The sequence below is a fragment of the Silene latifolia genome, chromosome 6, assembly GCF_048544455.1.
Source record: "Silene latifolia isolate original U9 population chromosome 6, ASM4854445v1, whole genome shotgun sequence".
Taxonomy (NCBI): Eukaryota; Viridiplantae; Streptophyta; class Magnoliopsida; order Caryophyllales; family Caryophyllaceae; genus Silene; species Silene latifolia.
In genome coordinates this window covers 129667750-129739838 of record NC_133531.1, presented here as the reverse complement: position 1 = coordinate 129739838, position 72089 = coordinate 129667750, and the positions used below count along the sequence as shown (strand labels likewise).

The following is a 72089-nucleotide window of genomic DNA, read 5'->3' as shown; positions in this document are numbered from 1 at the left end:
TCGTCTCTCCCAGGTTGAGGACAAAATGATAACCGGAAATTTTCCCTCTTATGATATTGAGCAAAGGGTTAAGCTCCATGAAAGTCGACTACTTTCCAACAACAAAAATAACCCTCCGGAAAACCTTATTGGACACAGTCAGGAACTTTCCTTGGATTGCTCTCATCTCATCCCTCTCGACGATGAGAAAATTCGTGCAATTGGACTACAAAGTGATATACCCACGCTCTCCGTCTCCATCAACAACATATTCTCAAAGCTGCAAGTGGCTATCGATTACTTGAACACTCGGGTACCTAATTTTGAGAAAAGGTTTGGTAATGCCAAAAATGAACCTGACCACCAGGGAGAAGACCAACACCCAATTCCCAAACAACCAAATGCTGAAAACGAGGAACTGTCTGATGGTTCCCAAACCCAAGAACCCACCAACAAAGAACATGAAATTGCCTCACCAAATACCCTTCAAAATATCAAACAACATCCCCAAAACTTCCCATTGACAACAACCAAATCCTACTTCCGCCTAGGATTGACAAAAACAAAACTCACAAAAACATCCCAAAAAACATCAATGTTGGAATCAGGGGAAAACATCAAAGGGTATTTACAGATCTGGGAATAACATATGGCACCGCTCTGAGGATACTTTCTTCAGAAGGATTACTACAACCTATTGATCCCACTCCGGATCCAAAACCCGAAAACATAACCCAATTTTGGAATGGCTATGCATATTGTCGATATCACAGAGGCAAGGGGCATAAAACTGAAGCGTGCTACGAGCTCAAGCATGCCATACAAGTTGGAATTGAGGATGGCAAGTTTTCCACCTTACTCTTAACCAGTCCAGACAAAGAAACTGGGCGGCCTTATAGGAAGTTCATCGATTTGGGTGATCGAAAAGATGAGTATTCTCCCAATCATTTGGTAAAAAGGAAAATGGTAGATTCAACGCCATCCTATCAGCAAGGAGATGAGGCTTTAGTTAAACATGTCATTGACTGCCTTCAGCCAAATTATGCATCCCGTTTGAAGGGTTGTAACATCAAAAGCGTCGAGGACCTATCAACAAAAATTTCTCGCATCGATGAAATCATTAAAGGAGGTTCAACATCTGCGACCCCTCCCAAAAATCAAGCCTTCCGCATCACCGAAATAAAATTTGTGGAGCCTTCCCCAGAAAGAGCCACGCACCCGCAAAGACAATTTTCGGACTTAGGCATGCCTTATGCCATCGCTTTAAGAGTGCTTATCTCTGAAGTAATAATACAACTGATTGGCCCCACTCCATATCCTACACCCAAGAAGAGAGGCCGATTTTGGGACGGTTCCCAATATTGTCTATATCATAGGGGTAATGGGCACGACGTAGAGATGTGCTGGAAGCTCAAACATATCATCCAAAACATGCTCGATCGTGGCAAGTTGTCTTTATCAACCCTAAATCATTTAATGGAAATGATTGGCCCTCATGGGCGTCTTACTCCTCAAAAATAGGACAACCTTCTAGGATCTCATCCTTCGGGCATCCCAAACAACGAGAGTGAAGTGATCAAGTGGGTCAACGCTTAAGACCAGACATTCAAGCTGCTGGATGCTATGAAGGAGACCTTCGAGGGGGAAGTGATGATTAGAAGTCCGTATCTACGATTGAGTCTGAGTCCGAGGCCGAGTCTTAGGCTTTCTCATATATATCCTAGCGTTTGTCCTTTTTATTCCTAAGTGACAACTGGGGGCTATCCCCATGAGTCACATGTATTCATCGAGTCTGTGCTAACATCTTATTTATCTAAATAAAAGCACAATTTTCAACTATCATATATTCTCCCCTTTACCATTTCCCGTTGACAACGAGAATTGATTTGAGAATTGATTCAAAACAAACGATATGTTCCAATTCGATGTGAGTACACTTGAGTGATGTTCCGTACTGAGTAAGCAGAGGACTCGAAACTCCGTTTCCATTCTCTTTACCTATTCCATGTCTGGCAATAGAAACCTTTCATTAGCACCCGATCTAGAACGAGCTCTCAATCAAAGGTATCCTACGACAAACCTAGATAACAAACCAGAACATCTCCTTGTTCATGGTTAATGACGGAAGGCAAGCCCATTCCCCACAAAAACATCCCAAGACCAAGAATCAACCTCTCACCAACGGGTACATCCATGTCTGCACCTCTACCTTCCTCGAACGAAGGACGGCTAAAAACCAATACCCAAAGCGAAAGGCTGAAATCAAAGGCCTAAACCAAAAGCCATTCGGCCAATAGCCATTCATCCAAAGCCAAAGCGAAAGGCCAAAATCAAAGGCCCAAGCCAATAGTCATTCACCCGAAGCCAAAGCTCAAGACCAAAATCAAAGGCCCAAGCCAATAGCCATTCACCCAAAGTCAAAGCAAAAGGCCAAAGTCAAAGGCCCAAGCCAATATCCATTCACCCAAAGCCAAAGTTCAAGGCCAAAGAAAAAACCAAAGCCGAAATCAATTCGCTCAAAGCGAAAAAATCAAAGCCAAAGGCTACTCACCCAACGTCACGGCCAAAATCCAAGCCAAAATCAAAACAAAACAAGATTGAAACCCTTTTCCCAAAAAGGCCAAAATCCAAAGAAAGCATCCAACACACAAAATCCTGGACAAGTGAGTCCAAAATACCAAGTCTAGGACCAACAAGTCCAAAGCCCAGCACCAACGAGTCTAACACACCAAATCCCGGACCAACAAGTACAAAACACAAAAATACCGAAACCTAATGTCAAAGAGCTAAAACAAGAGCTCAAGACACGTCAATTAACAACAAACCCAACACTGCTTTACCCCTAAGTCCTTCTAGAGACCGTTACAGAGAGACCTATCTAGGATCATAGGTATTCCCCTCAAGATCATAACCAACATCTCTTCACCCTTAAGTCCTTCTAGAGACTATTACAAGGAGACTTATCTAGGCTTCTGAGGATTCCCCTCAAGCTCATAATATCACACCTTAACCTTTAAGGTCCAGACATGGGAATCTGATCCCACATTATTTACCAACCCTTTCGTGCTCAGGCCACATCAAGCTGGAGACGCCATTTCGCACCACATTACAAGCCGTAACCCACCGGCCTAAACACCACAAAATACCAACTCCAGATTTTTATCTGTCAAACAAACCTTTTTTACCAAGCTTCACATTCCAAAATACCGAAGCCATATTCACCTTGACTCAGATTCGGAGTCTTAAAAAAAACATTGCTTTCATAGGGTCCACTTTTTAGTGTGCTCACACAACAAAAAACATTTTCACAAGCTATGCCTCTTCGATTCATGATCAAGAGGTATTTCTCTCCAATCAACTTTCGAGTCACCAAACGGAATTCACCGTCGTGACCCTCAACTGCAGATTTTTATCTATCAAACAAACCTATTGTTACCAAGCTCCACATTCCCTAATGTCGAAGCCAATTTCACCCTGACCCAGATACGGAGTCCTCGAATGCTTTGATACCGAGAACGGGGTACACCCAATCTACCCTTAGGGTCCACTTTTTAGTATGCTCACATGATAAGGAACATTTTCATAAATTACACCTCTTCGATTCATGATCAAGGAGGAATTATCTCAAATCAATTTCTCGAGTCACCAAATGGAGTTTATCATTGTGACCCTCACACTTTAAGGTCCTAACAAATCGTTTAGGCACACATTCAGTCGAGTCACCAAACGGAATTTACCGTCGTGACCCTCACACATTAAGGTCCTAACAACTCGCTTAGGCACACACATTCAGAACTACGATCTGGTTTGATTTCACTCCACGTGAATACGTAGGCAGTCCTTCAAGGATACAACCATACACCTCAAAATTACTTCAAGGTCCTAACATCTCGCTTAGGCACACATTCAGAACTACGATCTGGTTTGATTTCACTCCACGTGAATACGTAGGCAGTCCTTCAAGGATACAACCATACACCTCAAAATCACTTTAAGGTCCTAACAACTCGCTTAGGCACACATTCAGAACTACGATCTGGTTTGATTTCACATCATGTGAATACGTAGGCAGTCCTTCAAGGACACAACCATACATCTCAAAATCAATTATCAACACGTATTCAGAACTACGATCTGGTTTGATTTCGCAAACACGCGAATACGTAGGCAGTCCTATTACAAGGGCGCAACCACACCCCCACAAACATTCAATTTTTACACCTTCAATTTGCAACCCATTGCACACACACGCAGAACTACGATCTGGTTTGATTTCGCAAACACGCGAATACGTAGGCAGTCCTATTATAAGGGCACAGCCGCATACTCATTTCACAACATCTTCAATTTTTAATCCTCGGTAACCAGCTCAGAACTACGATCTGGTTTGATTTCGCAAACACGCGAATACGTAGGCAGTCCTATTACAAGGGCACAACCGCATATCCATTTCAATCTCAACCATCAACATCAATCCTCAAAAGTAGCCCACCCATCTGCAAAATTTAATCTTATACCTCTTTACTGGGGGCTTCTTCCTTAAGACATCGCCCATTCCTGGTTTTATCAAATTCCCACCTTCTCACTCTGGGGGCTTCTCTTTCAAGACGCCACCCGTCCTTTATCCTCGAACATCTTTTGAATCTCAACTACAGTCCAAAGTAAAACCGCCCATAGTCTAGTGCTCGGTTCGGACGATGACAAGGTCTTGGTTCCGCTCTCCGAATCATTATACCTCGAGAAGGGATCTCAAACAAGCAAATGGTGGCAAGGATGTCTGGAGAAGATAATAAATTCATGTTCCCCAGCCGAGCGGACTTTCTACCTCAGGGATTTGATACACGTTATCACCCTTTCTTGGCTAAGGAGTTGCACACACATAAGCAAAGTCTGTCAGAGTCACCCCCGTTCTATGTCGATGTTAAGTCTAAATCACGTTCACGACCGCCTGTCTGTCAGTCTGGCAGTATGCGTCCGTGTGAGTCAATGTCACAACGGTCACGTGTCTTCAATCCATCAAATTTCAAGTCTGCCACCAGCAAGACTAAATATCAAATCTCACAAATTTTCAAAGCTCCTATCTCCCCTCGTGTGAGATGTTACATGCTAGTTGCTTATATGCTAATTGCTCACATGCTTATATGCTTATGTTCTTATATGCTTGCACCCTAAGTGATTGTCTATGTGACTGCGTATTTGTGTAGTCACTAACCATGCAGATATTCTTGAGAAGAAAAGCGCACTTCAGCTAAGTACTGGGTTCTTCCCAACAAACACTGACCCGTCAAGTCCAAAGGCTTCAACCGCATCGATCACATGGCATACGCTACCTCCCAAAGAGAAGCAACTCATATCCCCAGCGAGTTCTGAGAAGTTTCTAACTCCCCAGCGAGTGCCGATTTTCAAATGAAAGTCCCACAGATCTTTCAAAGATCCCCGCAACATCATTTATGATCCTAACGCAGCGCTCTCCCTAAATGGTTTTCTAGAGAGCCTTGCTTACATGATTCATCCCCACTGAGCTCGTTTAGGGCACCCATCAAGTTGGAGTTCGTTGCTCCCTAGCCGAACCCATCAACGTCAACTTGGTTGGAAGTCATTACCGGACGATATCTAGAAATAAGCCCGATGTTCCAGCCTATTTCCCGAAGTCGATTATTCGACCATTCATGGCTGGCGAGCCTAAACGCACCTTCAACATAGCTGGAGAGCCTTTGCACGCACACAAGAAGAAACTCAAGGACGTATCCTAAAGATGCCTCAGGTATGACTCCTTCCTATGGCTGGCGAGCCTCAAAACACACCACCTTCAACACTGGTTGGCGAGCCTTTGCCCGCAATAATTCAAGGACATATCCCGAAGATGCCTCAGGTATGACTCATTCCTATGGTTGGTGAGCCTTACAACGCGCAGCAGCTGGCGAGCCTTTGTCCGCAGACAAAATACAGATCGAGGACGTATCCCAAAGATGCCTCGGGTATGACTCCTCCACATAGCTGGCAAGCCTTTGTCCGCAAACAAGACCTCACTCAAGGACATATCCCGAAGATGCCTCGGGTATGACTCCTTTTTTATGGTTGGCGAGCCTTTATACGTAGTCTAAAGGACTTTAAACGACCCGAATCGGAAGTCGACAGACTCTAAACTATTCCTGACGGCAGGTCCTTGACTCAAATCCCCGAGTCGCCTCGACGTCGCCCTTCCCGACGGCAGGTCCTTGGCTCAAACCCTTTTGAGTCGCCTCGACGTCGCAAAGGTCTTCAGGTTGTAATCTTCGATTGACCTGGAGATCATACTTTTACTTTTGCCCTGTCCAAGCCTCAGTCAAAGGGGGGGCTCTGTAGATACCTAGTATCTGCACCTCCCAAAAACCACCCGATGATGATCGGACTATAACGTGTTTTTGATATGTGTGCGTGGATTGGCTATACATGAGACGGTTTAATGCACTACTCGAATATGAAAAATGATTTCAAAAGTTTTCTAACTTCATTTTCATTAAAATAACACTATTTAGAGTTAAAATCGTCTTCGGACCCAAAACCGACTCAGAAACCCGCAACTCGAGTCAACCTGAGTCAACCCGAGTCAACCCAAATCTCGAATGTCAAAAATAATGCCATGAATGTCTTTATCATGTCATTTTCATTAAAATGACCTTACTTAGAGTCAAAACTGACACCGGGCCAAAAACCGATTCGAAATTCAAATCTCGACTCAACGGGTCAAACCCGAGTCAAGCACACAAAATACCTACCCCAAATATCACCTAAGAGGAAGCTTACACGGCTAAGAAACCATCCATGACCACAAATCACAACCAACAAAATATTGGTTAGAACAAAAGCAAAATCCAAATTTGCGAAAGGGACAATACAGCCACTTGTATCTCAAGGTAGCTCGCGCCTCTTTAGGGTGTCTGCTTAGCCTCTAAGCAAACTCAACCGACCTACCACCCCACATTTCTCTATAAATACCAACCTTCAAACCCCATAATTCTTACGCGAGTGTCCGCCCCCTCACCTCTCTCTTAAACTTCTAGACTCGACTTCCTAAGTCACAAAATCGACACGTGTTTACGACCTACCGATCGTAAACACAAGCCTTACACATTTTGTTTGGTACCGTCGCCGTGTATTCGACCGACCCATTCGACCAACTCAACATTAATCAACATGTTTTAATTAACATATTTTCAACTCATTTTCAAAACAAAATCCTGTTTTAAGGCACTCTTTTAAACTTCTTTGATCGTGAGTAGTCGCTACGAGAAAACCATCTCTAAAGTCGTCTATTTCACAAACATCAATACACGTAAGTTTGAGGGTGTAAACAACTCACTTATTTCATGTCTCTACTATTTTTATGACTTTATAAGCACGAACGATGCACAACACGATTCAAATATAGGTTAGACGAGCCAAAATCGAGTTTTGGCCTGAGACAGAAGCCCTTTGCTATGCACAGAGGCTCGCGCCTCAATGGGGTGTCCAGGTCAGACTCAACCGTGTTTGTCCTCGTCTTTCCTCTTTATTTCATTTCTTATTTGTAATCGGTTTTTACCGTTTCAAATGTTTCAAATCATTTTTATGACAAACTTTTTAACCATAAATCATAATCACCCTTGGTTCCATATACCATGACGGTTAAATCCGTGACTCGGTGATATTAATTGGTTAATTATATTTTAAAGGAATTTATTTTCTTTCATTTACCATTTTAATTCATTTTTATGTTAAACATATTTTGACCATTACAAAAATCATCCTTGGTTCTTTATACCATGACGGTTTATACCGTGACTCGATGATATTATTGGTTAATTACAAATTAATGGGTATTTTAACACCCTTTTATTTGATTTACCATTTTTCTCATTTGTTTACATTTGTAAATATATTAGTAATAATTCATAATCATTCTTTGTTCTTTATACCATATCGGTTTAATCCGAGTACGATGACAAATTTGACTAATTACAAAGAATTGAACTTAATATAATTAGTTCAAATCAAACATTTTTCTTTTACACATTTTACTATGTTTTTCAAATTTGCAAATCCGACAACGAATACTACTAACATAATAGTAATTATTCCGAGTCATGCAAACCATACTTTCAGATCATTAATCACAAAAAACGATTTTAAACAACCTTTTAAACAACCAGGAGAGGCTCCTTGGGTCGACTCATGGTTCGCGCCCCAGGAGACCGTCTGTTTTCATATTTTAAAACCAGGGCAGAGCCCCTTCCCTCTCCAATAGGCTCGCGCCCCAATGGGGCTGCCTGACACTATTTTGTTCCATTTTTATCACTTGTCTAGGACGGTCCCGACTACGGTTAACCCGTATACATGATGGATGAGATTGACAAGTTTACATGTTTTTACACTTTGTCATTCGACACCCTTTTTCAAACAATGGATCATGTTAGGCATCATAATCCGAATTTGGTAAATGGATGTTTAATTTCCGTCTCACATGCAAATCGATCTAAATCCAACTTTGACACCAATTTCTTGGTACATGCATAAACAACCGACTTAGGAAATATTCACATGTTAGGTTAAGACTTTTGGATGTGCATTCATGCATTTACACAGTTTTATCAACTCTTGCACTTAAACAACCATGATCGATCAGTAGAGGCCGCTACCGCGGGCGGGATTGGGTGTCTGATTAAAGGGCTTCCCAATACATACCCTCACCCCTTACTCAGAACCTTTGGATAGTGGATGGCCTTATCCAGGGCGTACGAGAGTCATTTTAGGCATAGAATGCTAAAAGGGGGACTAGTCCTTATCTTTAGTACCTATGTCAAGCACCGCTTTTTGCCTTGATTGACCTAGGTATAAAGTGGATTCGAACGGGTTCCAAGCATCCCAAAAATGCTTGGTGGCGACTCCGAACATCTCTGAATCGTTTCGAGACCTTTACTGAGACGAAACCGATCGATCTAAAGCGATTCGGTCGAAAGCATTTTTACGCCACCGAGCGTGGCTTTCTAGACCGCTGCATGTCCACAGATTGGCTTGGCTAGCAGGTGGCCCGTGACTACGGACCGGTAGGCGGCATCGCGCCCGCAGACCGGCTTGTGGCCCATGTCCACAGGGTGTAGTAGAATTATTTAGCAATTCTGTTGTATTCTTGTATTGGAAAAAGAAAAAAATATGAAGCAAAAGAAGAAAAAAAAAGAAAGAAAAAAAAGAAAGGAAAAATCGAAAAAAAAAAAAAGAATTGAAAGAAGAAAAGAAAAGAAAATAGATTGCTTCATTTTGTTTTGTCAAGGATCGAAAGGATGGTAGTTAAAGTCGAATGCATATTTGGAGAGTAGTTTGTTAGCTTTCATGTGTTGCAAAGTTGAGATCATTTCTCTAAGTTGGGTTCATTTGTTATTTTAAGATTTGGTTTTGGTTTTGGTTAGCGCTGCAACTACCGTCTTAGCTCCACATATCCATAATGTGCTCTTGCACAAACCAATTCTATCCCTTTAACCCATTTGCCACCGTAATTGTCTTTGATACATGTACTTTTGTCTACATTTTGTGATTGCATATTAGTTGGGGAAATCTTTATCACATTAGATTGCATGCATGTTTCATAAGTCGAGTGAGTGTTTCTACTTCTTTCTATCTTTACATATAACTCACCCTTACATACTTATGAGTGCATGAGTGAAATCCACGAGAATCCGACTGATTTGTCTTGCAAGATCGAAAGGTATTTGACATTTGTCTATAGTATGGTGACTTGAGACTTGAGCTACGTTTTCTATTTCCCGGACCTTTGAATTTGTTTTATTGGTACACTTTGGTCATTGCTTTGTTACAGATATGGATAGATTGGGATTTGAATGTGCATCAACATTAGCTCTGAGTTATTTATTCGCCATTTGTATGATTGCCTTTTGTATTGTGTGTTGCTTTGCTTGGGGACAAGCAAAGAGATGGTTTGGGGGAGTTTTATGAGTCATAATTATATACATATTTATGCCTCCCCTTAATTGCTTTTAATACGGTTTTCGTGCTAATTTATATTAATTACATGCCTTTATGTTAGAACGTTGATACTTCCGCTATTTGATGTTTAATGCAGGAATAATGCATTTGAGGAGCAAAGGAATGAAATGGACATCGCGGAGTAGGCATGGAGGAATACACGGAGCATGGCACGGGAATCTAGAAGAATAAAGGAAGAGAAATAAAGAAGACAACACGAAGAAAGTGGACATTAAGCAGGTGCCTCGATCGAGTACCGTGAGGATTGATCGAGGAACTATGGTGCTCGATCGAGTGTTATTGAGGATTGATCGAGGAACCAGTTTAATCAATTAGAATATACAAAGTCGAGAGTTGGGTTCCTGAAAGTTGGTGCCTCGATCGAGTGCACATAGGCTCGATCGAGGAACCTATATTTTCCAGTATTTTCCGCAAATTTCCTTAAGTTGGTTATGATTTACTATAAATACCTAAACTCGTATCCTAGGTTATTTACGCTTTAATTTCCGTAGGTTTAGTAGAACTTCTCTAAAAACTCTCTAGAATACTTTAGATTATTAGTTTACATTAATTTAGCATTCGGATTTTTAATCTTTCCTCATTAATCACTAAGGTACTAATCGTTCTTCATAATTTATTGTTCAAGTTGTATGCTTTTAATTCATTATTGTTATTTCATGTCTTCAATTATGTTTACATTCATCTTTATTGTTGTTAATCAATTCACTGTGAGTAGCTAATTTATCATCTAGAGTGAAAGGGGATCTAGGTGGTTAGAAAAGGGATTATTATGAATTGATTGTAAATTGCTTTCTATTGTTGTTCAATTATTGTTCTACTTCTAATTAGTTGATTACTGATCAGATTTAATTAATTAGCCTCGCATAAACTAGGATTTTCACCGATCGGGTTAAGACTAGTATAGGCTACGATAATTGAATTAGACAGACTTAATAATAGCGATCTCATGTTAAGTTAGATCTAAAAAGACATATTAGAATCGACCGATCATATGACTTTCAACAATATAAATTGCTCAATCAATGAATTAAATCCTACCCTTTGATGACTGTCTAGTGAACCCAAATCCCTAAACTCTTTAATATTATTTTTTACAACCTTTACTTTATTTGCTCTTAGTTGTTAGAAAATATTCAAAACCCCCATAAAATTTGGTTACTTTAAGACAAACTTAGATATAAACAAACTAGATAAATTAACTAGCCTCCCTGTGGATTCGACCCTGACTTTCCGCTAGCTATCTTGTTAGTAGTAGTTTAGGATTTATTTTGACTAAGGCAAACGACTAAAAATAACCTTACCACTCATCCATTTACACATTAAAAACATGAACTTTGAATTAGCTCAGGAAAATACATATAAGCTCGGATTCTTATACCTTGGTTGTACAATGCTTATGGTACAACTGAATGTATAATCCTATTTGTGTACGGGATACCACTATATATATGCTCATATTTGTAATTATTTATTCAGTTTGTATAACTCTTATACTCTATTGTGAAATTTCTTTATGTATTAAAATTTAGATTTATTCTATGTATTTATGTTCATATAGGAAGTTTGTTTAGGTCTTCTCTTCAAATGCCATTGAATATTTGTTTTATGTATACTTGGACTCTATTTCTTTATTATTATTATTATTATTATTATTATTATTATTATTATTATTATATTTACGTATGTGAGATATTTTATGCGTAATATGGAGTGGTTTATATATAGGATTATTTCAAGGGAATAATCAATCTTATGGGTGCCCTGCAAATAACACTACGTCCTATTAGTAATTCCAATTAGATCCATCATGTCAGCCATTCTTCCCATAACAAACTCACTTAAAATTATGACCGGTTACACTAGCTTACATTCTGTTCGACTATTTCCTTCATATTTGTTCATCTCCTCTATCTTTCTTCAACATTTCCTTCATATTGCCTTCTAATTAAGTCAATATTTCTTTTATAGAACAATAATTACTCTAATTATCACCTTAGTCTATTGATGATTTGATTCCATTTAATTGATTCCAGTGTCAAATGTTCGCCTTTTCTCGTTGATTTCCAGGTTTCTGACCACCAACCAACGCTCTCCAACACAATTTCTGGCCAATTTCCTTCTTCAACCGCCGACATTTTCGTCCTCTTTTTTTCCCCTCGTTTCATTCATCTCGCCACCACCACCATCCCATACGTTCATCATCGTCACTTATCAGACCAAACATCATCACTTATTACCCTCATCATCGTCCAAAATCGCCAACCAAACAAATACCACCATCAGAGGTTGCATTCATTAAAATCCTCCAATAAACACACAACATCATCAGTGTACGCAACGCCACCATTATCGCAGTCCTCTTTCTCAGATATATCTTTAACTCTCTCCCTCACTGATCGAAGCCATTTGGTGTTCACAATTAAGCATATGTGGTCGTTGGTCAATGGTCGATACAAAACACAATTTATACTTCACAAACAACTCTACAATTAGTAAAGAGGCAAGTAAAGGTCGGATCCCAAGGGACGGGTATTGAAATGAAGATTCTATTGTAACTAGTGGTGTCTAGGGGTGTCACAATTTGGGTTGATGTAGAAGGTTACTAAACTAAAATAGCAATGAAAATAAACTAACAAGGTAGATAAAATAAGGGGTGTAAACAATTGACTAAAAGCACTAGGGTGTCATGGGTTCATAGGGGAATCATGGGATATGATCATACAAACATGTTCTCAAATTATAAGCAAGCAATTATTGTTGTGATGGATTGAGTTGGGTTATATCTTACAATCCTAGGAAAGTTTGGGTCCCGGAGCCGAATCTCTTGGATTGTACAACACCTACAAGTCGACTTAATCTTCCCTACTTAACACATGCATGGTCTAACAAGACTCGAGTTGGGTTATGTCTTACAAGTCAAGTTGAAAGGATAGAAGATGATAGTAAATGCAAGGATTCATAGGCTTAGCATTTCATCAAATATAACATGTGCATGTATTAAGATCAAAACAAGCAAGCAAATAAGATATGAAAGCATATTAATTTAAGCATGAATCATTCCCCATGTTGGTTTCCCTTAATCACCCATTAAACCCTAGCTAAGAGACTACTCACTCATTATCATATTGATCATGCTAGAAAGGTTGTCAATCATACTATCATAATGAAACATGATGAATAAATGAAAGTAATTAGCAATAATTAAAAAGGGATTAAGAGATTATACCTACTAATGATTCCAATAATAAAGCAAGAATAATAGAAGTACTTGAATCCTAGATTGAGAGGTTGTCAATCTCTCAATAATAACCCAAATAATCTTCAATTACCCAAAATAAAGTAAGAACAAGAGAGAGATTAAAGAACTAAAACTTGGATTAAAACTTGATTAATATTTGATTACAATATTGAAGAGAGATTTGATTGATATTAACTACACTAATTATTGATAAGAAGAACATGCTCCTCTAATTAGACTAATGGGGTATTTATAGTGAAAATTAGGGAGGATGCATTAGGGTTAACTAAGGGCTAAACTAGTAATTACACTTTTTAAGTTGAGCAAGGAGCCTCCGGGATTATCCGAGAGAAGGGCTTCTCTTATCGATGCTTGAGGAATGAAAACGTCTTTGTCTTTGCGATCCGTGCGGATGGGAGTCGGGACGGCCGGATCTGGGCTGAGGGATCCGAGCGGATTCTTGGGCAAGACGCTCGGACTGGCGAGGGGGAATCCGAGCGGATGGGAGTCGGGACGCTCGGATTGGCGAGGACGGACGGATTCTCTACAATCCGTTCGGATTGTAGTTCAGCAACTTTCCTTCTTCTTTTTCTTCCCTTTTCTTCATGAATTCCTTGGGGATTTCCTTGGGGACTCAAGGATCCTTTTCTCAACAATGCTCTTCTACTATGCTATGTACAAAGGCCTTCTAGTCTTGTCTCTCCTTGATGCTTGGTCATTGAATATGATCAATTTAGCCTTGTTTTGCCATGAAAATGCAAGATTCTTACTCCTTTCCTACCAAGGGATCAAAATCTCAAAGAATATGCAAAACAAAGAACTAAAGATAAGAAATGACCCAAATAGGCACTAAAAAGCATGGAAACAATGGTAATTCGGGGGCTAAATATGCGCCAATTATGGTCACATCAAATATCCCCAAACCGAACCTTTGCTCGTCCCGAGCAAAGAGGTGACAAAGACTAGGACCAATACTAACCTAACCTAATAATAATAGCCGATATGAGACAATTAGCGGGTCTCACTCCGCCCCTTCAACTCACAACAAGACAACCATGAGGTAGGATGCCTTCTTGCAAGGCAAGGTGGGTCTTGCCAAAATGGCGACACATCCAAACATTAAGCACACAAAAACACATAATGGATGCATCTACAAAAAGAATAGCCACTTTCCTCATCTAAGTGGCGGAAATTATCTACAAGGGAAGCAATTCAAGGGTACACAATCCTTCATAGATGCAATTTGTTCAAACTACTAAGCCTAGAAGGATACCAATAAATCACCTCCAAAATGTGTTAAGCTAGGGTACCTTTGTCCTCAATCGTTAAATGCTTTTGTCAAGAGTAGACTCCCTATGGTGTTAGAAACACTGGAGGATCGCGGAATTCCCCCTCTTGCCTAGACAAGAAGAAGGGTCGTCCCCTCTCTACCATGCACAAAAATGGATACGATGGATAAAGGGATCAATAGATATTTGAGTTTCATTTTGGGAGTTTGCTTTTATTTTTGTCTTCCCCCCAAATTTCTTTGGCATTTGACTTTTTGAGAACACTTTCTTGCCATTTCTTTTTGATTTTTGGCATTTCAATACTTTGACAACTTTTTGCATTTCTTTTGAACATTTTCAAAGTCACCCCAATTAGTAACGAGGGTGCCTTGTATTTGAAGTTTTAGGAGTTCTATTTTTGCTCCTCTTTTCATTTGATGCATTTTTGCAAACTTTCTTTCACTTTTCATTTCTTTGAACTCAAATTGACTTTCTTTTTGTGCCCATTCCCTTTTGTTGACAAAAATGTGGTAGAATATGGATGAATGATGGAAGTATGCATGGTTTCAAGGGTCACCTTGGAATAAACGGTAGCCAAGGAGTTATCACACCACAAGGTACTCTTGACTCGGCCTTAAACCATGGGTCAAAGGATACTAGCATGACACATCCTAGGGTGTTTTACAAGTATTCTAACAAGCAAAGTCTTAAGAATAAAAAGCATCTACTAGGGCCTATATACACTTGTCAAGCTTCCTAAATAGACGGTTTCGCAAAATTTTTCTAACATGCAACTACATGCCATGATGCAACTATCATATAAACATCCTAATGCATATGATTCTACCAACTAATATGCCAAATAAACTAAATGCAATCCTAAGTTCACATTGTTTTACCGCATTAATCAAAATAAAGCCACATAGTCATTAACATAGAGAGGAAAAAGGAGATTGGAAAGATCATACCATGCGGTCTTCAATATCCTCATGTCTCGGATGTGGCGTAGTCAATCAAAGTGAACAAGGATAAAACAAACACAATATATACAAGACAATATATACAAAGGAAATGAACTTGTTTTTGGATTTTCAATTTTTCAAATTTTTATGATTTTTTGAAATTTTTTCAATTTTTATGGTTTTTGAATAAAAGTTAAGTGTTAGAATTCCCATCCCCACACTAATATGGGCATTGTCCTCAATGGCCAAAATGATGGAAATTATGCAAGAATGATGCATGATTTCTATACTAAATGCAATTCTACACTAAGATATACTACATGATGCATGGTTTTTGTTATGACGGAGAGGATAATTTAAATTACCTCCCGTTGTGTATGCATTAACTTCCCCAAACCAAGTAAGACACTATTGCTAATGTCAAAGCATGGGGGAGTTCATGCACACACTATGCTATGCATGAAACTAGATTGTCATTTTGGATTTTCAAAAATGGGAACAATAAAGAACACCTCAAAGGAACCGAGGTGTGAGTCCTTTGATGTTGCTAGGACTAAACCAACAATGATCAAAATGAAATAAAATACAAAGAGATATAGACAAACCATGGGAGTGTAGGAGTCTCCAAGGCTAGTCTTCCATCATGCTACTATCACCATCACTTCCCTCATGAGAAGTGGTCACATTGCCACTTTCCTTGGCACTTTCTTCTTTGCTTTCTTCATCATCATCTTCCTCATCATTATCTTCACCTCCACTTGCTTCTTCCTCCATATTATCATCAATCTCCTCATCATTTCCAACATCCTCATTGTCTTCCACCACGTCCCTTGATGCACCCGGAAATAAGGCTTCTCTATCCGCCCAACTAGGCAAAGGACAAGATGGATCAAGGAGTCCTTGCCTAGCTAGATGTATGAAGGGAGGATATTGAGCCAAATATGCATTCTTCCGATCTTCATAAGCTTGCTTGTGCATGGCTTGCATAAGAAGAGTTACATAGTCTTTCCTAATTTCAACTCCTTGCGGTTTGAACTCTTCATAATCATAGGGGTAAGGTGGTATAACAATGGAAGAGGAGGGGGTTTCATGATCACCCTTTTGTTGTTGAATGATGTACTCGGCTTCCTTGGATAGAGGAAGTAAATAGTTGGTCCGGTGGACACTAAGACGGCAAATCTTTGCGGGTAAAGTGAATGATCGAGCCTCACTAGTAAGCCACCCATACTTGGTATCAAGGGGATTGTGAGCAACCCACTTAAACTTGTTAATCAAGATGGACATATCAATAAGATGGCCACCATCCTTAGCCGTGTACTTGCTATCCTTATTGAAATTAGGATCAAAGTGCTTGGCTAGGACCGTGACAAGGCCGCCATTAACAATTACGGTTTGACCCTTCTTCCCACTATCTACATGGAGCCATCTATCAACCAATAGCCTCAAAGAATTGTAAGGCTTGGTGTGAATTCTTCCAATATTCAAAGTTGATTCAAGGAGAATAAAATCGAGTCCCGTGAAATGATTGGTGTCTTTCCTAGCAATTATGGTATTTCCCACAACTTTGTGCCATATTCTTATGCCCGGATGATGGACCAAAAGAGCACGACAAGCTTTAAAATCTTCAAATTTCTTCCCGGAGATTGCCTCCCAAAGAGGCTCGGGATCATACTTCCCATATTGCTTATGATATCTCGGTTCATCACTAAGACCCAAAATTTCACCCAATTCCGAAAAGGTGATGCGTCTACTAGTGTTAGCTAGACGAAACTCAATATTTTCCCTATTCTCAACTTTTGTCACTTTTAAGGAACTTAAGAATTCCAAGACAAGGGAGGGGTATGTTACTTCCTTCATTTCAAACAATTTCTTTAAACCCATGGCATTGAAAAAGACTCTTGTTTGTTCAAGAACACCCAACTTCTCTAAAGCATCTTGGCATATGAATTTGGTGGATTGAATTTGTTTCATAGCAAACTTGACAAATGTATTTCTATGGGAATCGGAAATGAATGTTACCTCCGGGTAATGCAAGAGTTGATTAATTACCGGAGTAGAGGGTGATGCTTCCATAGGAATTTGTTGTTGTTGTTGCACTTCCAAGCTTGGTGTTGATACCACCATTGCCAAAGCTTTCTTCATTTGTAGAGCTTTTTGCCTTTGAGAGAGAGTTGTAGCCTTTGGTGCCTTTGTTGCCTTTGCTTTTGCTTTTGTTGCTCCCTTTGTTCTTGCCATTTGATGAACTAACCAAGAAAAAGATCAAAAATCTTCAATTTGTAGAATGCCCAAATCGATTTTGAAGGTGAAAGGCTTTGCCTTTATGAGAACAAAAATCAATTCAAAGGTGAAGATTTTGTGCTTGGTTTTGATTTTTAATGAAGATGGAGTGATTGATTTGTTATTTGAAAGATGGTTTGATTTGATTTTGGTGAGTTTTGTTGAGGGTTTTTGTTTTTGAGATGGAGAGGATGAGGGTTTTGATGTTATGGGTAGTGTTTATGAGTGAATGAATGAATGAATGAAGGTGGGGTGGGTATTTAAAGAACGCGACAATTTAGGACGCAGGGACAATCCGTGCGGATTAGGCCCAATCCGCTCGGATTCTGCAGCTTCAAATTTTCAAAAATCCCGCCTAGAGACGGGCGGATTCTGGGGTATCCGCTCGGATTCTTCTGAGATGAGACGGGCGGATTTCGTGCAGGACGGACGGATTCTTGTCCAGAGATTTTTCTTTGTTTTTCTTCAGCTGCAAGACGGGCGGATTGTTCACAAGACGGACGGATTCTGTGAGACGGGCGTCTTTCCAGAAATCCGCTCGGATTCTTTGACAGGCAAGAAATTTGCAGTTTTCAGCTCAGCCCAAGACGGGCGTCTTCTCATCAGGACGCTCGGATCCTCTGCAGACGGGCGGATTCTTAGGAATCCGCTCGGATTGGTCCTTGTGTACACGGATTCAGTTCCATCCGTGCACCAACGCATTCCCTTATCATTCTTTCTTTCAAATCTTGTGTTCTTCATTGTGGGGGCACTACTAAGGCATGAATAGCCTAGGCAATTGCCATCCCCACACTAAGGTAAAGCACTACATATCAATTAAAATCATTAGTCCCTCCCTCACTTCTCTCTTACAAGACAATTATTTTGATCAAAGTAAAAATAAATCCAAAAATGACAAAAATGCAATACAAAAATTGAAATGTAAGTTAGGGAGTTAGAAATATTTACAAGTGGTGGTTTAGGGAGGACTCCACCAAACTCTCATTCTTGATGAGATGTCAAGGAGGCATGTTCAAGGTGTTGTTGATGTTGCTCAACACCTTGAAGAAGTAATCAAAAGCTTGTTCATTGTTATGGTAGAGGTCCTCAATAGACCGTGGCCCTTGTTGTTGATCATGATCGATGGCATGCCCAATGTAGGGATTAAAGATCCCTTCAAATTCGTCGTCCCAAAGACCACAAACTTCATTGAGTTGATCATTGAAAATCTCTTGCTTAGATGGAGACAACTCTCCCAATTTCTTCTCTTGGCCAATGAGGCCATCTTCTTCTTCCTTGGTTGATTTTGATGAGCTTTGCAAGCTCTTCTTGTCACAATTCACTTGCTCTTTGAATGGAGCATCTTCAATTTTCTTCCTCCATTGGAGTTCCGATTTCTTCTTCTCATCTTTTCGGCTATAATGATCAATCATGAAACATGGCTCATGCAAACGAGGAGCTCTCATGGTCTTGTCAAGATTAAAAGTTATGCTTTCATCTCCCACTTCTAGAGTGAGCTCTCCATGTTTCACATCAATCACCGCACCCGCGGTGTGTAGGAAAGGTCTTCCTAAGATGATTGGAATGTTGGAATCTTCCTCCATATCAACTATGACAAAGTCCACCGGGATGAAAAACTTCCCAATTCGCACGGGGACATCTTCCCATATCCCTAGCGGTGTCTTCGTCGATCTATCGACCATTTGAAGAGTGATATTGGTACATTTAAGCTCTCCCATTCCCAACCTTTTACTTACCGAGTACGGCATGACACTCACACTAGCCCCTAGATCACATAAGGCTTTGTTGATCGTTGTGTCGCCAATGGTACACGGTATTGAGAAGCTTCCCGGATCCTTTAATTTTGGAGGTGAACTCCCTTGAAGTATGGCACTACTCACCTTGGTGAAGGCGATAGTCTCAAGTTTCCGGATCGACTTCTTCTTTGTGAGGATATCTTTCATGTACTTTGCATAGGCCGGAACGTGATTGATTAATTCCGTGAAAGGAATTGAGACTTCTAAGTTCTTCACAATCTCCATGAACTTCCCAAGTTGATCATCAAATTTAGGCTTGGCTTGACGTCTTGGAAAAGGAAGTCTAATCACAATGGGCTCCTTTTCTTTGGCTTTGTCTTCATTTTTCTTTGAGCTTTCTTCTTTTGATGATTCCCCTTCTTGCACCACAACTTCATTCTCACTAGCTCTCACAACTTCATCCTCAACTTGCTTCTTCGGTGCTTCATATCTTGTACCACTTCTCAAGTGAATGGCACTAACCGTTTCATGTCTAGGGGGGTTACTTTGAGGTGGTAATTGCCCCTTTTGTCTTTGTGAGCTAGAAGATGCTAGTTGGGTCAATTGCGTTTCCAACATCTTGGTGTGAGCTAGAATGTTGTTGATGGTGGTGTCTTTTGCTTGGCTATCTTTTTGCATTTGGGTGAAAAATTCTTGTTGATTCTTTTGCATTTGGAGGACCGCTTTTTGGACATCAAAACCTTGGTCATTGTGGTGATTGTATGGATTTTGATTTTGGTAACCTTGGTTTTGATTGTAAAAGGGTCTTTGATTTTGATTTCTCATGGGTGGTGGAGTGTATGTTTTTTGAGGGTTTTGGACATTTTGGCTTTTGTATGAGAGATTTGGATGGAACTTGGTGTTTTCATTGTAAAAATTTGAATAAGGGGTACCACTTTTGTAAGCTTGGAAAGCATTAACTTGTTCGGTTGTTCCCCTACACTCACTTGAGTCATGACCCAAGGTTCCACAATTCTCACATATCCCGCTTGGGATTGATGAGGATGCCGTCATGGCATTGACATGATGCTTTGATGATTTTGAGTTTTCCTCAAGTCTAGCCATAGCTTGTTCAAACTTCAAGTTGATTGTGTCAATGTGAGCACTAAGTTGAGCACCCAATTGAGTAACGGTGTCCACTTCATACTTTCCTCCTCTAGTAGCCTTGCGAGGCCTACTATATTGCGAATTATGGACCGCCATTTCCTCAATCTTGTTCCATGTTTGATTGTCATCAACTTCGGTGAACATTCCATTTGATCCCATATTGAGAATGTTCCTTGAATCTTCATATAAACCATTCCAAAATTGTTGCACTAAAAACCATTCGCTAAGTCCATGGTGAGGACATGAGCGACAAATACCTTTGAACCGCTCCCAAGCTTCATACAAAGATTCTTCATCCCTTTGCTTAAAACCCGTAATTTGAGCTCTTAGCATATTGGTCTTTTCCGGTGGGTAGAATTTTTGTAGAAAGCTAGAGCTAGCTTCTTCCAAGAATCTATTCCAAGGGTGGCCTTATCAAGGCCCTTCAACCATTGCTTTGCGGTGCCGATTAACGAAAAAGGAAATAAGACCCATCTTATTTGGTCTTGAGTCACGCCCGTTTGAGAGATAGCTTCACAATAATCGCAAAAGGTTTCCATATGAGAATGAGGGTCCTCACTAGGCATTCCCCCGAATTGGCTCCTCTCAACTAGTTGGATGAAGGCGGACTTGGCAATAAAGTTTCCGGTAAGATGTTGTGGGGTAGGAGTACCATTTGGTAAATCCTCCTCGGTGGGTATAGAGTGTGACGAGAATTTAGGCATTGTAGGTGGATTTTGTGTGGTATTGTTTAATGGGTTTTCTTCTCCTTCTATTGCGAAAGGATTGACAAACTCACTAGTGGGTTGAACAACTTCACCAACACCTCCCAAATTCCTCCTAACAAGTCTCCTATTATTCGTCAAGGTTCTTTCGATTTCACGGTCAAAAGGTAACAAATCTCTTTGTAACCTTCTAGACATGCAAAATATCAAACAACTCGAAAACAATTAGAACAAACCTTGAGGAGTTTTACTTCCCCAAGGTGAAAAAGACACAACTAATAACAATAAAAGAAATCTTAAATCAATTAAACACCGTCCCCGGCAACGGCGCCATTTTTTATCGAAGCCATTTGGTGTTCACAATTAAGCATATGTGGTCGTTGGTCAATGGTCGATACAAAACACAATTTATACTTCACAAACAACTCTACAATTAGTAAAGAGGCAAGTAAAGGTCGGATCCCAAGGGACGGGTATTGAAATGAAGATTCTATTGTAACTAGTGGTGTCTAGGGGTGTCACAATTTGGGTTGATGTAGAAGGTTACTAAACTAAAATAGCAATGAAAATAAACTAACAAGGTAGATAAAATAAGGGGTGTAAACAATTGACTAAAAGCACTAGGGTGTCATGGGTTCATAGGGGAATCATGGGATATGATCATACAAACATGTTCTCAAATTATAAGCAAGCAATTATTGTTGTGATGGATTGAGTTGGGTTATATCTTACAATCCTAGGAAAGTTTGGGTCCCGGAGCCGAATCTCTTGGATTGTACAACACCTACAAGTCGACTTAATCTTCCCTACTTAACACATGCATGGTCTAACAAGACTCGAGTTGGGTTATGTCTTACAAGTCAAGTTGAAAGGATAGAAGATGATAGTAAATGCAAGGATTCATAGGCTTAGCATTTCATCAAATATAACATGTGCATGTATTAAGATCAAAACAAGCAAGCAAATAAGATATGAAAGCATATTAATTTAAGCATGAATCATTCCCCATGTTGGTTTCCCTTAATCACCCATTAAACCCTAGCTAAGAGACTACTCACTCATTATCATATTGATCATGCTAGAAAGGTTGTCAATCATACTATCATAATGAAACATGATGAATAAATGAAAGTAATTAGCAATAATTAAAAAGGGATTAAGAGATTATACCTACTAATGATTCCAATAATAAAGCAAGAATAATAGAAGTACTTGAATCCTAGATTGAGAGGTTGTCAATCTCCCAATAATAACCCAAATAATCTTCAATTACCCAAAATAAAGTAAGAACAAGAGAGAGATTAAAGAACTAAAACTTGGATTAAAACTTGATTAATATTTGATTACAATATTGAAGAGAGATTTGATTGATATTAACTACACTAATTATTGATAAGAAGAACATGCTCCTCTAATTAGACTAATGGGGTATTTATAGTGAAAATTAGGGAGGATGCATTAGGGTTAACTAAGGGCTAAACTAGTAATTACACTTTTAAGTTGAGCAAGGAGCCTCCGGGATTATCCGAGAGAAGGGCTTCTCTTATCGATGCTGAGGAATGAAAACGTCTTTGTCTTTGCGATCCGTGCGGATGGGAGTCGGGACGGCCGGATCTGGGCTGAGGGATCCGAGCGGATTCTTGGGCAAGACGCTCGGACTGGCGAGGGGGAATCCGAGCGGATGGGAGTCGAGACGCTCGGATTGGCGAGGACGGACGGATTCTCTACAATCCGTTCGGATTGTAGTTCAGCAACTTTCCTTCTTCTTTTTCTTCCCTTTTCTTCATGAATTCCTTGGGGATTTCCTTGGGGACTCAAGGATCCTTTTCTCAACAATGCTCTTCTACTATGCTATGTACAAAGGCCTTCTAGTCTTGTCTCTCCTTGATGCTTGGTCATTGAATATGATCAATTTAGCCTTGTTTTGCCATGAAAATGCAAGATTCTTACTCCTTTCCTACCAAGGGATCAAAATCTCAAAGAATATGCAAAACAAAGAACTAAAGATAAGAAATGACCCAAATAGGCACTAAAAAGCATGGAAACAATGGTAATTCGGGGGCTAAATATGCGCCAATTATGGTCACATCACTCACCATCAACAATCCCCCAACGGAAACTTCATTATTAATGAAGCCCCTGATAAACAAAGGACTGATTTCATAAAAATTAAAATCGAGTAGAGAAATGGCTGGTGATAGATTTGGAGATTAAGATAAAATAGGGGATGAAGCGGGAATGTGGATAAAGGTAAACACCAGAAAATGAAATGGTGGATACTCGGTGTTTTTAATCTAAAAATAACAAGGGTGACATGTTGTTCAGGTTGCCCGTCTCCTGGGATTGTTATGGGAATAATGGTGGATAGGATGAATTTAATTGGAATTACTCATAGGATGGAGTGTTATTTGCAGGGCACCCATATGATGGATTATTCCCATGAAATAATCCTTATATATATTGGAGACTCTAAGTCGTTCTTAAAAATTGGACTCTCTGTATTTGCTCAAAAAAACCTATATTAATATAGATAAATAAATATATAGATTATTATTGTATAATGTGTGTCGTGGTTTGTCTTTAGGTTTTTCCTTTTTATTTTCTTTTTTTAAAGATTTTAAAATTCAGATGGGATTCGGATATCCGGTTTTAAAATTTCTCATTCCACATCCGATCCAGTTTAATCGGTAAAACCAGATTGGATATCGAATTTAAATGGTATCCAGATATTTGGATTTTATAATTCGGATCGGATTCGGATAAAAAAATTGTATCGCATTTTTTTGCTCAACTCTACTCCCAAGTCTTAAGACTCTACCACATATGCTTTCCACTAACTTTTTATTATTTCTTTATTATTCAGATTCGCCTCAAACTTTATATACACTATCCATCAGACTCACCTCGGACTCTACTTTTTCACTTCACTTTTTTTTTTAACAAAAAAAATGACACATCGGATCCCCTCATTGGATAATTTATCTTCAAATTGGGTCAAGACTCACCCAAAGTCTTAAATTGAGTCTTGGATTTCAAAGACTCAATTTAAGACTTTGTCATGACTAGGGTAGATTGTAGTCTTGAGTGAGTTTTGTTTCAAGACTTACCAAACAAGACTCACCAAAGTCTTGTCTCAAGACTATCACTCACCTGGGTCGTAAGACTCTGCCACATCAACTTTTCACTAACTTTTATTATTTTTATAATGTTTAGACTCACCTCAAACTTCATAAATTATCAACCAGACTCACCTCATACTCTACTTTTTACTCTACTTATTTTTTGTAACTTATAATAAAAAAAATGAAAAACAAAAAAGGTACAGATGTCAATTATTAATTGGAAGAAATACATAGTAAATTGTGCCAAGACTCTACAAGAGTCTGAGTCTTGAATTTGTCAAAACTTTAGAAGATTATTGGTAGTCTTGAGTGAATGTTGTCTCAAGATTACGAATAATCTTACCCTTAACCTTAACTTTACAAAGTCTTAAACATAGAATTGGAATTGCTAATATGGTGCCATCTGTCCATGTCTCAGATTCAGATCAGATTCAAAGAAAGAGAAATGGATGCTAGCTTCTGCAAGTTGGCAAGGTGCTCAACCAGTATATATAAGTTCAAAGGTTTGTTAGTAGTACATCCTAATATTTTTTTATAAGGTAATAAAACTAGATTGATCCTCAAAGGTAGGACCAACCTATCTCATCCTTTCGAATAGAGGTAAGTTAAAGCCACCGGCTTTTAAACCACCTCGAAAGAGTTGGACATGAATGTCCAATAAAAGCCATAAAGTTCGCAACTTTGTTGGTTTCACGAAAGAAATGTTTAATTATCACATCATCAAAGTACTGAAGATCTAATTTTACATCCTTGATAATACTAGAAATTTCCCAAGGAATTTGAATTGCCAAGTACTACTGATTGAGTTGATAACACATAAATTATCACCTTCCACAATTAACTTTGAGATTCCTAAATATTTGGCTGCTAAAATGCTTTCTTTTAAAGTGAGAGCTTCCGCAACGAGAATACGATTAGATCCACACTGTTTTGCTCCTAACAAAACGACATTACCATTATGATTTCTTATAGAATATCCTAGAGCAAGTTTATTACCATCTATTTTCGATCCGTCATAATTTAGCTTTAGAAACTCATTTCTAGGTTTCTCCCACCAAATTTCTTCATTACTAATAGTATTTCTAACTAACACGTCTTTATCAGGATTGTTAAGATCCTTATTTCTAGTCTCATTCCAAATCTTAATGCTATTATTACATAAAGTACATCCTAATGTTGATCATTCTTTTAAACTATTTTCTGCTGGTAAACAGTACACACTTTATTCTTCATTACAGGCCAACTATTTTCTGCTGGTAGTGCATCAAGGATAAATATCTAAATTTTAACAAGAAAAAAGAAAATTTCTCCTACCTGACGGCTGACTCTAGAGTGACATTCGGGTAGCGATACTAGTTAGTGAATCTATTTTTTTGTATCTCTTACATTGAATCTATTTTTTTGTTACTTAATTTTCAAAAAACAGTCAAACATCCGGTCCCTAACAATTCTAGGTTTTAATCAAACATTTAGCTTTCAAAATATTATTAACGTACTTTATTATAATTTGCAATTCACACAACTGGTTTTTTTGGGAGATTCTTGTAATTTGGAGTAGCTTTAATTTTTGTTTTTATCGCAATCATAAAGTCATCATCTTTTCATGCAAAAGATGTGGATTTGACTGAAATCGGTGGTTATATGGTATGGGGGTTTCAGAGAAGTGGGGTGGAGTAATCAGGAGGTGTTTGTTGTTGTTGTTGTTGTTGTTGTTGTTGTTGTTGTTGTTGTTGTTGTTGTTGTTGTTGTTGTTGTTGTTGTCGTGACAAGGGATGGGGGATGAGGGAGGGACTAGGAAGAGTGTTGAAATAAGAGGGGTTTATTTGTTAGGTGTGAATAATTTGTATTTGGGTTTACCTAGAATCTCGAGTGTTACCATTTAAGAGTTAACCCACACAACACACAGCACACGCAACACTTTCACTCGAAATAGATCTGAGTAACACACAGCACACACCTTGACCAATACAACTGGACATCAAATTAAAAACGAAAAATTCACATGGTACCCTCGAACATTGCCATTTTGTATGTGGTACCCAACTTTTTAAGTTTGTGCATATGATATCCTTGAAATGTGATTTTCAAGCAAAACGTGCCCTTTTTATCATTTTTAGAATTTTCAATTGAGCATAAATCATAAGCCAGAAATCGAAAATGACTAATTTTATTTCAAATTGATTATCTATTCGAGATCTATAGATTGATAAAATGAAAATGGTCATTCGGAAATTTAAGATTGAAAATATGGTTGATTTGAGATTTTTCGTTAAAAAAAAGCCCTATAAAATGTCAGTCGACAACTTTTTTCTTCTCAAATTGTAGATTATAACGAAATAATCATTTAGAAAAAAAATTGGCCGATTCTAAATTCAGGTTTATGAGTTATGCACAATTTGAGTTTTTTTATATCGACAAAAAAGGCATATTGTGCATGAAAATCAAAAATAGAGGGTATTATGTGCATAAACTTAAAATATTGGATACCATGTACAAAGTGGTAAAGTTTAGGGGTAGCACCTGAATTTTCCGAATTAAAAATTCGCAAAATAACCACACAGATCTAGCATATTGGGTATGCTAACTATTAATCACCTAGATCTATAAACTGGTAATCACCCTACCACGAAACTATAGTAAATAATTGAGTAATAGCTAGTTCTATTACCCATGAAATTCACAGGGTTAACTATGTTTTGACGTTTGTGATGTCATGTAAGCCCAAATTTGCGATCGCACTAGGTCTTAAGAGAAAATGGTCTTGTAATAAAAATGGTTTTTATTAATCAATACTTATAATGTCATAATATATCGTCAAAGTATAATCTAGTTATCTTATGTATATGACTACAATTTACTAAACTTTTACCACGAATTATTAGTATTTGGCATGAATATTGTTATGTTTATTAATGTTTTGCCACAATTATTGTTATTATTATTATTATTGTTGTTGTCTTTTATTTTTTCCCTCTTGTTTATTATACTGCCTCTATTCGGATCATTTGTATATTGAAATAGAAATTTATTCAACCAAAAAAAGGTTTTTTAAAATAGAAATTTCTATATTTTTATTTGCGAACTATAATTCAAGGTAAATTAAACGGGTAGCCTTGTTTTGGAAAGAATATGGTGCAAACATGGTCTTATCACGATAGCCAAGAGGTTAATGACACTCTACACTATTAACAAACAGTTGACCTATGCAATGCCGAGTTTTCGTCTAAGAATTGGCTATCACATGAAGATGACAAAGTGCAAAAGGTACAAGGTTACCGAAGGTCTTGAATTTGAGAAGCTGGAGACCGAGTGTTTCGAATTTGAGAAGCTGGAGACCGAGTGTTTCGAATTTGAGAAGCTGAAGACCGAGTGTTTCGAATTTGAGAAGCTGGAGACCGAGTGTTTCGAATTTGAGAAGCTGGAGACCGAGTGTTTCGAATTTGAGAAGCTGGAGACCGAGTCTACTCCCTATAGAGTATAAAATTTTCAAGAATGAGTTTTCATACAATAATCATAGGTTGTGTTTTTTGATACTTTTCTTTAAATGTTTGTGCATTTTGTTAAAACGATTTATAATATGGAACGGAGGGAGTATTTCGTAAAATTAGCGTAAAGTTGAAAAGTGGTTGAGACCAGAAAATGTAATTCAACATCCCCCCTACTACTAAGAGAATAAAAACTCTTAGTAGATTTCCCGCCTAAAAAAATAACTCCCAAAACTATATATGGAAACAATATTACATTTATATTTACCTCTTTTACAAAAAACAATTATTATCCCTAATTTATTACTATACAATCATTTCCATAAATGTTACCCTTCATCAGTTACACTCTAAAATTACGCAAATCTCTTTTTTATTGAATTATCTTCATCAGTTAGACTCAAAATATGGTTTTCTAAATGAGGTAACAAATTTTTATGTATTTTCTTTATTAAAAATAAAAAATAAAAATAAAAATTATTAGTTAATTATTTGTAAATTGTCTTTTTAAATGCGTACTATACTGTTTTTACCTGTTTTCGTTATAAGGTAATATGTATTTTAATTAGATCTTAAATCACTTAATTTTATTTCAGGTCATATCATATAACGATATAACATTATAATGTTATTTTTAACAGTAAAATAAAAACAGTTTCAGACAAAAATAACTTATAAAGTGTCTTTTGATGGTAGTAAACTTTCGTTTTCTACCTCTTACTAAGATTATATTTTTTTGAAGAAACTTACTAAGATTATATTTAGTATTCCGTACATTATAACATTAAACTCCAAATATAGTTAATTTATACAATTAATTTAATAAGAAAATTTCTTTATAAAACAAATCTAAAAAATACCGTGCTATAGCACGGGACCTATACTAGTTGTAATAAAGATAATATAAAATTTGAATCATCAAATAGTGACCCGACTCGATAACACGCCGTGAACCTGACGCAAGATCAGCGGGTTTAGGTTGAGATGCTTTAATCCATTTAAGTAAATGCGTTTATACTAACACGACATAAAACTTAAATGAGTCAATTAGGGTTAAAGTCATACAAGAGGTTTTCAATAACATTTTCACTTGCCCTCTATCCAGGGATTTGGTTGTCATCCAATCTTGTAAATTTTCTTACTAGTCGCTCTCTTTGGCCGACCTACTTATAGAGGGGACGACCTACAATTAGGTTATGCTCTTTAGGTGCAATTCGTGTGGAAATTCTTTTAACCGTTTTTTTTATTAAAATTCTAATAAACTTAATGAAGCGAGACAATAGGCACTAGTTTAAATATGACGGCGCCTACTCATCCAAAACCGATCTCCCATTGTATTCATGTCGGGTTCATTTTATTTGACACTCCTACATTCATTTTGGTTCATTGGTTTAGGTTCCAAAATCGTCGCTTTGATACCACTTTGTAGCACCCCCTTCTTACCTGGCCAAGGTAATGGGAGGATGCTACCATCTTGGTTTTCTGAGGCGGTGAAATCGAAGTTGCAGGTAAGAAACAACTTAAATAAATAATAAGTTTAGTGATTTACAAATGAATGATGAATTTAAACTAGACACGATACAACTTGTCTGCCATTTAAGTTATCTATCTATGCCACTCGACTCCAAGTCCGATGCTAGTCCCATCTCCCGCGTGACATCACAACAAGATGTACTTAAACTGCTCCCCAAATGATCGGAAATATGATATGGATTGATACAGGCCACCCCAGAAATAGGTGACAATTACACAGACACATAACACCTCAGTTTCAATAAATAAACCTAAGACGCAACATGATAGATAAATATCCAACATGCCAATTATATGAATGATACACGATTATGCACTCACCACGCCGGTACCAGGACACGCCCAGACGTACTCATAACCACCGGTGCTAGGGACACGCCCACAACACCACTCCTCATAAAAAGGTATCGGACACGCTTAGATGTACCGGGTCCGGAAGCCAACTGGATCCCGTGCCATACGTCGTGGCTCAACCACATGAGTCCCTCCGTACTCAAGTCATTAATATGCACATCCCTCTTGGAGTGGGAAGCTCCAAGAAGCGGTTCGAGCGTAAGATGGTCTCTCAACCGCCTTACTTCTTCTCAACAACAACAACCATATCCTCAACATATACAACCACAACCAAAATGATATAATATGCTACACAACACATGAAAATAAGACTAATTATGGAATACACTCTTCAACATGCCATGGACCTCTATTACTCAATTATTCCGACTCCTTGAGTCCTCATAACCAATATCATGTTATAATGCATTTCCCACAACATAAGAGACTTACCAAGTAAACATTACCATGTGATGCAATACCACACATAATATGCAAATGATGTAAATGACACAAATATACACACACATTATTAAAATCAAGTAGGATAAACCTACCTTTTAGCATATCTTCATAAGCTACTTGAATTCGACCCGATTCCGTCTAATTAAACCGTCTCATCCTATGTAAATCACGCAATACTATCACAAATACATCCTATACTATTACACACTACAAAAAATTACCAATATCATGTTATAATGCATTTCCCACAACATAAGAGACTTACCAAGTAAACATTACCATGTGATGCAATACCACACATAATATGCAAATGATGTAAATGACACAAATATACACACACATTATTAAAATCAAGTAGGATAAACCTACCTTTTAGCATATCTTCATAAGCTACTTGAATTCGACCCGATTCCGTCTAATTAAACCGTCTCATCCTATGTAAATCACGCAATACTATCACAAATACATCCTATACTATTATACACTACAAAAACCCTTATTATCACCCATTAATTACCCATCATACATACCCTAATACTAATTAATTACCCAAAATAAAACCCCCAAAAGTTAGGGTTTAACTAATTAGAGAAGGGTAGATCTTAACTTACAAAGTAACAGGAAGGAAGGGGGAAGATGAACAATCCACCAAATCAAGCTTGAATCCCATGAGAGTGTGTTTGTGAGGGTTTTAAAGAGAAGGGAGAGAGTTTAGAGTAAGAAGGAAGGAGGAAAAAATGATTTGGATAAGGTAAGGTGTAATCCCGAAATTGGTGTGGACCAAGCCACACGCCAAACTTGCAAGCACACCGCGCGTTGGTTATATTTCAAGACGGCGACACTTCTCCCACAGAACTTTGGCTGGACAAAGCACGTCATGTGCGATTACCGATTTATAAGTCATTGAAACCAGTGAAAGGTTTGACCAAGCCTGCATTTGTGGAGTCGCCACCAACTTTTATGGAAAATTGGAATCGTTCAAATACTTCATGTCATGTCAGGACACAAAGTAGCAGTGACATTGATAGTGTCAAATTGTGACGAGTCAATAGGTTAATGTTATCACAATAAACATACTTGATACCGTGTTTTAGTTGGACTTGTTGTAATACACCGGTTTGCACTTTTGGTTGTAATTTTAGAGTCGTAGCTTATAACTTACCAAGGTGAAGGAGGAGACGTAAAGGTAAGCCAATGTAATAAGTTCAAAGTCAAGAAAAGTAAGCTAATGGAAGATTTGATGCCTTGGCATAGACAAACAAGAGCCAAAATGAAGAATTGAAAACTCGGTTTCACAAGGGTCAAATTCAAATAGATATATCTCGATTTCTAGACCTCGTATCGATGCAAAGCCAAGTTGAGATGAAAGCTTGTGATCTTATCTTTCCAACGGTATATCACACGCCTTATTTATCCAAGAAACGAGTGAGATATGACTCTCGCAAAAACGCGCTGCAAGGCTGAAATGCGCAGGCTGCGCTCCTAACGCGCAGGCTGCGCTTTGTCTCGTGATTCACTAATTTGAAGACTCAATTTTGCCTTAACCTAATGCCAAGAGCCAAGGGTATAAATACCCACATTATGAGATCTTAGAGGGGGACTCCTACTCTCATCAAAAGATGCTTGTTTTTAATCTTAAGCTTGTAATAATTAAGACAAGAACTCTCTCTAATTTTATGTTAATCTTTCTTCAATTTGTGGGTTGTAACAAGATTATGGAAGGCTAAATCCTTCCTTGCTTGGTGTAATTCATCCAAAGTCTCCAACTTTGGTATTGTAAGACTCTTTTAATCTCTTCTTATTTATCTATTGATCTTTCCTTATGCCTAATTCTTATGTTGAGTAGATGAATGTTAGAATTGATCACTCTTGCATCTTGTTTACCCAACTATTGCAAATTCTATAGAAATGGTTTAATATATCTAGGATTATTTGGAGCAAGCTTGTTGTATGTTGATTTGGTTTAAAGGATTCATGCAATAAGTAGGAAATTTCATGTTTTTTCTCATTTGTATGGTTTAATCTTGTGAGAATTGATCCTAGCTTCTTATCTTGGCACAACTCTTAATGCTCATGTTTGATTTGCACTCATGGTTTAATGAATTATTGATTAAACTTGAAGGACATACATGGATGGTTTAATTTGTGTATGTTAACATCTTGATTTGAAAGTATTGGGTGGATAATAAGAGGAGAACTATAAAAGGGTCAAACTTTACTATTGTTGGTTAGTAAGGAAGGATTGTACCAAGTCCTCTTAAATATTGAATCATCTTGCTCACCAAGTGTTTGTTATATTGCTTGTTAGAAAAAGATTGCAACTTTACTTTGTATTCATGTTACCAATCAACTCAAAACCTCCCCTTTGTCTATGTTCATCTATTGTTTGTCATTGTTAATAACCATTGTTTGTTTATAAACTTGTCATTAGAGTCTAAATTAGTAGTAGAGTCTAAACTAAGTATTCAATAGTTTACAATTCAAGTCTTTAGTTTAATAGTCCTTCTCTTGGGTTCGACCCTTACTTCTCTTTACTACTATTCTTAGTGCATAGTGTAGAGTCGAGTTTGGCATATAAATTGTTAATTTGGTAGGTTAATTCTAGCATTTAACGACCTAGTCTTTTCCTCTAGTCAGACATGAACACTAAGAAATTCGTTACCCTTAGCATTTTGTGTCTATAATGACTCTCGCGATGCCAATGAACACGGATGCTCACAGATATCTGAGTAAGGGGTGAGGATACGTATTAGGAAGCTCTTTATTTGAACACCTAATCCCGCCCGCCTCGATAGCGGCCTCTACTAATGATCAGGGAAGTTATTTATATTTGATATGTTGTCAATTGTATGCATGTTATGCAAAAAACACGTTTTAAACCTTGCATGTGAATATATACTATGTCGGTTGACAAACAATTTAGCACTCAATTGGGTCAAAGTTGGAATTAGATTCGGTACATATGAAAGGCCAGAGAAATAAATCATACAAGATGAATTATATGAAATAAATAAATTACAAGGAAATAATAAATAATTTACAATGCATATTTGTATTTACGTCATAAATACACTCAAAAGGAAAGATTTGAAAAGAAAAAAAATTAAAAAAAGAAACAAGATGTCGAATTATAGGGTGATGATAAGGATAATAGTCGATTAAAGGCCTAAAAAAAAGCCTACGTCAAAGCGAGACGAGTTCAGAGGCAAAAACCAACCCAGAACAGGCGCATCAGTTCATACGTCCGTTCTTGAGCTGGGTTCTGACTATGAAAGTCAGACCCGTAGGTTAGTTATTATTCGTTGGTTAAATTACATTGATTATTGATATATGACACGAATTGAAGTGATTTAACATGTTATATGTACTAAAGATTGTCATAAGTAAGATTAAAGCGAATTAAAACGAATTATACAATGGTTAAAGAATTACGATGGCTTACGATGTCGGATTTACAATGATCGAAACTTTGGATGAAACTAAAGGAGGTGAAGGATGAAATTAACACTGGAAAACAAAATAAAAACATGTACACAGACGAATTCAAATGACTCGATATAAAGGAATCGAATCCTTTAAATCCGGGTTTGAATAAATGACGAAAACTCGCAAATATTGGCTAAAGGGATTAATGTCGAAAAGATTTTATAAAAAGAATTAAGAAAATGGAAGAGATGAAAGTTCTAAGGAAATAAGAAAAAAAAAACAAGAAAAAACCTTCGAACGAAGCAACGAAGAAACACGAGGAAGAAGAAGAAGAGCAACAACGGCTAAGCAGCCTCTGGAATAGGCGCAACAAGTCTTTGCGATTTTCCGAAAAGTGCAACAACTGTTGCATTTCTTCTCGACGGTGTCTCTCAGCTGTTTCGTCAAAAAGGGGTTTTAAAAGACAATTTTGAAAGCGTTTTTGAGCGTATTTGTGATATAAATCCGTAATATAAATTAGATACAGAAAATAAATACAAAATTAAATGGGATTTACACCCTCAGACTTACATGTTTGACGAAGAGAAATTAACTAAGATGTCGATTAGTGATTGCTCGACTCGATGTAGGATTGAAAATGCCTTCTTTAGAAGGATTTAGAACGATTGATTAAGTTGATTAAGTGGAGTTGGTCAAGTGGGTTGGTCTAAGCAACGTGATTGATAATCAGAATGATCTGAGCTTACGTGGTCGAGTAGATCAAGCACGTAGGCGTCGAAAAGTAAGAGCGTGGTCTTAGAATGCAAAGGAAGAAGAGAAGGGCGACACTCGCATGAAAAATATGTGAGGCGGAATTTAGGAAAAATTCGGATTAGGAAAAAAACCGGAAAGATTCTGGAAACTGGAGAAAAGGCAGCCCATGAAGAGGCGCAGCAGGAACTGCGACCTTCCAAGAGGCGTAGCTCCTACTACGTCATCTCCTGAGGCCTTTCCTCCTCAGTAAGAAAGATTTTCGCGGTTTAATTTAGAAATTAGGGAAGCTGTATGCTTCCTTATTCCGTAAAGAAGATATAAAGAATAAAAAATAAATATTTAGGAATAAAACCATAGAATATTATAGAACATTCTGATTCGGCTTAAGACGGTTTTAAAAAATGGAAACGGTTTTTGATCCAAATTCCAAATGTACTCTAATTACTGTCAAAACGACCGCATCGGTGCGTAGATGACGACCATGAGGTTGACTCGACTTTTTGAGTTATCACTTATCGACCAACTTACAAAATGTCATAAATCGCTCCGCGCGGCCCATTCATCACTGGGTGGTTGGCGAAAGATGTAGAAACGAGGTATTTACAGAGCCCCACTTTCCGATGTGAGACAACTTAATCTCATAAGCACATATAATGTGAGTCCTCTCATAAGTTTTTTGGAAACTAAAATTGATGCAATTATTAAACCCAAAAATTTGCGAGAGACGGTCTTTCACTAGGTCGGGTCCCTAAAAATATCACCTACTATAAATAAAGCAGCCATAACCTCATAAACCCTCCCCCCCCCCCCCCAACATTTTCTTCAACGTCCACACTCTCAACAAGTCTCCATCTTTTCTCCCTTCCTTCAGATTAATTCACACTTTTCTTGCAAGAGGGTCAGAATTCTTCTAAACACTTTTCAGTTCATAGTTTTTCGAACAATTTGACTTAATTTTTTTTTTTTTTTTGGGTGCTTAATTTTGATAATTTTTAACTGGGTTTTAATTCTACCCTTTACTTAACTACTCATTAATCGTCGACCCAGTTAATTGATTATCAATTTTGGATTTTATTTTTTGGGTTTTATTTGATGAACTAAAAGTTTGGTTACTAATTGCATGTTAACAAAAATAATTTGTATTTTTTAGTTAGAATGGTGCAGTATTTGAGGTTTTGATTATTGGGTAATTGGTAAATTCGAACTTGTATGAACACAGTTACAGAGTAGATTTACAATGTGATGATTGTGACCCATGATTATTTTTTTGGGTGAGAGGTGAAAATCTGAATGTGAGTTTAATTTTTGACAAATACTTGTGTAAAGCGGCCGTATACAAGTATATTGTAAAGCGGATTTTTGGGGACTACTGTGGTCTGTGTGGAGTATTTTTGAACATCTACGGGTCATGTTCATCGGTAGCTATTTTTTTAACATTGGGCCATGTTTAATGTAGCTTGTATCCATTTTACACAATGCTAATGTAAAACCGTCTTACAGAAGACTAAACAATTTAAGCCTACGAACAACAATTCTATAATTGTGTTATTTATTCATGCCATTCATTTTTTTTCCTTCAATCCTGTTTTTGTGCAAAATTTGGTGGTTAATTGTTGAATATTTGTATAGGACATCTTTAATGTGTTTCTTATTGGATAAGCAACAAGTACAAGTATGTGACAAAGCCAATAAAGAATTTGTAGGGGGACTAAAATAAACATTTTCTAGGGTTGTGTCAATTGTGAATTAGTTTACATTTGATGCTCGTTGTCTTGATACTCGATGTTTGGACATGGGATTATCCGAATTACCCATTGGTGTGACATTTGGACACTTAAACTTGCAACCGGGACACGTGGGCCTGGAAAATGACAACTCCTGAATGTGGGATTCATACTGTGGAGTGGACATGATAATTTATGAGGCTTGTTAAGCTCATACAACGCGAGGGTAGCGTATTCATTATTTAGAATTTATAGATGATTAGACGATTAGTGGCCTTTCCTCATTACTAAGATAGTGAAATTTCCTTTATGCATTTAGCCTGATAAGTCGTGAGGTTGATGATCGTTTAGTTCCTACTGATTTTCATACTATCTAAAGTCAAAATTCAGACTACATTGTCGTAGTCGTTGACTTGTTGTTATTGTTGTTGCTGTTGTTGTTGTTGTTGTTGTTGTTGTTGTTGTTGTTGCTGTTGTTGTCAATCTTTTAATATAGCTACAATTGTTCCTACAGTGTCTCTTTCATTTTAAATGGCATCAGAGGACTATTCTGGTTTGGACCAAAACCTTTGGAACCAAATATATGAAGACAACAACTTGGCTATCTCATATCAAAATGGATACCTCTCTAATCCTGGAGGCTCCTATAACCAAGGCCCTTCATTAAGCTTCTCTAATTCCGCTGTTCAAATCCCGTACCAAAATGCACAATATGTACCTCCGAGTATAAACATTAATGTACAAAGTAACCAAACAAACTCGGAAACAAGTTATGATGAAAGCTCTTTGATTACCGGCCTGGATTCCTCTGTCTATGGTGGCTCGTACTCTCATGGACCAGGGGTTAATCGCATGGAGTCACTTGGGTCAATTTCAGGGCCTCAGAGTATAGAGCAGTTATCTCCTCAAGGGCCTCACCACTTCTCATTGCCTGCTCATCAGGCGTCTGTTTCTCCGGTAATGATGTTGAAGAATCTGAGATTAGATCCTATACAGGAGGCGCAGGTGGCACTCTGGCATGCCAAGCAGTTGAAATGTTATAGTGATCTCATCTTAGCTTCTAGAATGTTACAAGAGAAACAAATACCACATCAACTGGAACTCGTTCCCAACTCTAGGCCACAAGAAGCTTCTAACGTTGTGATGAATGCTGGACTTGCAATTCGGAAGATACAGGCTTATGTGCATTATCGAAGGCAGAGGCCATCTGTGAGTAGTTTAAATTCATATGCGAACATTCAAATAGATACTGAAAGATGATAATTTTGCTTTTCTTGTCATTCTGAAGTGTTTTTTCTTCCTTAAAGAACCATAAATAATGAGTATCACTGCTCAATGACTTTCCAAACACTTTGCTGATTTCTGCTCCTCGTCTTTTGATTGCAGGATAATAACATATTATACTGGAGGTCATTTGTCATGAACTTCTTCTCTCCATATGTTCAGAAAAAAACTTGTTTTTCAAAGTATGCTCTTGGTGGCAGCAGCCATTCTCATGGCATTTTCTCGCAGATGGTCAGTATCATACTCTGATTACCCTTTATCCGGAAATAGCATTTGTCTATAAGACAAACCATGTACTACTCTCTTTGTGACATTAACTAGCTATTCTGTTGAGTGCTCCTCTACTGTGGGTCAATAGGAAAAACTACATTCTTTAGATTAGCACATCTCAGAGATACTTCGTATTTATTCAACTTAGATTTACTCTAGTTTATGCCTATTATCGAGTGAGCAATGTTGCCCCCCATTTACCTTTAATTTTGATGGAGAAAAAGTGGGGGTATCTTTGTCCATTTTTAGTTTCATCAAAGCTTATACGAGTCGGTCTCAGAAGGATATATGAGACAATCTCATACGAGGCTGACTACTGTCGAAGCAACCTGGTGTTTTTCTTTTCATGGTTTCTTCAGTCGTGTGTCTAGCCTTATTTCTGCCAATAAAAAGGTCATGGTATCTGTCCTTTCAGGATACTTGGAAGTGTGAAATTTGTGAATCTGCATCAGGAAAAGGATTCGGTAAGCATTTCTAAATACAGACTTCTATTTCAGGACTTCAGGAGTACTCGCTAAAATTGAACTATGTAATTTTTTTTCTGTTAAATCCTCTGTCATCGTGATTAATACGAGCTGATTTTATGTGTAACCTTTTTCTTATAACAGTGGAAACATATGATGCTCTCCCAAGGTTGAACCAGTTGTACTTCAGTAGTGGTGATGTAGTCGATGAACTTTTGTATCTCGAAGTTTTGAAAGAAAAGACGCTTCCTGATGGATCTCTAATGTTGCGTTTTGGGAAAGCAGTTCAAACAAGTATCTATGCACATTGTCGGGTTGTCCATGAAGGACAACTTCAAGTTATTTTCACTCCTCAACTAAAGGTTAGTGGTTACTCTTGCATTACTGCTCTGTCACACTTGTACTTTTATTTGCAATTAATCTTTTGAAAGACGGTCTAAGGTTGATATAAGTTGAGAGTTAAGACCAACCTATGTTAGTATAAACCCTACCCACATAGCCATTATACACTAACTCAAAAGAATAATATTATCCTGAGGTCACATCATATGAGAATTCGTGAACTATTTCAAAAGACTGGCATTTGTTACATTTGTTTATCGAATAACCTTTGTTTTGTGGCAGATAATAGCTTGGGATTTCTGTGTACAACATCATGAGGTGTTTCTCCCGCGCAAATTAATTGTTGCTCAGGTGCTAAATTTGTTTTGCTTGTTTGTTCTGAACTCTGAAGTATTGTCTATTCTGGATACTTTTACTGCACTACACTATTAGATACAGTCACAATAACTACTAATTAGTTTGAACTAAAGTCTTGTAAAATACAATTAAGATTTGTATCTGATTTACTCATGTTACGTGTTCCTAATTCTTTCATAAAACTTTGGTCTACATTCGAGGATGTATAAAGAACTCAAGAAGCAGCATTTGTATTTCATATTTTCATGGAAATGTTGTTACCATTGAATTCCTTATACATTTTGTTACCGTCTTTCCATAGATAACTGTCCATAACCTTTCTTCTTATTAATTCTTCATAAAGTGCCGTTGTCAACTATCTTTTCTGGCAAGTGATTGAAACGTGATATTCTTGATTTAAGTTTGAAATCCTTTAGTATTGTAACTGCCCTTGTGACTCCCTTTCTACCCTAAAAAAAAATCTTCTATGGAGCAGGACTACCCTTCAGTTCAATACCCATTATTGCCTTGTTACTGTATGTAACTGCTAGTTTACTGGCTTGCAGGCCAATGACTGTACGGAGAGTGCTAAAAGATCTAAAGCAGCAGGTCGTAGTTTGGTTCAAGAGCATGATTCATTATCAAATGACAATGGGTAATTGAACTTTTCCTAAATTCCTTACCGCCTAGTAGGCCCCCCTCCTCCTTTTTCCTTGGATACAGATGTGTGCTTGCTTCCGTTAGTCTCAACTGTGACGCATAGAAAATTTGTTAAGGGAAACAATCAACAAGGGCAGAATTAAATGTATTAATAAGTAATTATTGGGTAAAACGAATGGCCTTACAGTTAGTACTGTGTGAGACTGTCTCTATTGAAGATTTGTGTGCTTGGAGTCTTAATTGCAAATATTTGAATTTAATTCTTGTCTTCAATTCTTCCTTTTGTATATTTTTGTTAAATCTAGTAAGGAGAGTGACCGCGTTGCTTTTTAAACTCATCTTCAAAAGCATTTCCCGGTGTATGTCAAACTGGTTCTCAATGCCAAATGATCTCTATTTCTCATTGTCAGGAGCAGGTGTATACATATATCACTATATCAATTTATGCCAGCGTTTAATGTTGTCGTCTAGTTTGCTGCTACTTGCTTTGCGAGGTTGCAAGTCCTATAGTTTTTTAACTTTTTACGCCAATTATAAGAAAATTTCTTTGGATATGGGTAAAATGGTGACTGTTAAATTGCTCATGTAGATGTATTTCCTTCTTCAATATAGCGAAATACACAATATTTTTGTTTTTGTACCATGGCTAGATAAAGAAAAAAGAGACACTAAATTGAGCGTGCTTCAAGAACTTCTCAAGTAGAGTCCTTGATGCAAAACTTTTGACCCAGTTTCTATATAGATTATACGGCATGAGTCTCTTGACATTGCTAATAGAGGGGTGACATTGTGTAGTTGCAAACATCTACTCCTGGGAAAACTGACCTGCTACTCTAATTAACCTAACCTGACGCTCACGTGCACCTGAATTGACCCGATCCAACCCGAATTTTAATAGCCCCAAACCTGTACGTACGTACCTGTCTTGAACTAAATGCAAACCTACTGGATGGCGTATATGGCCTAGAGTCTGAATTGAACAACCTGTACAAGATCCTAATGACCCCGTTTGCCATGTCTACGTACATCCTACTCCCTACCCCTGACTTTGGGTTATATTGTTGTTGTACGAATGTGAGTATGTGACATGTTCTCATTGATGGTTATATTCAGGCTAGCAGCTGCTGCGCGTAAACTAGCAACAACGGTGGAGCAATCACATGTCAGTGACTTGGGACTTTCCAAACATTTTGTCCGCAGCTTGCAGGTCTGCGTGAACGTTTTTTTAGAAACGATACATTCATACAAGTATAGAACCACCTTTAATTACAATGGTGCTATATTTTGCAACTCAAAAATCTTGCAATAATTTTATTGCGGCTTTCCAGGTAGCTGAGCTTTTCAATAGCATGAAAGACTTGATGACATGTAGCCTGAACAACAATACTAGTCCAATAGGTAACTACATTACATGCTTTGATAATTTATCGACACTTGCTTTTCATCTCTGTCGACTCACCATTTTTCGGCTGGAGTGTTTTGAAATAAAGCGAAACAACTCACTGAACTATCTATTACTCTCATATTAAGTAAAATAGTAGAGTGGCCTTGAATATAAGAACTCTTTGTTTCTGCTTTTTAGAGACACTGAAACAATATGGTCGGGGATCTACTAATCCAAAGCTCGAAACAAGACATGTGGAATTGAGATCAGCAATGCAACCGAATTCAAGCCGTCTTCCTGAACGTAGATATTACCTCGCACGTGATGCTCATCTTACTACTGATTATATTAGCAACGAGACGGGAATGCACAATTCTCCAAGCCTGATTCCAACCTTGTATCAGAGCCCTATTTCGCCAGCACAGAGATCTTCAGGCCCTGAGCAATTCATGATAAATGATCTACTGGCCCATATCCAAAGAGACGTAGCCAAAAAACCACGAAGTGAGAGTATGAGTCAAAGAACGCAAAAGAAGAGGAGGGTTGGTAATGATCAGGTGAGCAATGGGCTAACGACAGGTCGCGTGCAATGGACCAGGCAACTCATGAACCGCTCTAGTGGTAAGCGTGGTAACAATAAAGGCTTAAACTCGTCGTGTAGCAGCAACTCTTCTAGAATGTTCCCTGATTGCAACTTTTTGAAGAGAGACCCAGACGGTGATGAGGACTACACTTCACCAGCTCAAACCCAAGTCGATCATCCTTGGTGAATCGACCCCTAGTATATTTTTTTATATATATACAAGGTTGTATAGTGAAACTTAACAGTTGGTGTATAGAGTATATGTTATGAGCCTTACAGGAAAAACACCAGCATTAGACTCCCTTGGCGGGTTAGTCTCTTTTTGGAACTAATACTATTTAATCTAGACTATACCATGAATCTTGTATGGGACGATATTCGATGTGAGATTAGCTAAATCCTATATATAGAGCTTGGACCTTTCGGTAGATTTTGATGACTGGACTATATATATTCGTTTCTTCAAATGTTTTAGTAATTGCCTATTTACTGTGTTGAGCGATGCAGCTTAGGCTTTTCGATTAGGGCCTCGTGCGGTCGTGCCCGTGTTCCGACACGACATTGTAAAGATATTTGTATAGTCCTTCTCCGATATTTCAAAGGCAGAGGATCTTGCATGACGAAAATAAGAGAGGGGATTGGGTATTGAAGCAAATCATATGATTTATGACGATGACAATTTTTAGCTGTACGTCTCAAATCTCCATTCCACATTAAAAAGCACCGAGGATTTCATACTTGTTATGGACTTATGGAGATCCTCTCTATTTCCTTCCCTCCATTTTCCCGCTCCAAGGGCTCGGATTTTATTTGAGAAAAACAACAGTCCAAATTCAATGTGACGGTTCAGAATTGGAGAATGCAGATTAAATTTTGCTCCATACCTCCATTTTTTGTCGAATAAGGTCTTAGTCCATTAATAGGTAAATGATCAAATTACACCAATTGAATACTTCAAGTACCAAAAGTCGAAGAAGACGACGATTAGAAAATGATCAAATTACACCAATTCTTGTGTAAAACATTCTACATGTAACACCAACATTCATTTAACTTAAACGCCCTTGTGCAAAAATATGTCTTTACCGATGAGTTTTACAATAAAATACTGTAAAACCGTCGGACACGATAATCATCAGTTTAATGGCCTAAGATTTCCCTCATTAAAACTCGAGGAAACACACAATACATGCATAGTAACTCGGCCATTTCTTTTTTCCACAGACTACAGAGCCTAAAGGCCAAAAACAATGCCACTCTGCGCCTTTTCTCGATTCCTCTACCTATACTATACTACCTGTCTACATTAACTACCTAATATTGAAAGTACTTGAGCCCTTTAAAAACGCTTTAGCCTTTCTTTGAGTGAACGAGGGTATATCACTACAGAGTCCACACACAAACCGCCTTTGGTGTGCGTGCAATCGATCTGGGTCATCGAGAACTTTACCCGGCTAGCCACTTCAGAATTCTCAACCACAAAGTCCCCGACGTGATAGTGAAGCCACGTACCGGGTCCTTCCAGGAAGGACTGGGAGATGGTGCGCGGGCCTCCTGCGGCCGAAAGCTTAAACTGGACTGGCTTGACGTCCCATCCATGGACCTGCTCTGTGTCGCAGACTCTACGGCCAAACTTCTTGTGGGTCTTTCCGAGTTGAAGTCTGAAGAATACACTATATGTTCCCTCGGGGAATGGGAACTTGACCTCACCTTCAACTTCAAACCACCAGATTTGGTGTAGATAGGCCACTGTAGGGAACCTGTGTCCATACCAAGAGAAAGGGTAATTTAGTCAATCTCTAAACTTATAGCTAATATACAAGTCGTAATGAGCTACAGCAACTACAATGTACGAAGTATTTAACGATCCAGTTTTCTTAAGTCGCTTGAATAAGCATAACCTTTCACAGAACCAGACATTCTAGCACGCAAGTTTGTGTTACATTTGACACATGAAATGGCACACCAGATTCCAGAAGCTAGGTTTGCAGATTAGTCTTTTGGTGTAGGGGAAATGGCAATCGGGAGGGGTATCAGGTTCAAATGAAAATTGGTAGGGCTAATATCGGGGTCACACCGTCACAGGTCATCGTTGGTTAGGACCCCTTCATGTAAGGTAGTGATAAATCGGTTTGTATTGGTTATTGGATTTGCCTCGGGTCAAGTCAGTCCTAATTCACCAATTTTTGAGTTCTATCATGTGGGGTTTCGTGCGCTTTGGGTCGGATTTCTCGTGTTAGCTTTGGCAGCTCCGACATTTAGATGTATCCAAAGGTGCAAAAAACAACCTAATCTTAATCCTACAGAAAACCGATGGAACAAACCTCTAAAGAGGGAGTGGACATCAAGAGCTGCATCCACGTGTTATGCACGTTGCAATATCATCTATACAGCCCAACAACAGATATAAATACACAAAAATAATCACCAAGGCGAAGAAAGCATGTAACATCACTAAACAACTTAAAAATCAGCCCAAGTTATGCATAAGAATAGACAAACAAGACTGCGCAAATGCCTTTTACAAAATCTAAATGAATTAGGGTCCTAGTCATGTACATAGAACAGGACTGCATTTCATGGACATAGTAAGTTGTTAATGGGGGTAAACATTTAACCCTAGATGCCTCATATGTTAGATAATACTCCAATAGGCCTTCCGAAATGCAGTTAAAAGTATTAGCAATATTTGGGTTCCTCTCATTCCATCAACATATCTTCAAGATCATGTCGGAAAGGGTCGACATCATTAGAACAAAATTGAAAATTCATCACTCTCACTCTGACCACTACAATAAACACAACCAAGAGAAAATTCTAGACAAGGTAGTATGACTTAATCTAATAGCGTCCGAACTTCAGCATCTACTCTCGAAAACTAGAATCTTCCCAAGGATAGATGACAAACCACAGAAAATTTATTCATTATCTCATATGTAATCCAAGCACTAGACAACAGGACCTCAGTCAAGCAGAAAAAATCATGGTTAAAACATTGACAAACTACAAACTACTAACAATCACGGTGAAAAATAAGTTAACAGCAAAGAAGGCCAAGATGTACTAACAGTACACTCTACACACCATCCATTTACAAGTTAATCTAACTAGTAACAACTACTAGTCTACTACATCCGTCCCAATCATTTGTTTGCCTGTGAGGGATATTCTAATGGAAGGTAAACAAATGACGGAGATGGGATCAATCAAAGGTAAGAATTAAACATCTCACCTAGATTCATCAGTGGGTAAATGACTCCAATATCTCCGATCATCAATCCCGTTTATTGACAAACCCTTGGCAGATATCGCCATACACATCCCTCCTGTACTCGTATCCATCCATACTTTCTGCAAATTCATCATACAAAAGATGCAATCAATCACATACCATCCAAATCAAAAAAAAAAAAATTTGTAAATAATTGACAAAAATAGCAAAAGAACCAACCTTTGTGCCATTATCAAGAGAATTAAACTGACTCAAGCTAGCATAGATATCTTTCTTGCACAAAAAAACCGGAAACTCGCCGTCATCATTGTCATCATCATCATCATTAGAATTCTCACCATTAAGATCATTAACAAAGATCTTCCTAACAATTTGGTAATAATTAGAGGGCAATTTAGATTCCCAAACAAAATCAGCAGAAGAAGCACCATGAAAAGCCTTATTCAATCTAGCAAATTTACAAATTTCTTGAGGTTCCAAATTCATCAAAACCATAGCTACACAACCTTCAGGCAAATCACCTAACCCTAATGTCTTCTCCATTTCTTCAGGTTTTACTTCCTTCCCAAATGTTAAACCCATCAACAAAATCAAAATTCAACTTTCTGGGTCGATTTTCCTCACAGATTTACCTTCTGGGTACCAATCAATTTCCAATTTTCCTCAACTTTTCACTTATGGGTCAAATTCCTACCAAAATTAGGGTTTTTGAGAGGAGAAAGGTAAAAAAGAGGGAAGAACACCAAAATCAATATCTTAACTTTCTGGGTCGATTTTTCTTGTAGATTTACCTTCTGGGTACCAATCAATTTCCAATTTTCTTCAACTTTTCCCTTCTGGGTCAAATTCCTACCAAAATTAGGGTTTTTAAAAGGGGATAGCAAAAAAAGAGGGAAGAACACCAAAATTAACTTTATTTTAAAGGGTAAGAAACAAAAATTGATGTTAATGAATAATTAGATAGTGGGTCTGAAATTTAAGGGGTTTAAAGAGAGAAGAAGACAAGAAAATAGTGGCACCGCAGAGCTTGCTGTTGACAGACGCGTATGATGTTGATAATTGATAAACAGCAGAAAAAGATAGTAATTTCGTTAAAATAATTTGATTGATTAGTTAATAAATTTGGGATTTATGAGTGTTTTTGCGATGGATAATAAGAGGATGAAATTGGGGGAGTAAAAGACGGTAAAAATCGAGTTTTTAATCTGTCATGGATGATGGAATGATAGGGTTTTATCCTTTGTGTGGTTGGATAGGTGAATAAAGACAATGAAATGCCGAGTCGATATGGATTTTATGGACAAACTGTAAATTTTGGATTTTGTTCTTTTTGTGTGCTGTGATTCTGTTCACATCAGGAATTTTTCCTTTCCTTTTTCTTTCGGTCCGTTTTTCTTAAGATCATTCTTTTGGTCTGAAATAAGACGGGTAACATGTTATCATTTTACAATAAAATGTTGTTATTTTTTTGATAACATGTTACCATTATTGTTCACATCATTTTCAGGGTAAAAAATGACATCTCTAGTCATAACATTTTGTGAATTAATTGGTTACATTTTCTTAAAAATGACAACATTTTATCCGTCTGACAAATAAGACCAAAAGTGTCCGTCTGAAACAAGAATTTGTGTTCATCTCCTTCCTAGAAACTAAAGATCCTATTCTAGATTTCTAGGTTTTCTGTTTTCGTCTCATCCATATTTGCAAATACGCAATAAGTTTGAACTTCTTTATATTTGCGTGTTTTTTTTTTGTTGCTACATGTGGATTAAATTTAATCTTTTGTCTATGAAAATGGAAAGATGATTAAATCAATCCCCTAATTCATTGTACAATATTCGGAAGCAAGAGTAATATGTACGGATTAATTACAAGTTAATCGAACAATCGAATTTCTAATAAGTTAATCACACCTTCCTAGTCCGCAATAAATTTGATACTTGTCGGGGATGTCTTAGTTTGTTATTAAGATAGAAGTAGAATGTACCTTAGGTCGTAGATTTGAAACACTTGTACCTAGGTGACTCTTTTGAAAAAATAGTTATGAGAATTTATTACTCCGGAGTCCTCCACAATCTCACTATTCACACTCGTATAAAGGTATAGTGTTCAAAACCTACGACCTAATGTGTAACTAACAATAAATTAATACTAACAATACAAAGATATTTTTAGATGACCTAAAATAAAAATATTTTAGAGGAGTTTATCTAATGATTGCTACTTCGAAGTTAATAGAAGTTCAACCAATTTAACAAGAAACGATATTCTGCTTCATTCGCAACTAATAATACTTCATTTTGCTTTATTTCATCATAAATCAAATCGAAGTAGTAATTCTTTAGTTGTATGCTTGCGTAGTAAAAACAAAAACGACGAAAACAATAAAACGCATCTAGTAAGTTGGATGAATTGTAGTGGATTATAATACACCACTAAACTGAAGAAATTTGACCCAAAAGAACCATAGAGGTCGTGCGGCTTTCTGGGCAAAGTCCGATGTTCAAGCAAAGGCAACGGCACTTAAATTTGCTTGTATTGATGCCATTGATCGTGGTTTTCGGCATATTACGCAACCTTAGACTGCTTAAACTTGGGTCTTCAGCTTAATGGATGTGGAGATATCAACCATGATGCTGCACCAGTCTTACGTTTTATTACTTCTCTAGTATCATCTTGTCATTGTCCCCGGAGCCTTAATAGGATTGCCCATGCTATAGCTAACTCTATAGTTTAGGCACTTTCTACTTTTCTGACAAAAAAAAAGGTTCCATGAAAGATAGGTCACAACTTGAATCTCCTTCTGCCTCCTTTTTCATATCATAGTGCACCAGTTTAACATTGACCATCGACTTCTTTAACTTGGTTTGTGGTGGCGAAGGACCGGTTATTCTCTTGTAGTCACTCCCCCGGTCCCTTTTATTTGTTTACCTCTTTGTAAGAAATATTTTAATCAAAGGTAAACAAATGATTGGAACATGAGACGGTGGGAATATAATGTAAGATTAACCCATTTGACTATAGACTCACGTCTCACTCATTTACACACACTACGACATTAGCTCGATGAGTACTACCCATTAGATCAGACCGTTTGACAACATTCTCCCAAGACTGTAAATCATATGAGAATTTGTGATCCACGAAATAGAGGAGGTACATGTTTAATACTAGTAGTAAAGAGGAAACAAGGTGATTACTAATTACACAGGTAGCATCAATTTCCGCCTTCAGGATGTGTCCTGATTCGGATTTAGCACAGTTTCATCATATGTAGCAATGATGAGTAAGAAACAATCACCCACCATTTTAACAACCAAATAAAATCTATATATTCAGAAATAAAACACAAGGAGCTTAACGCCACAACCAATCCTCCATGAACCCATCATCACAATCATGTCTTCCACCTCCAATATTTCCTTTCAAAATGTGGTCGCAAACTCGAAATTGGAGACCCTTAGTCAGATGACCCAATGTAGGAATTTCCATATGCAAGTAAATATAAAACTTGGTAGTAATTACTGAAAGACGTGTTAGATCAACTCCAGAAACAAAGCTTCTTGTTTACTCGTCAGCCCAAGCTCACTTAAAGATAGGTTGCTCTCCCCATCACTGAATGCTTGACGAGGGTACGGCCTTACCTGTCAATTCATATTATAGATAGTTTAAGTTTGGTGGTCAGAATACATGACAAAGACACTTTCCGGGCTCTTTAATCTTAAACCCGTTTAAGAACAGTTGAATGTAACCTACTTGTGCAGACTTGCAACTGAAAGCATGAAGATAAAATACACACGAATATACTCGGAACTCAGAAGTAATAATTACCAGTCTATAAGTGCCAGGCTTCAGCATCCTCCCAACATCAATAAAATTAAACAGCGCCTGCACGACCCACAATCAGTTAGCTCGAACAAACATAGATAATTTATTATATTAAAAAAAGCAACGGATGATCAAATTTCACCATAAAAAATGCATATAGACAAGATGTACCTGCAATTTATCAGACTTACGAAACCGACGGCCGTGTCGACTGCCATCAGGCATTCTAACCAGAAGGGTTATGGCATTCTCATCATTCAAAGCTGGCTCCTCCGGGAGAGAAGCTTGTTTTGCAGCAAGCTGCCTCTCAAGCTCCTAGAAAATAATAGAATTATGAAAAATGACAGTATTCGTCACGAGATTAAGTCTGCGAAACCGCTAAGAATCTCCAGGAATCGTTTCAGCATCATCATTGGCGATATATCATGAAGTAGACGTTAAAGGTAAGAGAAGTAGACTACATGCAGGCATGGGTGAGATAAATACAAAAGTAAAATTGAGGATAAACGGGAGACAAGAGCTGCACTACTGAACAGGTTTGTGAAAGCCGCAGAAAAAAAAACAAGTAAGCTCAATAAGATGAATGGCATGTAAAAATGGTCCAAAAAAGCAGTCCGTAATTGAACACGAAAGAAACAAAGACCAGCCTACTCCTTAGCAAAAATCTTGCAACAAAGTCTTAAGACTCTTAAACATGTGAAGTATAATGCAAAGAGGAAAATTTAATCTTATGTTTAGATAAAGAAAGAGGGAAGAAGAGAAGGTACGGGAAGGGGAGAGTTTTCCGTCAAATCTTTCCTATACAGGGATTATTAGCTTGTAGGAGAAAAAATAGTCCCCCTCGCTCCCAACTTACCAACTGCACAAATTTCTTTTATCCCAAATTTCCAAGTATTAGTCAGTCCACATCAGCACTGGCTAGCTAAAGGCCACTGAGGCAGATAAGAGGAAACTTGTATAACCCTTGTGCTGATCTATACTCCCTCCCCTCAAATCCATTGTACCCCATAAATGTACAATTTCTCTACAAAAATGTGGGGGCTGAGTCGCTTGGATTTGAATGGATGTAGTAGTAAACAACACTATTTTCTCACTCCATATCTCCTTACCTTACATTTCATGAGCAAAGATCTTACATGAATTCAATAGCTTATGTCAAGACAGGAGCTAGGAAACAACTTAAGTGCAAGCATAACAGCAGCTAGCAGGTTGTGGTTGTGGTTGTGGTTTTGGAAAAATAGAGACAATATTTCCTAGAATTCACTCATAAAGCAAAGTGGACGTAAAGGTTTGCCATCGGAAATGAGACGCTTTGGAAGAATGTCCTCAGCATCAAATATGGAGTTCATAAGATAGGTTGATGGAGTAAGGAGGCTAATAGTTCGCATGGGGTTGGCATCTAGAAGTACGATCCTTTGGGATCATTCTCCGTTAAGAATCTCTGCAATCTTTTGGAAAATTTCACAAATCACAAATTCTTGACCACGGAGATCTGGAAGTGTAAAGCTCTTACTATAGCTTTTTTTTCTTCGGCACTAACCAAAAGTTAAAAATTAAATTTAAAAAAAAAATACAAAAGACATGCTCAAAAGGAGAAGTTTTAGCTTTGTAGCTAGTCATTCTCTTTGTGCTGAGCATGAAAAGATTATTGATCAGCTTCATCTCTCTTGCTCATGGATCGTGTCTTTATGGAATTTATCCTTGGTCTCACTTTGTAGTAAGTTGGGCCCACTTTAATCTTCCTAGTCTCTACTAGGAAGAGAGAGATGGAAAAAGGTCGATGTTTGGAGGATGGTTCCTCCGGCTATTTGGTGGTGCACTTGGATTGAATGAAACCATCGTATTCTTGATGATGTGGCCTCCTCATTTCAAGAGTTCAAATTTCATTTTTTTGAAGCTATTATATATTTGGAGCCATATGCTTCATCCAAATTGAAACTTATCTCTTCTTATTTTTGCAGATAAGATTACCCACGATAACTTGAGAGCATAATTTTCCCTCTCTCATTTTGTATATGGGCGTCACATTTAAGGTGTCCTTTGGATTTGAATATCACTTTTAGAGTGTCATTTTGTATATGGACATCGCCCTCACGGGTGTCTTTTGGTAGATGGGCATCACCTCTATGATGTCTTTTTTGTATTTTTTGTACTGGGCATTGTTTGGATAGGGGAATTTGGAGGGAGAAAAGTGAAGAGTAGTAAAGTGGGGGTTGAGGAATTTGGAGGAGAGGGAAATTTTGATTCCTCTCCCTTTCCCTCCTAAAAGAGAAATTATTTCCCCTCCTACCAAAAAAAGATTTGGAGAGAAAACTCCCTCCTTCCAATCCTCTCCCCTTTCCCTCCATTTTTGTATCCAAACAAAGGGTTAGTGTCCATTAATTAATACTCCTCCATTTTTTTATTTTCTTCCCATTTGCTTTATTGCGGTCTCCAAGACGGAACTTTGACCGTATTTTTCGACATCTATATTTTACTTTTTTTTTGTCGAAACTTTTCCTGTGAAAGATGTCTTGATAATAAGAGTAAATGTTTTTGTTTTATAATTTAATATTTTTTATTTTCAATCTTATTTATGGTCAAAATTAAAAAACTTTTGACCTCCAAAAGGCAAATGGGAAAAAATAAGAAAATGGAGGGAGTATTATATCTTCTAAATAAATAGTCAAGTCCATACTCATGCCCTCGCATTCTCACTTGTAGACACGTGAGAGTAACATAGGTTGAGAGCTCGTGACACGTACTTAGTTGAAACAGCAACCCTTTATAGAAGTAACACAATAGATACTGGGAAACTTCTTTTCCATGGCTCACAAGAAAATAAAATATAAAAATTGGCAGTTATCCGACATTTAAACAGGCACGAAAATATAACATGTAAGCCAAGCTAGCATTTCAACACACTCAAAAGCTAGAAAGCTCACCTGTTCCTCCTGCAATTTCCTTTGAGATTCCTCATCCTTTCTCCTCTGTTCTTCAAGAGCTGCTTCCCTAGCCGCATTTTCTTCTGCTATGGCTATCAGTTCCTTTTCCCTATCGGCTTGTAATGAAGCAAGGTACTCATCATCCTGCGAAAAGGAAATTGAGAGGGTTATTTTTGGTTTGTTAGCCTAATATCACACGAGCACAAAAACAATTATACTCATTTGATGCAGATAATAATTAATAAATACCTGCTGTTCACGTATTGCCCGCTGAGCAACAACACTTGGTGAGGGAGGACGAGGTGCACTCCAAGCTGTTTCAACCCCAGGACGCAACTGATGGGAAGTATATGGTAAAGGGTATCCATTTTCAGGAATCCCGCCAAACATAGCAGCCTCTAGCATAACCGCTTCATCATGCTCCTCAGAAGAGATACCTCCCCACTAAAAAATAGATGATATTATTTCAAGTCAACTATTGCTAATATAATAATAGTAATGCAAGACGGCTTCAGGATCTTTGGTTCTTACAAAGACATGACATGAATGCATCCCCATCTTAATTTTTATCATTTTTTAGGATAACTTTATTCTGTCGATGCAATTCTCAAAACAATTTTTTATTTAATTGTCAATCGGAAACTACCGCCTTTTGTTTATAATATAGGGGTGAGGCTATGTACATCCAATCTCCTCTATTGCGCCATCCGAAGGATCGTGACTCGTGAGGCAATGGATTTATTTTGTTGTGTTTAGCATCATTTGATTTACCGGTAATAAAGCTGGTGCATAAATGGAGTACCTCAGCTGTAGCAAAAGCACTTCCATTGAGTGGAGTCTGACTGTCAGTAGTGGGGACTGGATGACTTGGCTCAGTGTTAACTTCTGTTTCTTCAATATTTCTCTCAACCTCCACAAAGCCGGAAGACCTTTGCCCTGACCTGTGCCTAACTAGGGGTTGCTCATCCAACTCATCAACTTCATCTTGGATGGAAGAGCTCCCTGCTTCTTGCCTTGAAATTTTAAAAGATAAAAAGGGCAATATGATCAAAATGTATTTCCCACACATTTTGTGCTTCTCCTCTCACTCAAAAAGCAGATGGAAGATTCATTACGTAAATGTTAGAATGGGCTAGGGTAGTAATGGCAAAACATGTCAAATCATCTAACCTAATAACACACGGCCGTGAAAAAAGATTTCACACATTTTTTACAAGTAGCAAGAGCCGTCAAGGAAAAAAGAAGGAATAGGATGCATCAAACAAATAGACAACCGATGGACCAAAAAAAAAAACAAATAGACAACCAACTGTAGAGAAGATGAGTCAAACTCTTGCAGCAACAACCTATAACAGTCCACAAGTAGACAGCACAGAGGACTATGGGTAAACCATGTAGTATTAACTAAGGACATCAAAAGGTACATGGAAACCAACTGCTCATCATTGAAGTATGTAAATACTGATTGATAAACCGGTTAAAATTTGAAATGGGCATGAGCAATATACATTACAAACTAAGTCATCAATGACTAACAGCACTGACCGACTAATCCACATACCTTTGATTCGAGTCAACTACATTAGCCAGCTCTCCCACGTTGATAGGCCTGTCCACATTTGATCCAGAAACTCCACCCTCGAGAACCGGCTCTCTTTGCGTTTTTTCCTGTTCTGCTGTCTGCAATGAGATTTTATATGATAGATTAAAATCAGAAACAGCTAACAAATGCACAAGAAACTGAAGATAATGAATCACTAACCCTTAACGATAATGAAACAGCATGAGCAATATCAGTATCGTCATGCTGAGATGCTCTCTGTTGAGGTTCAACATAATCCAACCCCTACAATGAAAATGACGAATTAAACAAGATAATATTGGCTTTTAGGAAACTTAGTCAGCATAGATGCCTAAGAGTTATGGATCATTCAATGCAATTTTCAACGCAATTTTCACCATGGATCACTGGAAGAAGCCGTTATGTGTCGTGAGCACGATGATAAAAGTTGTGTATGCCTGATTACCTTACCCTTTCCATCTGCGAATGAGCTTCTGGTATTAGGAAAATGATGTTTTAGATCAAGGTTGGCAGATTCGTAAGACATCCGATACGAATTCGCAATTTTCTCACAGTAGCTTATTCGATGAGCTGAATTCTGAAATATTATATTAAATGCAATATGGGAATTCATCATATTAATTTGCCTGATTTTTATAAAAAATTTAAAAAATAATAGTAGTAATTTGTCTTATAAAAAATCATAGTTGTCCCACCCCCAGTAAACAAAAAGATAGTATGTTCAATAAGTGGATACATGGTCAAATGGTTCCACATGTACCGCGAATACAAACGAATAAGAAACCTTTTAAGAATTCCCAATTCCCCAATACACAGCCACTAAATTCCCCTTAAAACTCATCTTTTCTAATAAGTCACCCTGTTCATATTCCCACGAAGACTTCAGCCAATCCCCATTTATGGGGTACTGATTCGCAAACGAATAGCGTATCGCGACCTCATCGAACGAATCTGGTAAACTTGTTTCGATGACTAATCATTGATTCATGTAAGGGATTTAGGGGGAAAGAGAAAGGAGGGGAGCAAATTAGGCTATTTGGTTAGCAAATTGGAATGCAAGATACTGGGGGAGAGAGAAACGGAGAGATCCATTTTCCCTCCTCCAAGACTAGAAGCCAAATTAGAATTCCTCAAACGTAGGAAATATTTGGAAGGAAAATGACATTCCCCATCCCTTACCCCTCCAAACAAAGCGTATGATTACTAAGAGGTGCAAACTGCAAAGTGAGAGCAGAGAAAAAGAGACTAACTTCATTATTGTTCTGGAGTTCAGCATCTCTCTTGGAAGCTTCAATGGCTGCTCTAATCATTTCCTCCTCAATATCATTTCCATAATCTGCGGAAGCATCAAACTGAGGCGCACTTGGTCTGGTAATACCTTGATAGTTCCGTGTAATATCTTCATCGTCTTCCTCATCAACAATGACGGGTCCGTGCATTTCTGATCCTTCCACATCAATAACATCAGTCACATCTTCGATTCTTGGACCATGGCCAGGCTGAGTAGCTGAATTATCAGGACCATCCCTGACTTCAATGGGAATTTGCCTGACTTCTCTGGGCTGAGAAACAAATGGAGCACGACCTCGTTCGATGAGCTCAGAAGGGCGATTAAAGATGTCGGGAGCATCAAATAGACCCCTCTGGAAGGTTGGATCAAGAAGAGAGAATGGATTCATCCCTCTTGTAGCTGAAAAAAGAGATGAAGGGCCACGATGCACCAATGATGTGGGGTCATCTATATCCATGAGATCATCTAATGGAGCAGTAGCAGTAACTGGAGCTTCCTGCATGCTAAACATTTACATAAATAAATAAATTCATATTATAATCGTATAACAACAGCAAGGATCTTTGATGCAAGAAGCGACTAAATCTAAAACGACAACAGGAGTGGTTTAAGATAATTAAAACCGATGGAGGAGACGATCTAGCAATTAAAGACAATGCCGAGAAAAAAAAAAGGTTAAAAAGAAAGGACATACACATTTCTATCTCCCTCGCTAAAATGTGCATTGACAGCTTCATTAAGATTTCCAGCATACTCCTGCGCATTAGAATGATTTAGGAACACGTAAATAAGGTAAAGAGTGCAGAAGTACACGGGAATACAGCTATAAATGAGCCTTAACAATTTCTGAGATCTAATTAGATATTGGACACTGCACATTTAACGTATTCAGAGCGAACTTTCCTGCAGGAGATATATAGCAATCCAGTGGAAGACACACCAAAAGAAAATATCATTCATTACAGTTTCACACAAAGAAACTCACATTTTCCTTTTTTGAACGAGTAGCTGGCAAGAAAATCAGGTGAGATGTGAGTTTCCAGGTATCCTGATTACACTTGCAAAGACTAAGAAATGACTAATAAACGTGCTACCATGCTTAGTACTGAAAGTAACAAATGACCATACGCATAATTCCAAAAGTCCGTGGTCTATTTAGTATGTCTTGTTTACCACTTTATGGATCATCTAGAAACAATCTCTTTGACATAGATGTCATTCTATGTACCCCACTTATACACTACCATAAGTTACCCTATAGGCACTTGGGTAATTGTTGTCTTGTTACTTCACCGAAGTTGCTTGATTAGGACGCCCATTTGTTGTTCGTATTAATTTGCCTCATGCTATAATCCACCCCGTACTGGTAAATGTTATACTCAACCCAGTAGTAGTAGTAGTAGTAGTAGTAGTAGTAGTAAAACATCCTGTTTTTGCTAATGCCATGCGACTCTCAAAGCTTTAAACATTCATACTCGACAAATTTCCTTCAATTAACTCCACTATGCTCACCTCACAGTCATGTATAACAATCCCTGACTCACTAATTACATTCTACGCACAAGCGACAACATAGTATAAACCACCATTTCCTCGAACTAGACAGAGATCCTGAAGAACTCAATTGAGCCATATCAAAGCAATCCAGCCGATAACTATATGACATCATTATTGTCTATAACACTATAAAAAGACTCTGTGAGTACAAACATTGCCCGAAAAGGCGCTAAAATAATGTTTGGCTTGAATCTTGATCAACAAGAACTAGTAGAACATCTAACACCAGATAAATAATCAATCTACAACCAAATTAGAATCATCCACACACTAATCTAACTTCAGATTTAAAACAAAAATTCCCAAATCAATTAACTCCAATTAACATCGCATGAACACAATTCGGTACATACCCACTTCAGAAATAACTAATCCCAGATAATATATAACATAAATTACTAATTCTACAATTTTTAATCGATTGTTCAACAAAAACTAACAAATACCCATTAATTACAGCAGAAAACCCTAATCAAAACAACTTTAATTATATAAAAATAACATCAAACTAAACAACTTTAATTGAAGATAAAATAAAACAAATCACCAATTCTTATTTCAGACCAAGGTATCCGTCTTATTAATAAGACGGATACCATATTCTCTCACAAAATACCCATTTAGGGTGAGTGGAGAGCACATGGGAGGTCCCACCTTTGTCCCCTCTACCCATTTCCTCTCACACAACGACCCGTCTTAAAATCCAACCCGTTTTAAGCAAGACTTACTCAAAACAAATAGGTTAATGAAATTATATAAATAGTATACCTCAAGTTTTTGAAGTGCGACGGTCTCAGGTGCACCGGTGATGCTCATAAAAGTATCAATAGTATCACGATTAAAAGACGCCATTGCAGAAGAAATAGGGATTATAATTCAAGTGGTTGAAGAAGAAAATATAGGAAGAGTATACAAGGGTTCAACTTTAAGAAGGTTTGTTGGTTTGTTGATTGAAATTGAAACGAATTGTGATATTCCTACTTTTTTTTGTGTGTGACGGATCCATTTAGAGGTGCATGAGTTGGCAGGATCCAGAACCGAAAGTCTTTTGTAAAACCGTTTATAAAATAGTTTAAAAGTCGAGAATTGAAAGAGTGAGGAACTCGAATGTAATTGAGTTTTGGAAATAGTTTTCATAGTTACTTATTTTATTTTAGTGTGTTTTAGTTATTTGTTCATCTTTTTTATTTTTAGAATGTATTTAATGAGGAGAATGATCATTATTTGCATTCAATTTATTTATAATGTATGTAAATAATTAAGAGTTTTTCTAACCTATGCCCACTGGGCATATGTTAAGAAAGCCAAAAATAGAAAGATTTTAATGATGTCTTTATGGGAAATTGTAATATACAATTACTTTTACTTTTTTCCCAAGAAAAACATTTAAATTTTTCTATTTTTACTTTCTTAACCTATACCTACTGGGCATAGGATAGAAAACCCGAAATATTAATAAGGATAAAATGAGGTATGTATAATATTGTTAGTATAGTACATACTCCCTCGTTTCAATGAAATCTTATAAAGAGATGGAATTGCTTTTAATATTATCAAAACACAAAGATAAACTGGAAAGTAAAACATATTCAAAAATAAAGACGTAAATTATTGACCTAAAACACTCGGAAAAGATAAGTGTAAACTATTGATCGGAAATTTGGGATGACATTATACCAACATGACATTTAAATACTCTTTAACATTTTTTTTGTGGTGAAAAATACTTGGCAATTGATGTAGAATAAAGTGTGAGAGTTTTGGAGACTGGTCTCAATTCTTCCACAAGATACAAAAAGATGTTGAAATGTCTTGTACAACAAGTATGATAATTGTTAAACAATGCAAGTAAAGAACTAAGGTGTAGGTTAAAGCAACATTGGTTTTGCTGGACCAATTATTATTCTATTGTAAAGATGTTTTTCCATTCCCATGGATCAATAACGCTCTAATCATATTACTACTTACGAGTTACGGACTTATTATTTAGTAACGCTCTAATCTTAGGAATTACACGGGAGAACGTATCATTTAACCCTCTATAATTGAGGCTTCATACTGGCAGCTTCAGACGTAGGTTCATGGTTAATAGTGCAAATTTTATAAGCTAACTGAGAGAGATAAGCTGTAGCATTTCCGCTTCTTCAGAACTGAATTAGCAACTCCGTCCCCAAATTCTTTACTAGCAGAGGTATAGCTTAGATTAGCCATACACTCTTAAACATACCATGGAGTCGTATAAGTTAGTGTATGGCGTAATACGAAATACCATGGGTACAACTACATGTCTACATATACCAAGTATTTAATCTTTCATTGACGAACATTATAAGAAAACTTGCAGGCCTGCAGATGTATAAACAGAACATTTATCAATAGCAGTGCCTGTCCTGGCAGATTACGAATATGTTTTCCAGTCTATATATAATTGTCACAAAGACTACGATTAGAATATTCTCGTACAAAGCCAACAATCTGAAGCAACACAAACCAACAGTCAGTACAGAGATGCAGGGGCCTTACCTAATCTACTCAGTTACCTCGAGAAAGAACCCGATATCTCTATATAAACCAGAACCCATCGATAGACAAAGACGTGAAGTTATATGGCAATGGAAGGATCGATGACTCGGGATCTCAGTTACACTTCCATCTAGAAGAAGGCACACAATTTAAGTAATGGCACCACTTACAAAGGTCATCGCCTCTCTTCCCTTTAAACAAAGATTGTCATCCCTACTCAAAATTGCCCGTTATGACGATAATGAGGCAGATAATCAAATTTCAAGGTCAAACAAATTTTCAATCTATATTGCACCGATTCAACATATTATCTTGCATACCAGGATTGTGAATAAAAATGTGTATGACATTTGAACAATTCATTTTATGCCAAAAAAAAAAAAAATTGGGAATTTTTCATAAATTGGACTTACCCAGCTATCAGTAAAGCTAAGGCGGTGACGAATAAAACCAGTTGGTATGGTAAGTATTTGCTCTTGACACGTAAATGCTCAGGCAGTTGATGACGTTCCTGCCACCCAAATCGAGGACGTAGGAGCACCACAAACCCAAGCAGGAACCCTGTCAAAAAACCTCCAAGGTGCCCGAAATTGTCTACATGTAGATGAGGAATGATTCCAAGTACGAAGTTAGGGACAATCAGAAGCACAAGTAGGAGTAGAACAACCACCTGGAAGAACACAATGTATCATGAATGTTAAGTTCACTTCAGCTTACATAAAGTAATACTGGATACTTTATTTGAATATAATTCCCATTTGTTCATTATTTGAAAGAACAAGCATTGGCGATATAATGAGTATAGTCGATATCTAAAACGTGTCATACAGTCATACTGATAAATGAAGATAAAAAGGGTAATGGAAGAAGAAAAAAAAAACACTTCTTAGACGATTTAGAGGGTTACCTTGTTGTTATAGATAGTCCAATTCACCAAGAGCTCAGAAAGCATCGCACCAAGAAGTCCAAACATTGCTCCAGAGGCTCCCATAGACATGTACCTTCCGAGAAAGAGTGCTGATAGTACAGATCCTCCAACGCCTGAAACCAGGTACAATACTCCAATTCGAACTAACAAAAGGAAACAGAGCAGTAAGTGTTTGTTAGCAGGAAATAAAGCTACTGAAGCAAACTCGACAAGTATTTAAATGACCCCAAAAACATGGTTGCATGGTTCGGGGTTTAATTGTACAGTTTTATTTTGGTAATTTTGACAGTTTTATTTTGGTAAAATTTAAGTCTTGCTTGAAATATGTTGGTGTTTAAATAAAGGTGGCATACCAAAGCCAAATTTCCGTTCCAGCGGGATACCAATGACCAGCAAACTGAGGATATTGAGGGAAAGATGAATTAAACCACCGTGCAACCAAATGCAAGTAATAAGCCGCCATCCTTGGTGCCCACGCACCACCATATCCCACTGAAGGGCACCCATCTTAAATAATCTGTAAGAATAACGCAAAATGACTAAACATATTGATGGATGAGGATATACTCAGCTGATAATTATAGCACAAAAATGAAAAACCATTACAAGTCTAAAACACACCACAATTGTCTCGTAGCCTTAGGTAACAAGTACAGTATAAACAATCAAAATGTAACAAACCAACATCAAGTAGAATGAAATAAAAAAGGTAAAAAGAGATAGGGAGAAGTAAAGTAAGAAAGAGAACGGGTAAGCGGAGGGGCCGAGTAAAAAGTTTTGACGGAGAGGCTGAAAAGAGAGTCGGCCGAGAAACTTAACAACACATGACTTTCCAGAACCAAAGTTATGGTTGTTAGGACAATTGTTGATGTACATAACAACAATAAAGACGGCGACATTTGCAATTGAGATCGCTGGAATCAACCAGGGCGTCCACTTTCTGTCCGCGGTAGAAGACGATTTTCGTCTTGGTTGTATTGGGAAGCAATCAATGGAATCAACCATCATGTCCAGTTTTTTTGTTATCACTTATGTGCAATCTATGTTGTTTGTTTGGAGCTGGAGGACAGTGAAAGTATTCAGTAGTAATAGAAAGGTTGTAACTTCACGCCATTCAAGTGCGCCAGAAATGGCAAGTATTAATATTCCACTTAGTCAAGAAATGACATTTAATAACTTGTACATCTACTTCGTAAAGAGATTACTGACATTTATCATAGTATTTTCAAATTTCGGAGATTAGACCATTTTTATCATAACTTGTACATCTACTTCGTAAACTAAAATACATAAAACTAAAATTAAGTCTAAAAGAAATTAGACCAAAAATATAAATGGCCCATTTATAACAAATTCTCGATAAATTAATGAGATACCAAAAATATAAATGGCCCATACAATAACATATGTAACATGTAATAACTCATATAAACTAATGCGGTACGCAAAATCTCATTTCAGAAGGCATATTTTGTTGAAACTTTCAGACGGGCTTGTGTGACCATTTTTATGGTCAGATGTGACCATTTCTAAATGGTACGTACTCCCTCCTATTCATTTTAACCTTCCCCCTTTCCTTTTTCATCTATTCATATAACTCTCCTTCTTTCCTTATTTAGTAAAGTTTTATACTTATTTTAATCACCTTACCCCACAACAATACCCCACAATACTCATACTTTATCTTATTTTAATCACCTTACCCCACAACAATACTTATTTTAATCATCTTACCCCACAATAATACCTTCCCTCTCTCCAATTACCTTACACCACCACAATACTTTACAATAAAATAATCCTACCCTTAATTTGCGTGCCCTTTTGAAAGGGGAAGGTTAAAATGAATAGGAGGGAGTAATATTTTTACCTACCATTTGTTCATCTGACCATAAAGTAAATGGTAACTTCTACTCTCAATACAGTAAATGCAAACCACCGGATAAGATAGGAGGTATTCTCATTAAAACAGATTCATAAGTAAATGTAAATCATAAGATAAGATTGAAGTTGAAGTTGAATTTATGTTAGGAGTAATTTCATGTAGTGACCCAAGATATAAAGTAGAGTATTAAGAAATTGCAAGCAAATTAAAATAAAAAATGCAGGCACAAAATCTCACCAGTATCCATGGTTGTTGCTGCATATCTTAAAGGTGCATAATAGATCTTAATCTTGACATTCTACAAACATAACAGCAAATAAAATCCAACATAAGATTTCATTCTCAAAACACAAAAAAAAAAAATAACAAAAGCAAGTGGATTTTGTGTAACAAAACCAACATAAAATAGATAACATGCTACAGTTAACAGCAATGATTTATATAGATAAATCTTACGGAAGATTTAGTAGCATACATTATCCTCAAGAGGCTCAAAATAAGGCAAGTCATGAGACGGTCTTACAAGAGATTTATTGTTGATGGTATAAACTTGTTCGAGATCATCGCAATTAACTAATTCGGGCCAGTGTCACATATTTCAGTGTTTGATTCAGAAAAAAAATGTGACTAAGGCCCTGTTCTTTCTCTCTTTATTTTCACTCTACTTGATTCGATTCAATTTCGATTCGATTCGATTCACTCCATTCATTCGATTCATTCAGTTCAACTCCATTGATTCGATTCACTTCACTTTCCACTCCATTCAAATTCGATTCAATTCATTAAGTTTTCAAATTTCATTTCAAATTTTTACTCATCTTAAATTTAATAGTTATTATTAATTTTGTTATCAATAATACTATTTTTTTAATATTATTCTTTATTATTATTATTATATTTAATAATAGTGTTAATAATAATGTTATTAATAATTTATTTATTATTATTATTATTATGAATATTATTATTAAAATGAATAATATTGTTGTTGTTGTTGTTGTTAAAATGAATAATAATGTTAATAATGTTAATAATAATATTATTTATTATTATTGTTGTTATTATTATTATTAGTAGTAGTATTGTTGTTGTTGTTGTTGTTATAATTATTGGTATTATTATTATTAAAATTAATAACATTTATTATTAATATTATTGATGGGGCACGCCCAACCGACTTGACCCAGTGGCCAATACGGGGTCATACAAGTCAACACGCTTGCCAACATGGTTATGGATTCGCTTGATACTCTACGAATCACGAATTGTTAAAAGCGAATTCTATCAACTGATTACTGAAAATACATATAACACATTTTCTATAAGCGAATCGCGAATCGATAAGGCGTATTCATAGCGAATATGGTAACTATGCTTGCCAGCCACCATTTGAGGAACACATAGAAATCTATAAATACCTCATTATTCACCCATCAATGGTAAAATACTTCTCACCAACAACTTCCTCTCTCTAGAAGTAAGACTATTCGAGCTACTATGAGAGGGCACGGAAACCTTAGCTTCAAGCAAGGTCCCAACTATCCAACAGTACCGTAAGGCATCAGAGAAGGACCTATTGCGAACCCTCTGAGGCCCTATTTGTTACGCGTGAAAGATCCATCCGGAGAGAGCAAGCATAGGTTCGAGGTGCCATCGTCTGAGAGGAGCGCGTTGACTCGACCCGGATTCGAGCAACGCTTACTTGAGTGTTTTTATTCGAAACAATTATTTTTACTAATATCATTATTAATATTGACATTATTATTTATTATTGTTATTAGGAATATTATTAGTAAAAAATTACTATTTTTTCATTATTATAATTTATGATTATTCATATACTCCTCCCTCTATCCCGGTCAATTGTTGTCCTTTGGTTTTGGCACAAAGACCAAGGAAAGAGGAGTGGTCAATTATAAAATGACAAGCGGACCAAATTGAGTGTGAATGATCAAATTGTTCATCAAGTTCATTCTTAAAATAGAAAGGACAATAATTGAATGAGACACCCCAAAATGGAATAGACAACAAATTACGGGACAAAGGGGAGTATAATATTATAATTTTTTTCTTAAAAATATTAATTTTAGTATAAATAGTATTATACTATGAATAATAATAATATTATTATTATTATTATTATTATTATTATAGTTGATAATAACAATAATATTAAATATTATTATTATTATTAATATGATTATTTCAGTTGATTCAATTCAATTCACTTTATTATTCGATTCGATTCAAGATTCATTCAAATTTATTATTCATTTAGTCCATTTCATTCCATTCATTCGATTCGGTGATTCATTCAATTCATCCATTCGATTCGATTCATTTCGATTCGATTGATTCAGCTCCATTGATTCGATTCGATTGATTCACTTAAAAAGCGGAAAAAAAATGGCCTAAGATCGATTAAAAAGCGTACGAGTATTAAAAAGAAAACCCGTTCATCCTAATTCATGAATGAACTTCGTTGTGTTACGGCTAACCATCAGCCAACAGAACCCCGAATCATGCAAGTTGCAACCATGGTCCGGTCACATTTAAACCTGGTGCTCCATAACATATTTTATGCTGCAATGAATGAACATGCACGCATACATATAAACTGAAAGAAGTAACAGAAGAGGAAACATCCAGTAGGCTTCATAATCATTCAAAGCTTTAAAGATAGTATTTAAATAAGGAGTTGACAATGGAAGGGCTAGTATAGGGAAGCAAAATAATAATCTTTAACAATAAGTCTTGCTGAAGACGGGTCGGAGTAAGTGACGGATAATGCCACTCACAAAACGAATAGGGGGACAAGGTGGGGGCACTCCCATGTGCTTCCCTCTCTCCTCTATATGGGTCATTTGTAAGGGAAAATGGTATCCGTCACTCCAAAGTGACGGATACGTGCCGTCACAAATGAGATTTTGTGAATCTTTAAACCAAATAAATAATAATTTTATAGGATTTTCAATTCTATCTCCAACAACTTTGTACAACTAACTAGTATTCTAAAGCTTTGTACCAACTAGATGCAAGTTTTCCCCTGACTATTTAAGTAGCTTCAACTCATGGTGTTTAGATGCATGCATGCCATCAACTTCTACTAATCATTCCTCTTAACAATAATCATATATACTCGCCTTTAAGAAATCGAGTTTGAGGTCTCATTAAACATCCGATGTCTCCATTTGTTCTAAGCCTTATTGCCGTGGTGGTTATATGCATCACGCATTGGGTATACAAATGGTATAACCCGAAATGTAATGGCAACCTCCCACCTGGTACAATGGGATGGCCGCTCATTGGTGAAACTCTTCAATTCTTCGCTAAAAACACCTCATTCGACATTCCCCCCTTTGTCAAAAAGAGAATGGAAAGGTAAACTTCAGGGTAATATATTAGTACTCAGTAATGTTTTTGTTATGAAAGAACATTTGATGTGAAACAAAGTTCGTAAATAACATTTGCATTTATGCAAAAATATAGTGTTTGTGCTATCACCTTTGCTTACCTCTTATTCTGCATTGTGTACTTTTGATGCTTACAGGTATGGGCCAGTATTCCGAACCAGTCTAGTGGGGAGACCGATTATAATTTCAGCTGATGCAGAGCTTAACTACTTGATCTTTCAACAAGAAGGACAAATGTTTCAGAGCTGGTATCCAGACACTTTTACAGAGATTTTTGGACGGGAGAACGTAGGCTCTTTACACGGGTTCATGTACAAGTACCTTAAAAACATGGTGCTAAATCTCTTTGGGATTGAAAGTCTAAAGAAGATGCTTCCTGAAGTTGAAGAGTCGGTGCTCAAACAGCTAAATCAATGGTCACGTCTAGACTCAGTCGAGCTTAAGGATTCAACAGCCAGTGTAAGCTATTTCAAAATTCTAGCTAGCTACTTTAGTCATATTCCTGCAAAGTTTAACTTAACTCTTCTCTATGATTTCTCTTCAGATGATATTCAATCTCACCGCAAAAAAGTTGATCAGCTACGATGAGGAAAACTCTTCAGAAAATCTAAGGGACAGCTTTGTCGCATTTATAAAGGGGTTGATCTCCTTTCCTTTGAACATTCCTGGTACAGCATACCACAACTGCTTACAGGTAGCCTACATCATATCTTACTACTTACTAGTGATCCTCGTTTTAACAAATAAATGTTTTAATTTATTCAAACTTCACAGATTTGTGTTTCATCACTTTTGATAAATTTTGTCGATACTTGCATCCGTTTTTATTAACAAAATGATCTTTTATACTAAGAAAAATCTCTGTTCCATTCTGCAATCAAAGAAATAAAACCAAAAGTTTCCAAATACTAAGCAAAATATATTATCGCCACAGGGAAGAAAGAGGGCAATGACAATGCTTAAGAACATGTTACAAGAGAGGCGAATGATGCCTAGCAAACATAAGAGGGACTTTTTTGATTTTGTCCTCGAGGACCTATCAAAGGAGGGAACGCTCCTAACAGAAGGAATTGCTTTGGATCTAATGTTTGTGCTTCTGTTTGCTAGCTTTGAGACAACCTCCCTAGCTCTAACTTTGGCAATGAAATTTCTCACAGACTATTCTTTGGTGCTGAAAACTCTGACGGTATAGTAGGCAACTCATCGTTAATCATCAATTCTTCATACACTAAATCTCTTGAGAGACGGTCTCATACTTTTTAAAGCGAGACTAACTCATTTAACTATAAAAACCACACATACCAACCTGCTAACTGACTCTAAAACTGAAATAAAGGAATAGCTACCACATACATTACACATAGGTCTCTTATGATTATCATAGCATGAGATTTTCCTATATGATAACTTGTGTTCTTCATTTCATACACACTATTCAGAGAATCATATCTATCGAGCTTTGAACTCACAGATTGACAAATTGACAGGTAGAGCACGAGGAAATTCTTAGAAGACGTGACAATAAAGACTCTCCGCTTGCATGGAACGAATACAAATCAATGACATACACATTTCAGGTCAGTTGTGTTAGCCTCACAGGCAAAGTTCATTGACAATACATCTCATATTAGCTCTACCAAACCTTAACTAGTTACCAATCTATACTGCAGTTCATCAATGAAACAGTTAGGCTGGCAAACATAGTTCCCGGCATTTTCAGAAAAGCAATGAAAGATTTTGACTACAAGGGTATGCATCAAAAATCATTACAAAACAAATGTCTGTCTCAGGTTAATTCACTATATTCAAGAAATGTAACTCACCTTATAATTTTGGACTGCAGGTTACACCATTCCAGCAGGTTGGGGAGTAATGGTTTGTCCTCCAGCAGTACACTTAAACCCCGGCAGATATGAAAATCCTCTTGAATTTAATCCTTCAAGATGGCAGGTAAACAGCGTAACTCTGCTATTTCTTCCATTCCTGAAAGATTCATAAATCGGTCATGATCTAAAACTACAAAATCCAACAACAAGATGAACATGACACTGCTTATCATTCAGGGAGGTGAAATAAATGGCGCATCCAAACATTTCATGGCGTTTGGAGGGGGTATGAGATTTTGTGTTGGGACAGATTTCACCAAGGTGCAAATGGCTGTATTTCTACATTGCTTAGTCACAAAATACAGGTATATAAGCAATGTTTGTTATCTCTTTCCTCTACCAATCATCAGGACATAATAAAATGAGAATCTGAGAGGTCCTAATTCTATGTATAAAATCTCAGGTGGCAGCCAATAAAAGGAGGGAACATTGTCAGGACACCTGGGTTACAGTTTCCACAGGGCTTTCATATTCAGCTTGCGGAAAAGCAATGAAATACCAATGAGACGATCTCACGTATTAGACCAACCCAAATCCTTTTGTATCGATATGAATTATTTGATTAATGGGTTGAACTCACATGTAAGAACCTCTCATATAAGTTCTTGTGATGAAAGCCAGCTCATAATCCATTATTTCACCCGAACAAATATATTCATAAGTGATAGCAAAACATACATTAATTTTTTCATTCATTATATGGGACTAAAACTCCCACTACTACAGATACAGGCTATAACAACGGTCAAAAACCGTTGTTATATAAAAAAGCGGACGTTGTTAAAGCGTCCGTTGTAGAAGGTTTTAACAACGGTTGGTTTACTTAAGGAAACCGTTGTTAAAAATATTAACCACGGTTTTATGTATAAAAACCCGTTGTGGAAAGTGTGACTCAATTTTGGGGGGAAAGTTATAACAACGGGTTGTAATATACAAAACCGTTGTTATAACTAAAGACAACGGATTGTTTTAAAATAACCGTTGTTGTTTGTTCTTAAAAAATAAAAAAAAAAAAATTAAATATTACTAGATGCATGCATAATTACGGCCTGTTAGAATTCCAATGCATGCATTATTACTGACATTCACTGTACATATGAACGGATAATATGGAATGAGAAGGGTTAGTAATAGGATTTGAAGCAACATTATTGAGAGAGATGATGATGATTATGGCACAACTTCCTAACATATATATTAATTAAAAAGCAATTAACTCAACCCACACATTGCTTAGTATAAATACATTGCATATCTCAACTAACATTTCCATTATCTCATATATTCATCTCCAAACTCTAACTGTTAAAACAAACTCTACTTAATCTTTCAAATCAAACTCAAAAAACTCTAAGAAAATGAATGATTTCATCCTAAAGACTCTTACCATGATCGAGAACAACAACAACTTCATCCGCCTGTTCCTCCATATTGAGGAAAGTTTCAGGAGCTACCTTGCGGATGCTCGATCCGCACCGAAGCACGCCAAAGAAGATGGCTTGACGGAAGCGAAAGATTGCGGCTATATGACGATATAGCAATCTGCCGAACGGAACCTCCAAATAGCCAAGGAGGAGAGGATGGATACGATAGAGCACAATAAGATCCTCCATGAAAATATAAGAATTGCATTTTTACATATGTAATTTTTTTTTTAATTTATGTATTTATAAATATATATATATATATATATATTAATTATGTTTATCTTACTTCTTCATCTTGCTTCTTCATTGTTTTAGTAACTAATTATGCGAACAATACTTAAACAAATAACATAATGGTCGATAAAAACACATATATGCAAAAGAAATAAATAGAAAAAGAAAATAATGACGATGACAAGATGACGGCGAGATTTACCTGATAAATACAGAACGTAATAGACGATGAAATCACAATGACGGCGAGAAGATAAAGCGACGATGAGAAAGAGAGAAATAGAGAAAGAGAGAAAGAGAGTGTGTATGTGTTTTGTGTTTGTTTGTCTGCTGTGTTTGTGTTTGTGTATTAAGGGTTGTGTTTTGTGGCTGCAGCAGACTTCTGTTTGTGTGGTTTATAGTATGGAAGGTATTGACAACGGTTATTAAACAACAACCGTTGTGAAATATGTTTTAACAACGGTTGTAAAAAACACCCGTTGTTAAATAAGTTTTAACAACGGGTTTCAAAAGTAACCGTTGTGATTACTTTTCACTAACTTTGCGCCAATTTTGCGCCAAATTATTAACAACGGTTCCGCATGTGTGACCCGTTGTTAAAAATAATAACAACGGTTTTTATAACTATACCCGTTGTAATTGATTTTAGTAAAATTCGCGCCATACATTCTACAACGTCTATTGTGATTTTCGTGAATAATCGTTGTTAAAGGGGCGTTGTAGTTGCCTAAATTTGTAGTAGTGTCCCATGCTGTAATAAAGAAGCAAAACAACATTCAAAAAGAAGTCTATAGCAGTTGTAACTTTTGTTTGTCCAAAAAAAAAAAGGTTTGTGAATAGCTTCTTATAATAGTTGTAAATTTTTGTCTGTCCCCTAAAAAACCGTAGTGAATACAAGTAGCTTCTTGTAACCTATGTTACCCCGTCTCTTCTGATTCCCTCGTTTATCCGTGTCTAACAGTCGACACTCGGACATTGATATTAACACCTCGTGTGAACCCAAAGAATGAATACTTTTCATAAAAACAGCCGTGTGTGACACTTGGACATGCACCCGTATCGAATACTTCTAATGATTAAACGAATCTGAGTAACGTAGCTTGTAAGTTGTAACCCTCTTAATTTTTGTTTTTCAGGAAAATGAATCTATGTCTTTCAATCTTTCACATAGCCAAATCGATAAAACAGTGACAATGTTTCCAAAAAAGTTGTATGTTGCCATTATTTAGCAGCATCCTGGCTTTGTCCAACAGGACTTGCCATGAAGTAAGTCTATCATACCATACCAATTACCAACCAACCTTTCTAAAAAAATAGAAAGAAATGCAGCTAGTGTCAACTAGAATCGGCTGAACTAAAACAATTACTTCTAAAAGTCCCTATCATTTGTTTACGTTTGATTAAAATACCCGGCACAAAGAATCTCCTACAAAAGGTAAACAAATGAACGAGACGGAAGGAGTATATGCCAACATGGGCTTTTGTAGGGATTCTATTATATAACACACAAGTTGTCTTGGAAATCAGATGTTGTTTAAGTCGCCCATAAATAACTCCGTAATCACAAATTCTAAAAACACAAAGACCTTGTCAAATTGACCCGTAATTGCGTAACCAAGCGACAATAAGTCTATAACACGACTACTACCAAGATTTCCAAGAAAACGTAACTTGCTTAATTGAAATGCATCCCTAATCCGAATTACGCAATTTTACAATTTAAAACTGTCTGTACACAAAGAGACAATTTCCGCAATGTCATCACAATCACAATTTCGATAAACAATAACATCCTTCAGCAACAAAATTATTCTGAAAAATCTTTTTTATTCAACGTTTCTGATCAATACTACGATAACCATTTATCCTCCAACACGGTGAATTTACACCAGTTATCTTCTTACATAATGAAACCGTTTTACAGTGGGAGACGGTCTTGCGCAATAACCAGTAGCAAGCACAATCACTCAAAATAATCAGCGAATCAAACAACGCGTAGTTTGATTAAACTAAAACGGAGTAACAGATTAATATATTATTTAATGGAGCATGAAAATCACCCTTTTTGAAATCGTGGACTCTGATTAAACACCCTCAGATTAAAAAAATGTGTACCTGAGATGTGAGCATGCGACTGAGAAAGATACACGTACTGATACCATCAGCCGCGAATTCAAGGATTTTATAATCCTAGGGTTCATTACTCGATTTACCCGCCAAATCAATACGAGTAGACTCAATTTGTAGATAGAGGTCATTTAGATCGGTTTCAAATCGGGTTAAATCAGTTTAATTTTAATCGGGTTAGTCTTAATTTTGTTTCAATTCTATGTTGATCAAGTTTATTTTGGCTTAGTCACTTTAATTAGTTTGTGTTACTTTGAGTCGGGTATGATTAGAGTCGGGTTAACTAAGTTTCGGGTCATAATTTTCTTAAGTCAAGAGCTAAAAAATTGGCTTAATGTTCCTTGTACTTTTTAATTTAAATGTAAATTTAAAATATCACCAATAAATAAATATCAATGAAAAAAAACTATCAAAATTGGAGTTTTATTATGAGAAAATAAATATTTTAAATATAAGTCAGTCGGCTCAGTTACTATCAGTTCTGATGTTTTCAAGTTCAGGTGTTATTCGGTTATATTTAATTCGGCTCAATTTCGATTCGAACGTGATTTAATCAGATTTTGGATACTATTCAGGTTATTCTCATATCGGGTGTTCGATCGGTTATCAGTTCGGATATTTTTGATCGGATCTGACACATGTATGAGCATGACCCACACTCCGTTTATCTTATTATCAATTATTAAATCGAACACACACTCTCTCCCTCCCCTGACGGACACAAGTCATACTTAGAGGTGTACAACGTGGCGGGCTAGCCCAGCCCAGCCCGGGTATGTGGGCCGAAAAAAGGCGGTCCGGGCAGCACACGGCTCAGCCCGGTCATCCCCTAGTGTCGGGTTAGTGCCACGACTTCCTCAGCCCGACCCGATCCAAATAGAAAATAAAAAAAATAAAGGTCCAGCTCGGCCCTCGGCCAAATTGCATCGAGTGGGCGGTTTAGTGCCAGGCAAAAATGGCCCAGAACTGACCCGACCCAGCCCGGTCATCCCCTAGTGTCGGGTTAGTGCCACGACTTCCTCAGCCCGACCCGATCCAAATAGAAAATAAAAAAAATAGAGGTCCAAATTCGCCCGACCCGTTCATCGAGTGGGCCGGTTTAGTGCTTAGAGCAAAATGGCCTAGAACTAACTCGGCCCAAATTTCCCCCTCATTTAGTGTCGTCGATCTGCACCCACCCACCCTAGCCCTCGGCCGTCTTGACGGCCCGAAGATACACCTCTAGTCATACTTATACACGTGTCTAACAAAAACAGGCCCTGTTCAATAAGACAATTCAGATGCCCGAAATTACATAACCCCAATTGACACAAAATCCAAATTAACTTAACCCTTTCCAAACCTTGTTGATCTCGGTGTTGATTCGAATTGAAATGACCAAATCCACCTGGTCAGGAAACTAAATCTATTTGAGGTGACAAGAAACAATAAACTTTTGAAATCATAAATAATTACAATAATATATTCTGTAATACATTAAATAAGGGTCAATTGTTTCAAACACTCCTTATTAGTTAAATAAATTTGCAAAATACTTTTTTGTTTGTCGAATTATTGCTAATTATTTTAATGACTTGTCCAAAAATGACTCATACTTTTTTTTTTTGGTGCTAAAAAATGACTCATACTTAAATATAACTTGATTGAAATGACGTCCAAAGTCACTCGAAATAACAGCACATCTAAATCCCTTGAAACCTTAAATAACTCAAACCCTACTCAATTCTAAAAGAAATGTATAACAAATGTCCGATG

General features: G+C 37.2%; 5 protein-coding genes and 1 non-coding gene across 8 annotated transcripts; 3 read left to right on the top strand and 3 right to left on the bottom strand.

Annotated features, from left to right (window-relative positions):
- The first annotated feature begins 20852 nt into the window (after positions 1–20852).
- Positions 20853–20959, top strand: LOC141589110 (small nucleolar RNA R71). Its single transcript, XR_012520062.1, has one exon. It is a non-coding gene; the product is annotated as a small nucleolar RNA R71 (small nucleolar RNA).
- A 15976-nt stretch (positions 20960–36935) lies between these two features.
- LOC141659002 (putative transcriptional regulator SLK2) lies at positions 36936–42146 on the top strand. The gene is made up of 9 exons (XM_074465707.1): positions 36936–37380; positions 37558–37686; positions 38141–38189; positions 38334–38551; positions 38814–38882; positions 39434–39522; positions 40641–40734; positions 40856–40925; positions 41110–42146. The coding sequence occupies exons 1-9, from the start codon at positions 37024–37026 to the stop codon at positions 41679–41681; spliced, it is 1647 nt and encodes a 548-aa protein (XP_074321808.1). The 5' UTR covers positions 36936–37023; the 3' UTR covers positions 41682–42146.
- A 308-nt stretch (positions 42147–42454) lies between these two features.
- LOC141587292 (F-box protein PP2-A12-like) lies at positions 42455–45894 on the bottom strand. The gene is made up of 3 exons (XM_074408738.1): positions 44946–45894; positions 44727–44845; positions 42455–43254 (listed from the first exon to the last, which is right to left on the bottom strand). Exons 1-3 carry the CDS (start codon positions 45306–45308, stop codon positions 42834–42836), a joined length of 903 nt encoding a protein of 300 aa, XP_074264839.1. The 5' UTR covers positions 45309–45894; the 3' UTR covers positions 42455–42833.
- Positions 45895–47906: 2012 nt separating this feature from the next.
- LOC141587291 (plant UBX domain-containing protein 8-like) lies at positions 47907–56933 on the bottom strand. Its single transcript, XM_074408737.1, has 11 exons — positions 56680–56933; positions 55049–55110; positions 54314–54857; positions 53244–53327; positions 53043–53161; positions 52284–52494; positions 51731–51925; positions 51482–51625; positions 48729–48872; positions 48561–48617; positions 47907–48373 (listed from the first exon to the last, which is right to left on the bottom strand). Exons 1-11 carry the CDS (start codon positions 56761–56763, stop codon positions 48266–48268), a joined length of 1752 nt encoding a protein of 583 aa, XP_074264838.1. The 5' UTR covers positions 56764–56933; the 3' UTR covers positions 47907–48265.
- A 1893-nt stretch (positions 56934–58826) lies between these two features.
- Positions 58827–66568, bottom strand: LOC141659001 (RHOMBOID-like protein 3). 2 transcript variants are annotated; one of them, XM_074465706.1, is made up of 5 exons: positions 66484–66568; positions 61485–61545; positions 59716–59879; positions 59342–59505; positions 58827–59104 (listed from the first exon to the last, which is right to left on the bottom strand). In XM_074465706.1, the coding sequence occupies exons 3-5, from the start codon at positions 59867–59869 to the stop codon at positions 58844–58846; spliced, it is 579 nt and encodes a 192-aa protein (XP_074321807.1). In that variant the 5' UTR covers positions 59870–59879; positions 61485–61545; positions 66484–66568; the 3' UTR covers positions 58827–58843. The 2 variants fall into 2 exon arrangements, with proteins under 2 accessions (XP_074321807.1, XP_074321806.1); XM_074465705.1 differs by lacking the exons at positions 61485–61545; positions 66484–66568 and having other exon boundaries at positions 59716–60417.
- LOC141659000 (cytochrome P450 87A3-like) lies at positions 64417–67127 on the top strand. Of its 2 annotated transcripts, none has more exons than XM_074465704.1 (9): positions 64417–64628; positions 64798–65119; positions 65205–65354; positions 65595–65846; positions 66148–66237; positions 66331–66409; positions 66504–66610; positions 66724–66851; positions 66950–67127. In XM_074465704.1, exons 1-9 carry the CDS (start codon positions 64429–64431, stop codon positions 67038–67040), a joined length of 1419 nt encoding a protein of 472 aa, XP_074321805.1. In that variant the 5' UTR covers positions 64417–64428; the 3' UTR covers positions 67041–67127. The 2 variants fall into 2 exon arrangements, with proteins under 2 accessions (XP_074321805.1, XP_074321804.1); XM_074465703.1 differs by having other exon boundaries at positions 66331–66422; positions 66499–66610.
- The last annotated feature ends 4962 nt before the right edge of the window (positions 67128–72089 follow it).

Bases quoted from the DNA above. Each gene is read 5' to 3' on its own strand.
- LOC141659002 (XM_074465707.1), top strand. From the start codon at position 37,024: ATGGAGTCACTTGGGTCAATTTCAGGGCCTCAGAGTATAGAGCAGTTA. The intron at 40,735-40,855 runs GTCTGCGTGAAC...GCGGCTTTCCAG, and splicing joins ATTTTGTCCGCAGCTTGCAG to GTAGCTGAGCTTTTCAATAG. The intron at 40,926-41,109 runs GTAACTACATTA...TCTGCTTTTTAG, and splicing joins CAACAATACTAGTCCAATAG to AGACACTGAAACAATATGGT.
- LOC141587292 (XM_074408738.1), bottom strand. From the start codon at position 45,308: ATGGGTTTAACATTTGGGAAGGAAGTAAAACCTGAAGAAATGGAGAAG. The intron at 44,846-44,945 runs GTTGGTTCTTTT...ATGAATTTGCAG, and splicing joins CTCTTGATAATGGCACAAAG to AAAGTATGGATGGATACGAG. The intron at 43,255-44,726 runs GTGAGATGTTTA...GTATGGACACAG, and splicing joins TTACCCACTGATGAATCTAG to GTTCCCTACAGTGGCCTATC.
- LOC141587291 (XM_074408737.1), bottom strand. From the start codon at position 56,763: ATGGCGTCTTTTAATCGTGATACTATTGATACTTTTATGAGCATCACC. The intron at 51,626-51,730 runs GTATTTATTAAT...TCCTTTTCGCAG, and splicing joins GGGCAATACGTGAACAGCAG to GATGATGAGTACCTTGCTTC. The intron at 48,374-48,560 runs GTAATTATTACT...ATGAATTGACAG, and splicing joins AGCCTGGCACTTATAGACTG to GTAAGGCCGTACCCTCGTCA.
- LOC141659001 (XM_074465706.1), bottom strand. From the start codon at position 59,869: ATGGGTGCCCTTCAGTGGGATATGGTGGTGCGTGGGCACCAAGGATGG. The intron at 59,506-59,715 runs GTATGCCACCTT...TCCTTTTGTTAG, and splicing joins GGAACGGAAATTTGGCTTTG to TTCGAATTGGAGTATTGTAC. The intron at 59,105-59,341 runs GTAACCCTCTAA...GTGTTCTTCCAG, and splicing joins GGACTATCTATAACAACAAG to GTGGTTGTTCTACTCCTACT.
- LOC141659000 (XM_074465703.1), top strand. From the start codon at position 64,429: ATGTCTCCATTTGTTCTAAGCCTTATTGCCGTGGTGGTTATATGCATC. The intron at 65,847-66,147 runs GTATAGTAGGCA...ACAAATTGACAG, and splicing joins TGGTGCTGAAAACTCTGACG to GTAGAGCACGAGGAAATTCT. The intron at 66,611-66,723 runs GTAAACAGCGTA...CTTATCATTCAG, and splicing joins TTAATCCTTCAAGATGGCAG to GGAGGTGAAATAAATGGCGC.